The 60948-nt window shown below is 33.9% G+C and overlaps 1 protein-coding gene across 4 annotated transcripts; it reads right to left on the bottom strand.

The window, feature by feature from the left end:
* Positions 1-1494: 1494 nt before the first annotated feature.
* Positions 1495-39746, bottom strand: LOC149771213 (uncharacterized). Of its 4 annotated transcripts, XM_089948714.1 has the most exons (13): positions 39620-39746; positions 30330-30430; positions 28717-28812; positions 27370-27420; positions 22127-22183; positions 18598-18921; positions 14579-14926; positions 13519-13584; positions 12743-13105; positions 11815-12126; positions 11205-11516; positions 10625-10744; positions 1495-8528 (listed from the first exon to the last, which is right to left on the bottom strand). In XM_089948714.1, exons 2-13 carry the CDS (start codon positions 30418-30420, stop codon positions 8194-8196), a joined length of 2475 nt encoding a protein of 824 aa, XP_089804840.1. In that variant the 5' UTR covers positions 30421-30430; positions 39620-39746; the 3' UTR covers positions 1495-8193. The 4 variants fall into 4 exon arrangements, with proteins under 4 accessions (XP_089804840.1, XP_089804839.1, XP_089804841.1 ...); XM_089948713.1 differs by lacking the exons at positions 30330-30430; positions 39620-39746 and adding an exon at positions 30089-30254; XM_089948715.1 differs by lacking the exons at positions 13519-13584; positions 30330-30430; positions 39620-39746 and adding an exon at positions 30089-30256.
* Positions 39747-60948: the final 21202 nt, after the last annotated feature.

Genomic DNA, 60948 nt, shown 5'->3' with positions numbered 1-60948 from the left:
TTAAAAAAAAACAACAGAGAGCACGGATATCTCAGCTGGTAGAGATTCTGACTTGTAGTCCAAGGGTAGTTGGTTCGATACAAGGAACCAGCTTTGTAGCTCAATTTTTCCTCAGGATGAAATAGCTATTGTATTTAATTAGACCGATAAATCAGTCCCACACCAGTGATGATACTGATTGGCGGTTAAATGTTAAATAACCAACAAATCAGAATGAATCCAGGGAGAAAGAGATGAAATACAGAAAACACGCAAACGGTTTCCATATCAGCAACTTATATATCGAAACAGTATCAATTTATCATGCCGAGTTACTGACAAACACGGTGTGTTATAATATCATTATCCTAAGGCATTGTGCTGCTCCTTCTAACTACTACTACGGTGTTAAAATAAGGATATTAATAAATAATGATAACAAAGAAATTTGCTACCCAGCATCAACAGCAATAATAATAATAATAATAATAATAATAATAGTAATAATAAGGAGGAGGAGGAAGACGTGGAGGAAGGAATAAATAAATAAATCCCTGTGGCATTTGTAGCTGTTTATTGCGTATGTACCTGCAATAAATAATTGTCTTTTCCGCTGATAGCCTCTTCTCTTTTATGTGTTTTAAAAACCACCTCAGTTCTAACTCACAGTCTTTAGATGCTTCAGTGATGTCAAGGAAAATGTTAGGCCTGAAAAGCATTGTTATTATTATTATTAATATTATTATTACTATTATTAGTAGTAGTAGTATTCATAATAAACAATGATTACAAAAGTTTTATGGCGGCATCGGACAATGATGCCCCCCATAAAACCAGTAAGAATGTTTAAGAGGACATACCCATAAGTCGTTTATTTTGTTTTCATGTCCAAACCTTTATTTGTTTTTATGTTCAAAATCAGGTCCGAAATGGAGAAAATAATGTCTTTGATCTCCCGTCGTTACATGGCTGTGCGTTCATCTGTATAAGTACCTTGTAATATACACTCCTCCCATTTATCCACAATATTTAGATAATAACAACGAACGCTGTCCTTTGTTCTTCCGTGTAACAACTTTACATTAACGATCATATGGTTGCGTCGTTGCCATTCATTTCATTATTAAAAAGAGAGGTATTAAAGAGAACTCCTAAGTCAATACAGAGACGGTGGTGGGGTTACATACCTGTCTGGTAAGAATTTGATTGTGATTGTTCTTGTTGGTAAAACAGAAGTAACTCGTATAAATCATCCTTAACTTTCGCAGTTACTGTAGCTGTTAGCGCAATCCAAGGACAGTCAGCGAAACTTCGCAAGACTGAAATCTCTCGAAATTACGGTCTGATAATTTCACCTCTACAAAGTCAATGTGTTTTTCAAGGAATTATAAGATATACAATTATATACAGTGTATGTGAGAGAGAGAGAGAGAGAGAGCATTAGTTACATAACGAATAATTATATTAATGGAAAATTGGCTACAAGGAGAACAAAAGAGAATAAGCGACAACCACTTATACCCACAATTACAAGAATATTTTATTTTGGCTAAAAATTGTTATTATTTTCCATAAAACTGACGACACGTGATTGTTGTTCAGTTGTTCGACAAATTTCCTTTCCACATGCTTATCTTTAAGGGATTGGATATGTTCATGTGCTCGTTCATTACGTATTCAGACACTACGATATTATAAAATGACATGAGGTGGCATATAAATTACAGTTTACTAAGGCAATACCATATTATATAATAACATGAGGTGACATAGAAATTACAGTTTACTAAGACAATATGATATAATAAAATAACATGAGGTGACATGCAAATTAAAGTTTACTACATATTAAATTTAACAGATTAAAAAAATTGACCCCAAAGATTAAATTGATGATTTGTCTGAAACACAAGAGAGATTCAACGCAATCAGTCAGACATAATCGATCTCGATATGACCCATCGAACACTAGCGCTCTGGACATTAATGTTTCTGGTGATGTAAATGTGACTGAGGTCTTTTTCAAACATACATACATACATATATATATATATATATATATATATATATATATATATATATATATATATATATATATATATATATATATATATATATATATATATATATATATACATGTGTGTGTTTTAAATACATAGTACGTTTTCACTATTTGATAAGTTTTCCATCATTGTAATAATATTGATTGATGCACTTCTTTTCTCTCTAATGAAATCAACGAAAGTGAGCGAAGGATTAAGAAAAACATACATTCTGGAATGACTAAAAATAAACTATATGACAACTGAAACCCTTTCAACCCTCCAATAGAAATATTGGATACAAATATGGAAATGTGCTAAGGCTAAAAACGTAATCACCCGGATACCAATTGGACATATAGAAGCTATACGCCGCTATCAAGTAAAACTTAAATTCCCTATTTATACCCTCCGCTATAGTAAAAAAGTGGAGAGAAAACAAATACAAGAAATACGTGCTACGGCAAGTACCAAATAAAGTTTAATTGAGATGTAGTGTCTTTGTTCACGTTACATCTCCAAAACAATGGAATATCCAACATAGTCATATGAAAAGGCATATCTCTCCATACACACACACATTACGCACTCATCCAAACAAGAAAACACACTTATCTATTCTTGGGATAAAAACACCTCAAGAAGAAACTCACACATCTGATCCAGGCCAGTCCAAACAAATACAAAAATTATATATATAAAAAAATAATTAAAAAAATTAGGCTGTGGTAAGTCAAACCGAAACCTACATAAATACCTATAAGGGAAGGGAAGGAAATTGACCCATGGCAAATATTTTGCCACTGGGGCAATAGTACAACCCTTATCTGAAGCCTTTCTGATGAAAATCAGGCCCAATGTCAGCTCGGACAAAGGGAAGATAGTACAAAATAATTGTGCTTCGTTTGGGATAATACAACCACATGAGATTTGATAGATAAAAAAGAAATCAACCCTGTCAAAATGTATAAATTGCATTATTGATTTTTTAAAACACAAACACTTACAGATTCTTTTGGGTGGACAAGAAACACCTACACCAGAAACACTTTTAGATATAAACAGGGTGTCAGTTCTAAGTCCAAACCATCTATATGTGCTGGGATGGGGCTAAGGAGTGTCAACAACAAGAAGAAGGACACCAAGCATAGGTCGCTCATTGTTTCTCTAGTTTGTCAGACAAGCTTTAATCTCAGGATGCAATAATCATTTTTAAAAATTAATTGGAGAAAAAGCCATGATCATATTAAGAAACACATTAACTAATATGTAAGGCTTTTATGGGCTATATTAAGCAAGGTTTAAGTTTTATTAATACAAATCATCTGGAATTTTCCAAGATTCGTGATTTAGGCGGATGTATACAATGATAGACAATTGATTGTTAACTTGATTTATGTTTTTCTAATAAAGATAGGCATCCGTGATATCTCACCGCCTTTCACATCGCTTGAGATGTTGGCACTCTCGATCCATATTTTCCTAAATCTTGACACTGAGATTTATTCGAGGCGATACCACTAACAAAGTGTGCTTAGTAGATGGTTCAATCTAAGAAAGAAAGAAAGAAAGAACGAAAGAAAGAATATTACTAAGAAACTAATTTGACTTCATTTTGAATATGTACAATCACTGTCGTAATGTGTAAAGCTGTATGGATTTGTATTTAGCAGTTCTCAAGACAATACTTTCATGTTTATTCTCAGAAGAATATAACAGATTTCCCAATCTTGTCAGGACATAAAGTTTCCAATTTAGTTAAATTTATTTGTATGTGCATATGAGAGAGAGAGAGAGAGAGAGAGAGAGAGAGAGAAAGTTTACAACGTCTATTAAAAGTTGTAGAAGACTGCAGGAAATGCTCTTTCAGAATACTCTGGGTCAAAGTTTGATGCAATCCTTCTTTTACATAACATCATGCATAACTGAAACTTTTTCCGATTTCAGTTACTGCTGCACTCCAAAGGTCAAGACATTTGAAATGGTAATATTGTTCATTAATTAGATGTCTTCTAATATTACCAAATCCGGTTAATTAGAAACGATTTAAGAGAATAAATAGGAAACATTTAACGCATCAGATTAAAATAATGACATGTCAGTCATAATCCTTTCCAATAAAGTATGCACTGTTTGTGTTTGGGAGAGAGAGAGAGAGAGAGAGAGAGAGAGAATGATTGTAACAGGAATAGAGCAATGTAAACGGTATTATCAATGTCAAGGTCGTTTGCATCATTCCAGTTTCTATACACTTTCCTCTTCGATGACAAAGGTACTAATGTCAAAGTTTTTAACGTTGAACTAGAATTATAGCAAAACCTACTGATACATTTTATAGTTTTAAAGACATATACACATATACTGATGTTCACTCCAACATAACGGTCAGAAACACGAACGCGTCAGACCCCTTTCGGGACTTCATTAAGTTTAAACAGGTTAGCAGTTAGACTTTAATATCTGTTTTTGGTCATACATCCTTTGTTATGACATGGGATGCTAATTTGTCCAGTAATGTGGCAAATACATGTTTACGTTACATTAATAACAAAACTGTCTTTTTTATAAACATTTTCCAGAGTGACATATAACTTTCTAAAACCAGTCATTGGTTGTTGCTTATACGTGCTACTGTATCAGCTTCATCCTAGGAAGATGTCACTCTTTCAAAAAATGAATGACAACATTAAACTCACTATTTGGTAGATATTGCTACCTGAGAATGCATTTTGGTATTAAATCTGCTTAAGAAGTGTTTCAGAAACACATGACATGTTTTGAGGACCTGCCTGGGGTGGGGACTGATAATGATGACAACATTGATTGGGGAACTTCAAAGGTAGATCATGATGGAAAACTGAAAAATGTTTTAAAGAGATGCCAGGAAATAAATCTGACACTGACTTTAGAAAAATGACAATTTAGACTAACAGAAGTGTGCTACGTGAGACACGTGTTGATATCAACAGGTATTAAGCCTGACCCAGAAATAAATATAGAAATGCCCACTCCGACAGACAAGAAAGGAATTGAAAGATTACTGGGTACAGTCAACTACATAGCAGAATTTATCCCAAATATGTCTACAATCACAGAGCCAACCAGAGCCGTTTTGAAAAGTGACACTGAATTTGTTTGGGAAACTGCACAAAAACATGCATTTTAAGAGATCAGCCAAATTCTAAGCAAAGAACCTGTGTTAAAATACTTCGATGTTAAGAAGCATGTTGTTGTTAGTTGTCATGCATCAAAATCAGGACTTGGAGCATTGCTGATGCAGTCAAGAAAACCCATAACATTTGCATCAAAGTCTTTGACAGATGCAGAAACAAGGTATGCACACATCGAAAAAAACTGCTTGCTGTGTTATTTGGTCTTCAGATTTAATCAATATACTTCTGGTCGTCAAGTACAAGTTGAATCGAATCATTAACCTCTGGAATCGATTCTCAATAAACCTCTATCTGCTGTACCTCCTAGACTTCAGAGAATGCCTTTAAGACTGCAGAATTACAGTTTTGACTTAAGTATTGTCCAGGAAAACGTTTAAATGTAGCAGATACGTTGTCGAGATCATACATACAGACCAACACGTCTGAGATGAACATGGATCGTGAAATTGAGTGCTATGTGCACATGATCATGTCAAATATACAGACTGCAGATGCACAGTTATAAGTAATAAAAAGTGGAACTAAACGTGATAATAAAAAGACTAAATTACGAGAAATGATTCATAAAGGATAGCCAAATGATAAACATCCCCTAAATTTTGAAATTAGAAATTTCTTGAACTGCAGAGATGAACTTGCAGAAACGGACGAATTAGTTCTGAAAGGAGAGAAGATTGTAATACCAGATGCTCTTCAGAAAGAAATGCTAAAAGAATTGCACAAGAATCATATGGACATTGAGAAGACAAATCAAAGAGCAAAATACATTATGTAATGGCCTGGCATGAATGTACAGATTGCAGACACAGCATCGAATTGTTCTACTTGCCAGGAATACAGAAGGTCCAAAAAAAAAATAAACAGTGTTGTCTACACAACCTACCGCACTATGGGCAATGGTTAGGACAGATTTATTTATGTGGAATAATTACAACTATGTCTTGATAGTATACTATTGCTCCAAATATATTGAAGTTGCCAAGCTAGAAAATACAGGAGCAATCACAGTAATCACACACATAAAATCAGTTTTTGCATGACATGGAAACCACGAGAAGTAAGGAGTGAAAATGGACCACAGTTCTCCTCAAAAGAATATGGACCGTTTTTAAAAACCTGGGGATTCACACATATTACATCAAGTCCCATGTATCCACAGTCTAATTGTTAAGCAGAAAGAACCATTAAAACTGTCAAAAGAATTCTCAAAAAGACAAATAGAAATGGAAAAGATCCATATTTATCGATAATGGAGTTTCGAAATACGTCTGTTGATGATATAGGATCTCCGGCACAAATATTGATGACTCGAAGACTTCGATCGACTTAACCTACTACCAACATACAGCTACGTCCGCAAGTTATACAAGAAAGCAACTTAATGTGTAAACTGGGTGAAAAGAAAATTCAGCGAAAGAAACAATATGACATAACAGCTAAAGAGCTTCAAATCTGATTTCTGGAAACAAATTAAGAATCAGAAGACAATTTGTTGAACTTTTCCAACTCACCAGAAACTTTTTGAAAATATATTCATGTGCAAAATAGAACTTTGTCAAGTTTGAAAATGTTTGCAAATTTAGTAAAAAAGAAAGTATAAATGAAAATGTGCATTTAAAAGAAAAGCACAAAACTCATTTTTAGGGGAGTTGTGGTAATATAAGGTATTAATATTCTCTTGCTAGAAAAGATCGGACATAGAAAATTGGTAGACACGAGAACGACAAGGAGAAGACGTACAATTACATATATACATATCAGAAACTCATACATATAATCCTACTATTAGTACTCTCAGTGCGGTGGGATGTTATTGATACAGCGTAGTTTAATACATGCGATATCATCTATATGCATCCTATCGGAAGATTGAAAAAAAATGTTTTGTCTTGAATAAACGAGCAATGCAATGCATATCAAATAAAATATCATGAACAACCATGATAATCAAACAAATTGTATGTTGTAATAGCCGTTTCAGTCTATCTTTCACTTTGCAGTCAATTCACATTCAAAATTGTAACACTGATAAAAGCCTATATAATAATACGTCTGTTACCCGATTAAAAGTCTAAAGATGTAGGAAAATGCTTTTTCAGTCTGCGTGGATAAACATTTGCTCAGTCCGTAGAATGCGATTTTTCAACAAATAGTCGGTTTCTTTGTGCTTTTTTAATTCGCAAACAGTCATTTAAGCATAAAGGAAAATGTGACATTTGAACACCGCTGTGGAAAGAATGGCATGCTCTAGTTCAAATACCGATAGATAACTTCAGAAAATGGATAATTTCAAGTGTTTTATTAGAGCTGAACATTGTCTGGTTAAGATGAAGGTCGAGTTTATAATGATTTCCCTTTGGTAAAGGTCTTTACTGCCGGGTTGTTTTAATATGATGTATATGACCAGTGTACTGTTGCATATGTGACGTTTATAAAAAGGAACGAAAAAATAATTCTTCGTTGATACTAATCTCTATGTCGCTATCAAATATACAATTTTCTCCGTAATGTATTGCTAAAATGTTTGCGTTTAAGTAGCAATTCTTTTGTTTAGAGACATTTTGAATGTATTCTTATGTATTCTATGATAAATATTGATTATTATTTATTTTATTTTGATTTGGTGGGTATTTCAGTGCTTGTGTTTTTACTTATTTTGAAAATTAAAAAACACTTAATGACAAAATATATCTAAAAATGGTTAATCTCGACCTTTAGTGTTTAGGTATAAAATCAGACCTCTTTTATGAACAAGTATCTATAAGTTCCGATTTGTTAGGGGAAAAAAACTGGTCCATACCGCTCAATATCTCATTAAAGACGTTGTTTTTAAATTCATTTTAATATTGTTTTCTAAGGTTGTGTCATTTTTATTAAAGTAGACATGGCTATCATCATCATCTATCAAAGTAATTTTATCGCTAAAAATTGTAAGCAGACGGAAGAAAATGTCCACATAATGATTTTGTCGTGCACAGTGTAAATTAGAATTACATTCTTTACAGTCTGACATCAATAGCACTGTCGTTTTCCAACTTTGACACCAAATTAATCTGCGTGCGTATGCTTTGCTTTTCTCTCTCTGTTCCTCTTGTCAGTGGGAATGTCAAACCCTTGACTGATTTTTCAGGAGTATAAGATGATTCTGGCTGCGTGACAGGAAGGTCACTCTCGCTCCGTTTAACCTTTAAACGTATAACGACTTCCTTGCCTATACCATCATCTACTTCAGTCACAAAGAAATTTTCATAAGATGGTTCTTCATTCTGCCAGTTTTCGTAAATTTGCTCTTTATCCTCGTTGGAAACGTCTGAAGTATCTGCGTTCTTCTCAACTATAAAAGCGCAAATATATTCTGTGTCAGGTATACTGAGGACCCATGCAACAAAATACAAAAGTGTTACCATATACAGAAAGCGCAAGAAAATTGAAAGACAAGCATTGCAAAATATTTAGCTTTACATCCACAGGGATAACGAAAATACCAAGCAACAGTGAAGTTTGAAAACAATGTACGCTGTTAATTTTACAGTTATGTTCGGGATACAATAATTATCCATACAAATATAACTCCAGCATCTCGAATAGTCATGTAAGACCATTTTTAGTTAGACCCGTTCGTGTGGGGAAAAATATATCATGGACTATTGACAATGGAACTAGTCCTGACTTAATGGATGGAATTAGACTCTGTAAGATAGTGTCGCTACTAGTGGGGTAAACGGGCTGGATTATTATTAAGACATTGCTAACATATTCAAGTCTCATATGAATGTAAGTATGTGTTTTGGTTTTGTATTGTTCTGGTTTTTTTTTTCTTCTCTTACTTCAGATCAGAGAATGTACCTAATAGCATACTTAATATATGTTTATACATATATATAATGATTTGTGTTTCTAATGTTAAACACTGTTTTGCAGGAGTCTCCACCTCTATGAATTTTGATTGATTTAGTTGGTGACACATTCCAAACCATCATCTAGTTTAATATAATCATAGAAACAATAAAGTTTCGATTTTGTTACTTATTTATGCTAATACATCGGTGAGCATTGAATAAGAGTTATATGTTCGATTTATCGGCCACTTGATGTTATTACACGCAAGTAAATGATAAGGATCGCAGGTTCTATGCCCACCTAGGTCACCCGAGTCAGCTGTCTAAGGTTCCTAGGTACGTTATAGTCCTTACTGTTCTCAAAGCTAAAACCATGCAAGCTAACAACCAACCAACTTGACAAGGTAGGAGCAATCAAAGTCATGAATCCCGATGGTTGCAATATGTGTAATCGGCATTGTTAATAAAGTTCTTTAATTTAATGTCGTTTGTAGTTGTAGTCCAACTCATTCTGCAGATTGTGTCAAATATGTATATCAGACCATCTTCTTATTTTAAGTATGGACTATCAATGGAAAATTAAAACATTCCTTGTTTCCACTTTTCTCATTTTCACTATCAGCTAGTAGTTATCATTGCATTTCTCAGATATTGTCATCATCTTTTGTCAACAGATGATACCAATTTTTGACTCGTCTTGCAATTCCTTGAAAATGGCTCATGAGTTACTGCGATTTGCAACGTACTCATGTCATTATTCATTCAAAGCATGAAGTAACTGAATTTGAATATCCAATACTTCATCTCAAGCTATAAGTAGCTTTGTCTACCTAATAAGGAAAGCTTGATGGGCTTGAAATGTCGTCCCCACCCATACATCAGCCATAAACACAATTTATGTCACATTATCAAATTATCAATAAGTCTCATTTTCTAATTATTAGTTTTTAAAAATTTCTATAGCCTTACGCAAGACGACACAAGACATGCTTGATATTTATTTACGGGAATGCCTAATTTTAGCCATAATACCAAAAACAATTTACATAACACAAAAAACTTTTGTGTGACAGAAAAGAATTACATTAACCTTAATTTTGTAAAATTTCTTATCAGAACTAAAGAAGACAATAAATCTAAGATAGGCTGAAGTAATATACGAGCAACGTTTTAATGAAATAACAAGAGTTCAAATTATCCATGACCTATTGCTAATATTTTCCAGACGGTTACAATTTCAACAAATAATTACATCAGATAAAAGTTATCACAGAGAACGTAGAACGCTCTTTTCCTATAACATGATGTTTACATTGTCTGTTAATTAAAACCAAAACTGATCACAAATGAAACTTATTTTGCACCATTAAAATGCAATTAATCATTTCCTGATAGTCCATACCAAACTTCCTTCTACTGTGATCACACAAAATCTATAACATAGATTTGAGTTTGTGGAATTTGATGTTTAGACATATATTGATTCATTACCTATGAATTCGACAATTTTCTGTCAGCTAACGGTAAAATCCCCTTTCTGAAATTACTGTATCAAATTTCTGTCACTTCTCATCTAGAAATATAATTGTACCTTTCTGTTTCTTTTCAACAATTACTGTCATGCAGCACGACCACATCAAAACATCTGGAGTAGAACCATGATAAACTTCCACGTTTACGTAATTCTTTCTGTCATCGTTGCACACACGCACTATATGAAAAGTACAATTAGTACAAAACGATCAAATATCAATTTTGTTTCAAATTAAACATTAACTAATATTATCAGATGTTACTCTATATATGAAATGACAGGATATGCTGTATTGATCAAGTGGACCTATTTCCTTCACTCAAATAGAAAATTACATTTCTATGACTGAAATTGTATTTAAAGTTATTAAACAATTGTATAGCTTTAAAATTTTAAAAGGTTGAAATAGGTATCCGATTAATGGGTAACATAGTGTATATATATATATATATATATATATATATATATATATATATATATATATATATATATATATATATATATATATATGTGTGTGTGTGTGTGTGTGTGTGTGTGTGTGTGTGTGTGTGTATTCCTGTACAATTATGTTTATATTTCATCCATCATTGGATCATCACATACTACATGAGCACGATTTAGTGAAAATCTGAATTACTTTTTCTCTGCTGCGTCGGTTTTAGCGATTTTGCATCAAAAGTAGTAAGTTTTTGCACGAGCTCATCACATCCTATCTCCCTCAAGACGTCTACGAGGGCAAACTGTGCTCTACCGCCTTTGTCCAAAACCTCCTTTAAGAAGCTGGCTGCTTGAGCCCGCCTTCTGGGCTGCCTTTTTCTTAGATCCTCGAAAAATGTATTGTTCAGAATTCCTCTGTCTACGAAGATGTCTTCAAACTGACATGGATCGATTTCATCTACGACTGATTCAAAGTGGTGTAGAATATTTTCTTTGATCGCTTGTGAATTTCCTGCAATGGAATTTAAGTTTATGTAAAAAGACAATTACAAAGTTTGCTTCAGCAAAGTATGATATATTTTTCTATTGAGAACATGAATTATTTTAATAATTCCTTGTGCTATAATTACCCTGGCACCCTTCCAGCTGAATTGCTCTTTTCATCGAAAAAGAAGAAATTACAAAACTATCTCCTGGTTCTTCCTGTGTGTATAGGAAAGTGAATGCAGTTCAAAACATTGGTGTATTGAGTATCTGGCTAATACCGTTAGCAGCACACACAAACATAATTGATAGCTAACTGTACTTACTGTACATTGATTTTGATTTTAGGAGTCTTTCAAAGATTTTTGTCTTCGTTTTGCCTTTCAATGTATTGATATAAGACTGTATTTTCTTGCGATCTTTGTTTAGCAAACATATCAAGAAGAAGTCTGCAGCCTCATGCCTATCTTCTACCAAAAGCCTCTTCAGCTGAGTAATATCCCGATCATCGAACAGTTTATCCAACATTTTATTTTCCAAACTCTCGGTAATCAAGGTTTGGACCTCGATTTCCTCTCGAAGAAACACGTGGTTGTCTTTGATCAACTGTATCAAGTCCTTCTGAGGCTTCCCGGTTTCTGTATGGAAAAGATAACAATATTTCTGATTGTTTTAGTTTGCACATTATCCAACTTGCTATATCCGACAACAAATTTACTTTAAGGTTGATTTCGAAACAGACCTAATGGCATTAGAAATTAGAAGTGAAGAAAGACTAATGGCCAATCTGAACGCAACAGGGGTGGCTCGCATGTGGGAATATTAATTTAATTATTTACAGACCTCAACCATTAAATTCCTTTTCTAAAGACACAGTTTTGAAGATATAACTGAAATTTAATTTAATTTACATCCATGACTGAAAGAATGTTTGAAGACATAAATAGTTGATAGCCGTAATAGATACAATCGCATGAAATAAATTTTAATTGAAAAAATATGGGAAATCATTCAATCTTCTTGTTTTTGTAATTATTTGTTGCTTAATTAAATGTGTGATATTCTGTAGCAGTTTGAAATAAACGCAAGGAATTCTTCAATATTCACAGATGTATAGATCACTGAGAAACTAAACATATTCGTTCACGTAAAGCTCTACATCACAAACAATTAATGATATATGTACGTTTGGTAACATGTCTAGGTTCCAATGTATTGTAAATACGACCTGTCTTGCTTTGAAATAAATTATACCTTCTATCTCTTCAGGTTCCTCATGGTAGTTGACCTTGAGATTTATGGACAATTCCCCCTCAGGGACGGATGAGATAACATCCTTCTCGCGTAATAAATCCAGCACGAACTTTTCCATTTCACCCTTCTTGCAGAATTCTGACAATTTCTGATATGCATCTCTACTTTCCGGCCATAGATTGACTATAACACAACCATGTTCAGAGCTTATGATTTTACAGTCTGTTGATTTCAATGACGATTGGAGCTTGTTTGCAATGTCAGCAGTATTTATAACTTTTTCAATTTCAGCCGTATCTACTGGTTGTCCGTCTTTCTTCAAAATCAGTTTGAGAGTGTAATGAACATCTCTTGACGATGGCTCTGAAATTATTGACATCGTATTACATAACAGCGCATTAATTACTTTGAACAATTGTATCTCTGTTTCGTCCTCGCCGTTACGAAGACAAGAGTTAAAAATGGTGCATGCCAGTGAATGCTTAACTTCTAACTCTAGCTGTAAAGTATGATACCTTCAAAAGTGAGTCTGTTTGGTCTTTAGAATGACGATCAAGAACTATTTTCTGATATACCTATTCTGAGTGTCTAATGAGAAGGAAACTTTATATCAGCAAAGAGTTACATTATAACTAACAAGGCGGGAAGCTTGTTCATGCGACTGATTCCTGTGGAATTAATGCTTCAAAACAATGCGTTATTGTAAATTCAAACGTAAACATGGAATGACATATATTAATGAGTTGTCTATCGATCATCTTCAAGGTTTGTAGTACCTTTTGCAGTGCATGTATCTTCCGGTTCCGTTTTATTCTTAACGGTGAAGACTGTCTCTTCTTCACCTGGAATGAGGTGTTATATCTGAAAAACCATCTCGTGAATCACCAGAATACGTTTGCTTAAAATCTTAACCTGCCGTAAAATTATTGCAATCTAACTTTCAGTGTATTTTCTGGTAGAAGGAACAAGTAAGAATTTCAAGAGATTGTTTTAATTTGAAGCTAGAAGCCCATGATCTGGCTGGCTAAACGTTAAGTCTGAATCAAAGCTAAGACATAATTACTTTCGAAGTAATTACAGAAAACCCTTATTGTAGAAATTTGTACCTTTAAAAAATGCCATTTTTATTTTCTCATAATTCTGAAGCATATGTTTTCAAATATTTTTCAAATTGTTACAAAATACATTTAACAGAGAAACAACCAACTATATATCTCCACCCACTTTAATATTTGAATACTTTTCAATGGTACTTTGACCAGGGACATTAGATACGCAAACATGATGGAACAGTGAGTCTCATATTAACAAGCTATTTCTTGGTAAAACGTGATGACAAATAAAGCCATTAGTTCGTCAACTATGGGGAAATCAATAGCTATATGTTCTTAATGGGATGATCTCCCGTTAAGGAGATTGTGTCTTATTTAAACTCCTCTTTAGTGTAGTTCCCTCAAAGTTCTCATAAAAATAGTTTGCATATCTTAGAAAATATAAGTATGGAAAGTGTTTTTGAAACTCTAATATCTATATGTGGCGTATAATAAAAATTAATACATAAATTCAATAAGCTTTGAAGTTTCCAATACATGCGGGATAAAAGATCTGCTTATAATAGCACAAAATGTTACTTCATTATTCTAATTGTCCTGGATCTCGTACAATAATATAACGGATGTCAACGTCTGATGGGATAAAGCTATCATTATTAATTTTTGATACCAATGAAGACCAGGTTTCTATCATTCAAAATTACTACTGTGATAAAAGGTTGTCAATTAGCAATGTAATCGATATGCACTTGGTATCTCTTTGTTATATGAGAAACGGACGTACGATTACTTTCCTGGACATTTTCCAAATTAGTTTCATCGTTGATGATTGTTTCCAACTGTTTTGCGATAAATATTTCTCTTCCGTTGCCAATCTCTTTTAGAGCATACACAAGGACAAATAACGACAACGGAAGTTTTTGATAAATTGTCTCCACGAGCTTCTTCACCATCTTCATCCTTTTCCCCAAGCACAGAAATATGACTTCATACTCATCCACAGAAAAGATGTTCTCTTGCATAAAGAAATCAATTATATATTGAGGTGAGAGTTCATTTATCAGAAGGCTTTCTATCTTCTGCCAGCATTTCGAAATGACCTTTTCATCCCATTTCAGCATCCATTGTCTTCCTGTAAAGAAAATCCAAGGAACACACATGCTGCAGCAAAATCTCCAGCAAACTTAAGACGATTAAAGGATATTTAACAAGACAATCTTTTTCATAACCATACATACATACATACATACATACATACATACATACATACATACATACATACATTAGATCAATATATTTATACTTTATTCCGCGAAGCGTTTTTGAATCATCGTTAGCATTGTGATATATGATATTGAGATAAGCTATACTTTCAAACTATTTTTATAAATATATAATTGTACGTACTTATGTCAATGACGTAATTGTTGATGTGGCTAGATATAAACAAATTCTTTACACTATATGCAACAGTTGTATACAAAAACACATTTGCAAGACAAATAAACTATCAAACACCCTTCATGGTATCAAGCTAAATAATATAAAACAAACTGGACAGAAATATTCTCAACGAAGGCCTTGTACAATATGTTATGAAAGTGCTTCAATGCATTGATACCGTGTATACAGTGATATCGCAATGATGCAAAAAACGCTTGAAAGAAAACGTTCAAACGTATTTCTGATTTCCCGCTGAAGTAATGGCATATTCTACATACATTACAGAACGACCTCTCTGGTGGCCTAAGTCGTTAGAGCGTCTGCCTCGGATGCGGAAGGTCAAGTGTTCGAATTCCGGCTGAGTCAGACCTAAGATTTATTAAAATGGTACCAGCAACTGAATCGGCCTGGATGGGACATGATTCTACATATCTGACGCATGATGTCCCACTGAAAGTCTTTACTATAAACTGCCATGCTGCAGATATCGTAGCAATATGACTGAAAAATTGTTCAAGCTTCGTTGGAAATTCAAGTCACACACACACACATATATATATATATATATATATATATATATATATATATATATATATATATATATATATATATATATATATATATATAATGGCACCAATTGATTCTAACATGAAAGGGTAATAATTAATTCACAGCAGGAACTATATATAATTCGTTCAAAGCAGGAAACATTATGAATAAAAGCAACTATCTCCTAGCTCTCATGCACCAGCATCCAACATACACGAACATACACTCAACCCTCAAACAGGATGTCACATGGTCGAATGTGCACGAGAACTCTTTCATACAAAGAGAATTTAACACTCAGCTATATGTACAAACCCACTGCAGTTTTACAGAAAAATACAGGCATAAAAATTGAATTATATTATTAACGCTTAAATACCAAACAGAGATAAATACCCATGCCCCTTGATCCTCGCCTTATATGTTATGATACATGAATGTGTTAAAGAAATTCAGATATAATGCCAACAACTAGACTCCCAAGGTATAGTGACATCATATCCTTCATCACTTATGGGGAAAATGCCCCTCCCTTTCCCAGCATAACCCTCCCTTTCCCAGCATAAGATCCTTGTAAAGACTGCAAGGTGTTCCAAATAATGGTTGGATTGTAAGTTTTGTTTTTCTACGATCGTTTTCATATTTAAAATTACACACACAAAGTATCGCAAGTCACTTGACACTGGGGTGGAGAAGGGATGGGATCATATTCTTAAGTGGCCTCCGTAAAGGAAGAACCTGGGGTCGTTTCATAGTCCTCTTATATTCTTCTGTACGTTGTGACGCACACTTTAAGAAACAGGACCATAACTGAAGAAGTCCTAAGTTTATTTCAGATGACTCACTTCAGACTCTAATGACCTGATGTTCTCGACATCACACACACACACACACCCTCCAATTTGGGCTGTTGTTTTATTCTCTCTTCCGCTAACTAAAGCAAAAGTATCTAACGGACTTCAAAAAGCCTGTTATTATTATTATTATGATTATTAAAAGTATTTGAACTCCTTTTCACTTCAGCCTAACAACTGATTAAACGCAAAATATAATGTGAATGATATTTAGGATCGAGTTTTCTGAACTTAGTCAACCTAATAGGTTTTCAAAATTTTCAAGTCATAATATAAGGAACCCGTTCCGGTTTACGGCGGGAACGCAGAGGGACATACCGTGGATAAAATTATAAGTGTTTGAATGAATCGTATATTGATCTAAACCATCGATATTTAACTTTAACACAGTTATACAAATTATACGCATATAAAGGAGAGTTTAAGCATTGCTTTCAGGTTGTATTTGTAGCTCTATATCTTAAGTGACCCAGGCGCCAAAATTTTAATCCGCCACTGATAATTTGGACGCTCTCAGTCTTAAGTTAACAAGTGCGAGGATTACAGCATGATAACTTAACCTCTACGATTGAGGGTCCTCAACAGATTATGGTTAAAATTTTCTGACCAACAAACATCTGTTCATCTTGGAAATCGGAAACAATGTGCTTTCGAACATTAAGTACTTGCTAACTTAGGAACCTCTATAAATTTTCAAAAACTGTAAAATTTATATTAATTAAAACAATTTAGTTAGATACTCTGATTGCACAATATGTAAAACAAAATGGATCGAAATTCATATTGTTTTGACCTGCATATTCCGACACCGTTCTGTATCACTAGAAAGGTTGATGTTGTTTAGTATGTTTTGCCATTGTATCTTGAGCCCATGTATATCAAGATAAAACAGAATGCATCAGAATTATTATGGTCAACATATTTACAACACTCCCACTCCCTTAGTAATACAATTATGTCCATCCGCCTCCATAACATTTAGTGAAGGTATCCCGTATTTTAACTCAGAATATCGTGAGGGATCATTAAACGGACTGAGTAACTGACAGAGTGAGAACGAGCAACAACGGCATAACATGATACTTTAAGCTGTTCGGTCAGATTATAAAAACTGTATACCCCAACTAGAAACATACTTCAGGGGTCGATTTAATTGCCCTATTAGGAACTTTATACCTACTAGAAGGTGTCATTAAGCTAGGGCAGAATATTTACCGGTAATGGAATTGTCAGGTGAGGTTTGGGACAAGTCAAAATATTAAGTGGTATGAAGTGTCGGATGGGGGTCTTTTTCCTACAGTAACGCCTATTGTACAAAAGCTTGCTGTTTAATTTGCTGTTGCTTAGACCATAGAAGAAGGCAGGTCCAAAGTACCTTTGGTCGAGTCACACATTATTTGGAAAATATTTATTGTCCGTGAAGAAGTGTGAGATTTGGCGTGTATTGCAAAAAATCGGATGTTTATTAAAGAAGCCTGTGTTACGTACGACACAGCTAATCACACGATTTATGTAAACATATCTTGCTATTCAATATTACTTACAAAATAAATTAGTATAAATGAATTGTTAATTGAAACATGTACATCAAGATAGTTTTCTAATCTACTCAGTTACTATGCTAACATATCTAACCAGACAAATCATTTTATCGTAAAGCCAAAATGTTCATTGTTGTAGCAAAGGAAGTCAAATGTCTAACGATGTACAACAACTTTGATATGGCCTTAAATTCATAAAACCTGGAGCACCTTTATGAAGATTTAGGGCATATAGCATGGATAGGTTTGCTCTGAAATAATCGCTTAGGATGCGAAACGTTTACATTCTAAAAACATAAGTAAAGATAAAATAAGCATATATATATATAAAGATTTCAAAAGTCTTCAGACTACTTGTTTTTAAAGTCCATATTCGAGTTACCATTGTTGTGTTAATGAGTTAAAATAGAAAATACCTGTCATTGTCGGAACAGGTTCTTCAAGTTTGTCAGCCAAGTCTTGGAAACCTGTACATCGGAGTGCATCTAAGAAAACTGTATAAGCCGACTGATCCTTTCTCAAGATTATTTGCAGAAGCCTATCTGCACCTTTGAGTTGTTTGTCGGACTTTATGTCTTCGCAATCTTCCTGCATTAGGACGTCATTTTGAATCAAATGATCACAGACATCTTTAACCGGAATTCGTCTCTTCAGTTCACGATAATATCTTCGTATTGACATATCTGCCTCAGCATCTAGGTGATCCGGGGACACACTTGAACCTTGTGCCCCACTATAATCTAAATAAAATACAAATATTTATTTGGAGCCTATAATACAGGCTAGGAGAGTTGGATGACTTAGATAAGTAATGTGCTCAGAAAGATGTTTGATATTTATTTATTGAAAGATACTTCTTACTTCTGGTCGACACTGAATATTGTAACATGTTAGACTGACTGCTTGTCCTTACAGTTACTTATCTCTATCACGCTTTAAGAATCAAACATTGGTTCTTTCTGTGATATAAAAGTAAAGGTACTTTAACGAGTTGATAACATCCAGATAACTATGTATATATATATATATATATATATATATATATATATATATATATATATATATATATATATATATATATATATATATATATATATATATATAAGCAAATTATTGTCCACCTATAAAAGCCATAATATCCTTGGTGAAAGTCAAAGGTTTAAGCAACCTATGGGTGAAACTCAGTATAATTACTATTATAAGCACAGTTCATACACCAGTACATTCCTTGATTAGCCACTACGGCCGAGGTTGAACATTAGTGTTATGTATAAGTATAATTTTTTGCAACTCCTGGTACATAATTTGATCTAATGTTTTATATTCATGTCTGTAATGTATACATAGTATCGTTTGACAGTTCTGCTATGTGACCCGTCTATCTTACGCGCGTAGTAGTTGCATAGGATCTATAAATAGCAGTTAACGTATGTGTCGAAAATTATTAATAATAATCTTAATAATAATAATAAATGGCGCTTACGGCTTAATTTCTCATTGCCTGATGGGGTTGTGATATTTCCAAAATAATTCAGTAACGTCATATTGTTTGGTTTAGTTCACATGGATATATCATGTTCACGGTGTATAATAACTAATGTTAATGTTGTTAAGAGGGAGAAAACGTCAAAAAACCTAACAAATTCGACGTCATTACATTCTGAAAATTTAACGTTTAAACAGAATCACCAGAGTGAGAGAGAGACCGGACATTTTGGATGTTTCTAAAAGTTACATTCTAACTTGTACGTTATAAGACTGTTACATATAGTACGGTCTAGGTGAGTCGATAATTCAGGCAGGACTTAATAGTATACTTGGCCTCGCTATTAGACATGCTTTGTATATTCGTATTTTCATGTTTATTTAAATCTGAACCTGAAAATAATAAAAGAAAGAAATTCGCATTCACTTGGCTAATTAGGACTTCAGCATATTTACCCAGGGAAACTTTAAAGCTGTCCTTGACCGTTGCGAAGGAAACTTGAAACTTAAGCAGATATGGACAAGGCCGTAGAGAGTAATCACAGGCTCTGGGAAAGAAACACCCGAGCCTCTCTTAGTTCTTGTTCAAACAAAAATTTCCTTTTACCCCCGCCCCAATTGTCAGCCGTGGAGATGGAAAGCGCATTTCTAGAAGGAATATAATATGGATAGATCATAATTGATGATTTTAATATGACATCATCCCTAGTATTCAACCAGTCAAGCACCGTTATCTGACTCATTCGGGTAGGTGATTGACTCGGTTTTAATCCTTTTAGAACTTTGTCTTTGATAGCGAAGAAAGTCCTTATAGCCTGCTACGTTTGTTTTCAAATTAACCAATGGCATGTTGAAATATATTCCCGAAATTTTCCAAAATTAATTTTGAGAAATTATATAATGAGGAAATTAGACACTTGTAAAGCAAGATAAGGATGGGACCTGAGTAAACCAAATGTTTTCCCCTGCCGGAACCGGGCGTCAAACCTGGTGTACCGCGTATATCAAAAATATCAATACATCCAAGAAGCAAAACATAAGGCAGGTGAATGGAACTGATGCGTTCTATCCCAGAGTTTTCAAAACTGAAATTGTCATGCATTTTTATTTCCATAAATGCTGACGATTAGAAAATACATGGATCTAAATTGCATACGACAATTTAAATTGGCAGTTATCGATGATGTTTTGGAAGAACATAAACAATAACTGCTTGGTCTTTATTGTTTGTTTTCGTTATGTTTTTACAGAAACGATTCCTAATTGATATGAATCACGAACAGCCCCCGCATAGCTCTTTCTCTCTCTCGCTCTCAAATGAAGAGGGAAAAAAATGTTCCTGTTAAATAAACATATTTGTTATTTCGAGTGCCATATAGGAAATATTACGAACGATAAGGCATAAAACATCTTTTCTTTAATAGCTATGTTCTACACTAGCTAGGACATATCAGTGCCACTCCCAAGTTTAGACATCGGGAAATAATTTTAAAAACCTATTAAACAAAGTGAAACATATACATGTGTAGTTCAATAGAGGCTACTCATATAATGACCAAGGGTCAGTTTGTGCCATGTTGTTAGGGAACTGATTGCAGTCTTATAATTATCTGAATGCAAATTACGGATACATATTGCTATTTTGCAGGCATTCATACACACAGAGAACAGTTTATAATGGTCTGTTTAACACACTTTTCAGGAAGCATATGACTGTTTTGTCTTTATTGGATGCGAAACTGAATAACAAGGATTGATCATTTTATAGGGTTGTTACGCATATTGACGCATGAATCTAAAATGTGCAAAGTTAAGTCCAATCCGCTTCGCGGATCATACAGTATGGACAGCTATTTTTTAATTTCATACTTCAATGAAAGTAAACAAATAAATGGTCAATCTTTGACTATTTCGAAATATTGGTAATATTCCAATTATTATTAACATAACTTATGTAAATATAAATAGTGTACTGCAACGTCACAGCGATATTATGTCAACGGGACATAACTCTAAAAATATATTAGAGTCCGCAAAACGAGTTGACTCCCATTCAAAAGGGAAAATAACTGTACTTACTGCTATCTTTAGGAAGGACAAAACAAACGGAGTAAGGGAAGGGCTGAGGGTGAATTCGCTACAATGTCTTTTGAGAAATAGATGAGAAATAACGAAAATAAATAGAGAAGACTAATTATAGGAAAGGAAGATAGTAAGTCAAAAGCTACGTAATCTTCTGTGGTTATATTGTGTCCCATTTTCCTAAACATCTTGGTTGCTAAGCATTACATTTTTATAGGTATGCATTATTGCCAGATATTACATTGTCATGGGATTTGTTTGATTTGACGGTTAATTTAAAATTCATCTTGATTTATTACATAAGCCTCAAAGGTCTTACATCACATATGTTTCAGATGTCTTCGCCAAATATTCTTCCTTAACGCATAAATCGCTTACCTCGGTAAATTTCAACATTTTCATATGTTGTTGATAGGTGCGTTTCCCTGCCAGTGCCTGAAAAGGAAAGGACACAGTCCATTTGGTCAGGATATTCCGAACAAAGGTCGGTAAAGCATATTCTCCAGCGAAACATGTGGATTGAGAATAGCGGTCACTGTTCAAATACATGAAAAATATCCAATCACCCCCTGGGTCAGCAATGCGTATGGTCTAACATACAGAAAGGGACAAATCCATATGAAAATTTTCAGCGCAGACATTTATTTCATAAATGACACCTTGCTAAACAGTTGATGGGCATTATACACAATCCATCATTATTGAATATATATGGCGATACCCTTGAATATGTGGGAAACGTGTGCCCCAACATCTAAGGTTGTACGAAAACGATTTGCCTTATACGACAGAGTGACTGGCCGGTTTGTTGGCGGGAGGGAACCAAGCTGACAAACCGTACATGTTTCCAGATATGTCTAAGATGAGACTACCGGGTATTGCCTCAGACGGCCAAGTTATGCTCCAGATGGGTGATGAAGGGTCCCGGAGGGCCAATGCGAATGTTTTAGAGAGGTCAGGGTTTGTCAAATATGCCAGTTTTAGTTAATAAAATTAGATTTGAAAATGAGACCATTTTAACTCGCACGCAGGACGCTCATCAATAATCATAAATACCATGCCTTCTGTCAGCAGTTGCAAAGACTGTTTTCGGGCAGATTACTCTGATGCGACAAAGCGTGTCTTTTAAATAAAATAAAAACTGTTTTGTTTCTTGGGGTACGACTGCTAGAAGGCTCTGTATTAGCCTTATTTAAATTTTATAGATGAAACTATTTCGCAAACTGTCTCATTAGTATTCTATTAGCAAACGCGCCAGATTTGGATTGTATTCCTTTTCAGGATAGTCGATCGTAGGGTTGGCAGTCGGAAACAATGATTCGTATTATTTGTCTTTGTCAGGCTGCTTTCAAATGGCGTTGTTTGTTGTATTGGGCAGCGAATTTGGTGATTTTTTTTTTCTGTAGAGGCCAGTGTTTATTACCAACTTTTTTTTTTTTTTTTTTTTTTTTTTGTTGATTTTATTCATGTCGGTAGGTTCTGTTATAAAGTCAGATACTTTAACCCAACACTTTGATCCACATTACTTGGTATGCGTTGATTGTCTCAGTTCAAGGTTGATATGTTTTCATTTCTTAATCGCAAACATATGAAATATTATATTGATGATAACGATGATAATGATATTTAACTTACTTCTCATTTCCATTTGTCAGAATTAGAATCATTATGAATCATATGGATTTGCATCCTTGTAATTGCCACAATATATTGCATTAGAATGAAGATACTATCATTGGTATCGACATCATAGATTTTCTTTACTAGCCATTTGATAATGACTAATTCGTAGCAAGTATCCCTATCAAGGCGAGTCTTGTCGTACAGAGTCTAGTCATACAGAGTCTAGATACATAGAGTATACTGATATAGTCTAAACATATAGAGTCGTCATATAAAGTCTAGACATATAGAGTCTAGCCATATAGGGACTAGTCATACAGAGCCTAGACATACAGAGTCAGGACATATATAGTCGAGTCATACAGAGTTAATATATATACAGCTTAGACATAGAGAGCCTAGACATATAGAGTCTAGTCATACAGTGTCTAGTCATACAATCTAGACATATAGACTCTTGTTATATAGAGTATAATTATACAGAGTCTATATATATATATATATATATATATATATATATATATATATATATATATATATATATATATATATATATATATAAAGGGAGAGGAGTCTAGTCATACAGAGTCTAGGGATATAGAGTCTAGACATATTCAGCATAGTCATAAGGAGTATGTATATAGTCTAGACATATAGAGCCTAGATATATGCATAGTTTAGACACATAGAGTCTAGTCATATAGGGCCGTCATAAAGAATCTAGAAATAGTTTAGTCATATAGAGTCTAGACATATCCCATCTAGTCAGAGTCTAGAAATATAGTGACTAGCCATATATAATCTAGACATACAGAGTATATACATAAAGAGTTTAGAGATATAGAGTCTAGTCATGTAGAGTCAAGTCAGAAAGAATCTAGAAATAGATTCTAGTCATAAAGAGTCTAGACATATATAGTCTAGACATATAGAGTTTAGATATATATAGTTATACAAAGTCTAGACATATAGAGTCTAGTCAAATAGAGTCTAGACATATAGAGTTTAGACATATCCAGTCTAGTCATACAGAGTCTATACATATAGTGTCTCGACATACAGAGTCTAGACATATATTCTAGACATACAGAGTATAGTCATAAAGAATCTAGACATATAGAGTCTAGGCAAATATAGTCTAGATATATACATTCTAGTCATATGCAGTCTAGTAATACAGATCCTAGACATATAGAAATGTCTCATATAGAGTGTACACATATAGAGTATATACAATATAGTCTAGTCATACAGACTCTAGACACAGAGCCGTACAGGTTATATACATATGTATTATGGACATATAGAGTCTAGCCATACAGATTCTAGTCATCCATAGTCTAGACATATAGAGACTAATCATACAGAGTCTAGACATATAGAGACGAGTCATACAGAGTCTAAACATGTAGAGTCTAGACATACAGAATCTAGTCACATAGAGTCTAATCATACATAATCTAGTCACATAGAGCCTAGTCATACAGATTCTAGGCATAGCGAGTCGTCATACGGAGTCTAGACATATAGAGTCTAGACATATAGAGTCTAACATATAGAGTCTAGGCATAAGTCTAGTCGTATAGAGTCTAGTCATACAGAGTCTACACCTATAGAGTAGAGTCATACAGAGTCTAGACATATATAGTTTAGGCATATATAGTCTAGTAATACATAATCTAGACGTATAGAGCCTAGACATTTGGAGTCTATACATACAGAGTTTAGTCATATGGAGTCTAAGAGTTGTTTTTCTTTTCTTTTACTCGTGGTGACGACTTTAACGTGCTGGCATCGGATGGTGCCGAACCCTCGAGCATTGGATTACGAGTCCAACGTTATACCAACCGAGCTCCTGCGGCTTTTCAAAATACGCGTATTTCTCAAGTGTTTTAAAATGACTCCTATTTTAAAACGACTTCTTCAGTTGCTAACACTTTGCTTGAAAATATTTTGTGTAAACTCAGTAATGGGTGTAAAAAGATCCAATAAAAATTTTGAAGGCATCTTCGGTTACTCTGAGTAAAGACATAAACATGCTATAAGAAAATAATATTTCCAGCTAGATTAAAATTTTCTTAGATCGAAGAGGCATATTCACGTACAGATCAGTAGTTCCACTTGCCGTATACTGAAATGAGCAAAGTATAGAAAAATAAAACATGACAGAGATAATACAAGCAAAGTCGCAGCTTACAATGATTTTCTAAGTCATATATATTTATATATAAATGCCATTTTGTACTCATGTCTCAATTTTGTAGATTTATTTGATTTTATTTATTAGTTGTTTGATTATAGGGATTCGGTGCTGAGGAAATATTATCCAGCCCTAGTAATTAGCCACTATCTTTTGGGAAACTTCACAGAGTGCAGTGTTGATGAGATTTTATGATGGCATCGTTTATTTTGGTAGTGGGGTCAGGTGGGCATGGAGCCAAGTAGTTCCTGTTAAAAATATAATTGTGGTGATTTATTGTGTATCTCCATATGAAATATTTGTGATAGAGGTTGCTATTTTCTACAGTGGAATAATTGAGAAGAGTTTGTTTCATTAGCTGGACGCGCAGTTTATTATTGCTCTGCTGGTAAAGATGGTGGAGTGATACAGGCGAAATCTGACATATAATCGTGATTCGACTGACCAAGGGATAAATTAGGATAATAGTTCCCTCTATTTGGTGCCTGAGATGTGATTTGCATTTTGTGGTATTTAAGTACTGGCGCTAACAACGAGAAACCATGCAGTTGTGAAGTTGTCATTCATTTGTGAAATTGTGATGCAAATGTGAAGTCGGTCTATTTGTTGGTCAGTCATTGATTGGAAGAAATATAGTTATGGTCTTGATGCGTTATCAGAACTTCAAGCAGACAACGGCTTTTGTCAAGAAATCCTTGGATGTAACGGGAAAACTTGGTTTCTAGCGGACCTCACGCTAGTGTTCAATTAGCTTGGTAATGAGACCCCATGTTTTACTACAAGACAAATTCCTAATGGCAGTGGAACGGTTCGTTGAATAGCCTGCAGTAGTTATATTTTATTTGGCTTGATTATGATGAATACGGACTATTCTATCGCAAATGAAGAGAAAAACGCGTCATATAAAATTAAAAATAAAAACATAGCGTCTTTAAAAGTCTCATTTTGGTCTCGTTATATTTATTGAATGTGCTGTATGGATAGAATTTCTTCGTGTTATTCTTGTTTTGTGGATTTTGTTTTGTTATTTGGTGTATTCTTTATGTCTAGTAATGAACCATAGAGAATTAATATTAATAAACGGTTTTCTCTTTTTTTTTGGATTCTGCGACAAACATGTCATTCTTAAGCTGTGTCTGAACACTATCTAATGAACCGTAGACATACCGAATTATTTTTAGTAAATACGTGTTTTACGGAAGACTTCATATTTCAAATCTTTGTGAATAATAAGTTTTATTTACTCTTCCAATAGAATAGATAAATTATATCCTGAAAAATATTTCTAGTTAGTTTTAGAGCACTGGTGCCTCGTGGAGGCTTAATTTTATGGGAAACACTCAACATTAATCGAGAAAGAAGCATTTCTTATCAATGCATTACGTTGTCAATTAAAATGATACTAAGCAAACATTGTACAAAAATGAGAATTTCATCTTTCTAAATGAAGTCAGGTTTTGTTGGATTAGTACATTAGCATTAGCCGTATACGAACATTGGAACCGAGTGTGCTTTTTAAATAAATGTGTTTCGTGTTATTCGTGTGTCGTTTTTCTATGTAATTGGTATGTCGTCTATGTATCAAGTAATGGCATTAATGCATGGGTTTCTCTTTTCGTGTATTAAGACAAACATTTTCAGACAAGGAACCATTGTCTTCCAGTAATTACAGGTTTTACCGAAGACCTCCGACTTCATTTCTTTTTGAATGATAAGTTTTACTTTTGAAATAGTGTGGCATAAACTTACATCCTGAAACATTTTATGATTTAGTTTAGTTAACTCGTAAACTGTATACCTCCTGATAGATTGGAGTTTGTCTGGACTGTTTCAGAATCGTCTCCAACACCTGGAATAAAATGGCATAAAATAACTATTAGGCAGCAAATGAAGGAATCGTCGTTCATCTTGATATTATTTTGTGCAGTGATAAACTTGATGTTTTAAATAAATGGTTCCCCTGACAAAATTAATATATTAACAAACAACTCAAAGATTAGTAGACAGCACATGTATGTCTTTCTTAAGATTAGGTCAAAATATAAGCCTAAGGAAAACGAGATAGGTACGGAGCTAAGAAGTTAGCAGTTAAACTTTCTTTCATCATTTGCAAAAGAGATGGTTATATACTTGCATTAAATTCGTCGATATGTTCATCTGTCAGTTATCTTATCCTTTTCAGGCACTGTGTTGTAAATAATTTGTTTCGTAAATAACTATCAACACCTAGTAAAATTAATATTTCATTGGAACAGATATAACAGATCTTGATTTCTTCAGGAAGTTGTCTATGGATTCCGACAATCTTCGCTGAAAATATATAGATTTTACACCCGGGAAAGAATTTAAAGGAAACAGTACACTAATAGATACAACATGTTTCCTTCTTATAAATATATTTTCATAAAATCCAGAGATTTAGTTACAGTGCCAGGATGCATGAAGACTATCGAGCTTGTGTTAGGCACAAACGTGGACACAACATACATAAAAGGTTAACAGTCTGGATCCCATCTTCTGGAGGAAAAAATGCATTCGAATGAAATGACTGGGATGTTTACTTCAGGTGATTGTTTTCTGATCCGACCAAATCACAATTGCTATAGTTATCATTCTACGCAAAAGGCCAACATCCTGAACTTCATTTTCTCTGTAGGGTCTAATGCCCTTTCGGTCGAATGCAAGAAGCATCCTTTACTCTTGGAAAAATCTAAGAAAACATTAATAATTAATACGACAACTACATCAGGATATTTTAATAACTGATTGGATAAATTGAAGTAGAGACACCTAACAACATATTTTATCCTCGTACAGTACCCCAGTTATAGTTTTACGGTAGTTAAACGAGCATTATTAAGTAGACCCATTTACACTGGCTAAAACCCCAACTCCGTCACAACCCATTCCCCCAAAACAAACAAAAAAGTAGGATTTTAAAATCATTCCAAAGACAACATACCTGACAAATATTTATCATGTGGACAGACTCCGTGTTTATGAACGTTCTTAACGCAACCTTTCTCTGTTATTTTAACTTTTCTTTGTACAGCAATAAGCTAATAATGTTAATGAAAACAAGAGGTTACATTTTGTATAAAAGTACTTTACAAAATCACTAGGTTATCTTCTGTTTAAGTTTTACCTGTCTTTGGAAGATCCAGTTCGCTTGCTTGTTTTGACATAGCCTGGTATGGCAGGTATGTGTTGCGTTTCTTCTTGCCTTGCTTTCTAGGGTTTGCTAGAAATTAAATATAGAGAATGACGTTATTATTTAGAGACAGAAAGCTAGAATGAGAAAGGACGAATATAAACATAGATAGATAGATAGATAGATAGATAGATAGATAGATAGATAGATAGATAAATAGATAGATAGATAGATGGATGGATGGATGGATAGATAGATAGATAGATAGATGGATAGATAGATAGGTGATAGATAGATAGATAGATAGATAGATAGATAGATAGATAGATAGATAGATAGATAGATAGATAGATTGAATTGATATACAGAGATACCAGAACGTCTTTGAACAAGTCCACATAATCCGAAGGTACTGTTTTATTCCAAAATGTCAATGAGAACGTTGTAATTCCAATAAAGAATTTAAATGCATAATTACCCTCATATTATAACTGAACACACCAATAAACACGCATCATAGATTACCAAAGACTGATAATAAGACAGGATTTAAAACTTGTTTACCAAATCAGCTACAAATATATTTTCTATGGAAACAACTATTATCTGGTAAACAAGACCAGGTTTTCAATATCTTGTTTACTTACTATAATTATGACAAATATAATGCTGGCATTAAATACACAACCCTCAATCGCGGACAAAACTTAAGTACACAACATGTATATACGCATCACCTTCCCTCATAAAGAATAAGAAAGATATATACAATAAAGCTTTCTCGTACGTATAAGTCAGATAAACATATGATTCTATAATACGTAAAGATAAATAGGAATAGGTCTTATGAATGACACAATATACGCACAAAATAAAGCGATATAGTACTTCTATACTCGTGATAGTGCATTTGCAATCACGGTATCATTTCCCCTGATGTGTCTAATGTAATATTGTATTCCTGCAGCATCAACCCCTGTCACAACAATCTCTGAAAGTTGTTTTTATTTTGTTAATGGAGGTAAAGGGGTTGTGATGATCTTCTTGAATTAATACTCTAAACAACCTTAGAACAACAGACATTTTAATAAATGGCTTAAATATGGAGTTGAATAACTGGTGCATCTCTAAGTATGGCTTTTAATTTGTCCAAAAACAATTCTTGGCACTAGTCAGACCATTTAAACTTGGATTTCTTACTCATTCCTTGCTAATTGAAAAATATTTTTATCGTTATTCGGCATAATTCTAACTTTTTCACCTGAGCCGCGTTTACAAGCGACTTGATAAAAAAGATGACTATCATAACTGAATTAGTTACGAAGCAATTTTATATCACATTTTGAATATCCAAAATTCAACTTACATTCGTTATACTCAACCTCTTCGCAACAGCTCAGCTCATCCGAAGGAATCTGTCCATTTTTAAGTAATAACCCGCCTTCGCTTGTAACTCTGTTATCGTATTTTACTATTTTGTGTCCCTTTGGAACATCCATTTTCGTTCAGTGTTCTGGTACGTTAATAAACCAAATATTTCACACCTTTTCATATATTTTTTTGATCTAGATATAAAACGATGATTGCTTCATAAATTAAAACCAAACCTATTTTTCTTGTCGCAACATCTTCTGGGTTTTCTGGTGTTTCTAATCCCCCAAAAATGTCCAAATTGTTCTTTGACGATTTTCCGCCCATCGCTTCTTTTCTGCATAACAAAGCAAATAAACTGAGTATTAATAATAACAAAGGATAGAGTATAACAATAACATAGAAAATAAAGCCATTATTACTTCCTTGTTTGTTTATTTAACATTTGAAATACACGTATAACAAAATTTTGAATTTTTTCAAATAAATAAGATGTTTTTCCGTGTTGAATGATTAGAGAAACATCAAATCTCGGATGCCCTGGAGTAATCAGCTACTCACAAACCTACACTCACACCATTTTGAAGATGTTATATTTGGTAATCGCACAACCGCTGCTGCTGCTGTAAGTGTGTATCCGAGTTTTCCTGTTATATTCTGATGATCATTCCCACTAAAAGGAATGCATGATAATTATTAATGTCGCTTTGATAGTGTGATATTATTATTATTATTATAGTAGTAGTAGTAGTAGTAGTAGTAGTAGTAGTAGAGGTAGTAGCATTATTATAATTATGTACAAACAAAACCTATACACGTTTTATCGGCCAAATATCGCTCATTTACATAATATTGTATCTTGAAGATACTGCCTTGGAATTACTTCCTGCTTGATGTACTCAATCAACCGCACCTTTGCAAATTTAGACTCCTAGTTTTTATAAAATGTACATTTTATAGTAAAGCAAAACGAACATAATCCAAACAAATACGCTTCGATATTTCAAATATGTCACTGCATCATTTGAGAGGTTATAGAATACATATTGTAGCACATTGTTTTACATCATATTGTCTTGGATATTATCTTTCTTTAATTTGTTTGCATACAAAATGGTGCAAATATGTAATACCATCTTTTTCACTGTATTAGAGATAGAGTCGCAGGTTAGAAAAAAAGAAATCTGAAAGGTAAACACCCCAATCAGTTTTAAAACTCACTCATGGAAGAATCGAAGAAAGTTATATAAATCATTGTCTCTTTGCAAGATCATGAACTTTAATTTCTCACTAAATCGGTCAAAAACTATCATCATATTGAAACTTTTCATTATCTCGTTTACAATGCATCTAATGATACTACTCTTGTACTTAATGATAGAGTTACAAGATAATGATGAAAAAGATCATTATTATTAAACAATAAGGGTTTAGGCATTCCTAAAGTTTTATATTACTTTAAGTTCCTCTAGTTTTCAATGTATGTGCAAGCATAGTTAAACAATAATAGATGGTTTATATAACGAGATTTTACGTGGAATAAGTTTTGTTTAACTATGAACGATTCTTTTTCCCATCTCCTGCAAAGTAAATACGTTCGTAATTTGCATGTTGAAACATCCTCACAGTACCGACCTTAGTTGGATGTTAATGTATTCATGACTCATTTTCCACTAGGATTTTATGTTTCGGTCAAATACTTGTCATAAAAAGTTAAATAATATAACCTGGCATTTAATATTCGTCATGAATCACTATTTTAGCTGTATTTAATGTGTATTGTGTCTTAAAGCCTTGTTAGAAGTATGCACTGTTTTAGTGGAGTATTATATGGTGTAATAGAACAGAGAGTTATAAATAGGAGTGTTGTTCATCGCAGTCAGTTTTACTCCAATCGGCCTCGACTTCCTTTGAATTTAGAATTATACTTCCAGTGCTCCCATTTCAGTACAAATTGTACAGGACATTTTTCAAACGTGGTGGAAAATGCAATCATTCTCTAAGCATAATTCTTTTTAAAGATATCTTTCTTGAAAGTATAAATTCATCTCTTCAGTATAAAATATTTAGTCAATTTTGGTACTTAAGAAAATTGACGACACCAAAGATGTTGCAGAAAATAGTACATTTATAAAGAGTGGTATTGGGGCTTTATAAAGATTTAGTACATTTGTATAACTGTAATGTTAATATAACAGAAATGGTCAAACATATGACCTGATAAATATTTTACTTGAGTCTGTTTGTTGTTTTGACTTAAGTGTTACTCGTATAAATTATTCTTGGATTTTACTAATGAATTGTTTGCTATCAGTATTGTTATTTAAAAGACGCTGTTGCAACCGCTGGTTATTGTAACACATCCTACAATAAAGAATCAAAGTAAAGAGAACATGCCAATTCAGTTAATTGAAATATTTTTGACCAATATAATATGTCGAAATGTAAATAAATATTTCATTTATCTCATTCAGAGACTTTGTTCTCTACATATTTCCATGACATATTAGTAATTAATGTAACCGTAATTTATTTATGTTAGGACTTATTTTATCAAACATGTTGCTAAATAGCACCACTATATTGCAACTTATTCAAGCCTTCAGTTTAAGTGCTGATGAAGTTAGGAAACATGAAGTAACTTTCTAAATGACAGTACACTTGCTCCAATACATTCTTCCTTCATACAAGAGGCAAGGTCAACATTAATGTGGATGTTTACATTTAAGGTTTTCGCTATGTTTCTATAAGTCATAAGCAATTTGATTTTAAAATGACACAGTCTGTAGTAGGGAGAGACGATCATTCTTTCACATAAGATATCAACTGAAACAAGGTGTCACACAATATAGCTATTCAATTTGTTTCACGAGATTGCAACGCCTTTAAACCTAAATCCGTTTATCTGTGTAATATGACGTGCAGCAGAGAGGGTGAACAGACCATTTGCTGAAACGTCATTTTGAAAACAAAGATCTCATAAGAAAAATATAAAAATATAGGGTTACTAACGCTAAATCAAAGCCTCTAACTTTACCGAGAGTTTCTCTAATTGGGTTAGTTTTTTGTTACTTTATTTTTGTCGTTTGTGTTTTTCTAAATTTGTATGTGTGTATTTTTGTTTCCCCACGGAAGGTTTCATTGAGGTCGCATCCTCTCTGCTGCTATACTTAGATCATTATTATATCAATAATTACACCGGGAACATAATCTTATACAGATAAATCAGCTCGAGAAAGATTAGAAGCAATTAGAGAATTTCTTCTTGTCCGTGATACTCTCAAACAAAAACGTCATGAATGTCCAGGAATCACAAGTTGAATATGCAGAAGGTACAGAACAATTATTTCAGCCTATTACAAAAGTTACTGAAAGAGTTGCAGAAGCTACTGAAGGTATTCTTCCAGCAGTAAAACAAACTGCCGAGCAAACTGAAAAGACAGCAAGAAGAACTAAACAAACGAAAAAAGAGCTTTAGTGATCTTCCAACTGAAATAGCTGCTGCTCAGCCTCCTCCTGTAGATCAAGAAATACTTGAGGGTATTAGTGAAATAAAAAAAGATCTTGCACCTCAGCCTGAAGTAAAAAACAGAAAAAATGAGTTAATTCAATTTTTTAGAGGTGTTGTTGAAGAACTTAAAAACGTTAAAGAGAAAGATTTACCTCGTGTGACATTGAAAGCTGTTTTTGAAAAGTCTAGATGTATAAAACTTGATCATGATACTGTAAGTGATGATAATTTCTTTAAGTGGGAATATCGCATATATTATAATAAAGAAAAGATATAATGATCTAAAAAATAAAAGTATTCTTAATGAAATAAAAAGACTTTATGATGAGGCAGTAGAAAAACAACTTCCTCCGTCTCAACAAATAAAGCGACAAAACAGTAAGAACCTTCATATCTGCTTCCTCCACCGCAGCAACAAATAAAACGACAACACAAACGACCACAATCTTCTTCACGAAATCCTCGGCCAAAAGAAAAACACAACCTCCTAAGCAAGAACCTTCATATCAGCTTCCTCCACCGCAGCAATAAATAGAACAACAACAGAACAACAATTTAACTCCTAAAGATATCTTTACTGATGACGCTCTTAACTATTATGACGATAAGAGTTGCTGCGGACGGATATAGTCAAAGAAAAGTATATTTAAAACCTGAATAAGTTGGAAAGCTATCACCTGAATATTGGATTCATGTGTATATTTTGCTGCGAGAGGTTCAGATATTAAATTAAAAGATCCATAATATATAAAATTTAAACAAAATGTAGAAATATTAAAGCAACAACAAGCTACTGATTATCCTCCCGGCGCTACTGAAAGTGGTTTTTCTTCCCTCGCTACACCAGGAGGAATTGATCGTATTGCTTGTCCTAACAACATCATTTCCGACTTAGAAAGATTAGAAATTTGGATTGGAGGAAAACGCGCATGAAATATATCTCGAGAAATTATTAATGAAATATCTGATATTTGTCGAAGATTATTAACAGGCGTTGTTATATATCGTAACATGTATCACTCTCTTATTAATGAAATCACTGCTGATTATCACAGTGACTGAAACAATTAATTAATCAACATGTAATTTAAATATGATTACACACACTGCTTAGCGTGGGCCTGTCATTATCAGATTAGTAAACGCACGATTACCAACTTACAAAACTATTTACGGAGATGGTCTCTGTGATGTTGTTAAAGGTTTATTCAGAAGGATAGCCCCAAAATCTATACCGACTGCAAAACAATTAGGAATGAAAGCTATTGATGTTATTCGCAATACAGGTATTGGTGCTGTTGGTAATGTTGCTGGTAAAGAATTCTCGGCAATCAAAGAAAGATTAAGTCGATTAGTACGAAGAAAACCACAGCCAGTAAAATTACCCAGCACTGAAGTTATACCTGCAAACGTCAATAAAATAATAAATCAGGCTGCAAATCAAAAACTGATAGAGATGGTTGGTGTTCCTATATCAGAAGAAGAAAAAGAAAAATATATAACTGCTAGTCTGATAGCAGGAAGTGGTCTTCGTGTAAGAAGATAACACTTATAATAAAAATCTTCAAGCTTATATCCGACCCAGGATTTGGGAATCCTGAAAACCTTAACACCGTACGACACGTGCGTCCAAAAAACGTAACGTGTATCAGGAACTACTTTCTAAACAAAACATGTGCACTCATGTAGTAGACACTTTGGGTTTTGGTTTATTATATTTGTTTGTCGATTAACTAAAGAAGCTGTTTTGTCTACTTGAAAGTAGAGATGATAAAGTGAACAATGTGGACGTGTTTACTCAGTCGCACATGATATGAAAATTTTCAAAGACGCAAACGAATGAATGTGCACAACAAAGGTGAGAGACCCAGTATTGAAAATACCATTCCGATAAATTAAACATTTATTTAGGAGAAATGTTCGTAACATTTCGAAAATGGATTTTTTCTTCCTATGACCAGTGCTCTCTGGGGGTCTATGAGAATAACATAGAAAAGCTTCCTGAGACCATGCGCCATCGAATATATACAAAATACGTACCATTTTATAAGTCAAAGTACTTAATTTGAGAACAAATGAAACGGAGCGGTTTTGAATATAAGTTAGGGCCTCACAGCCAACAAGCCAAGACGACGAAAAATTCTTATATATGGCCTGTTAGAATTTGATACATTGATGTTTTGATACAGTGCTTCGGGTTCAGGATAGCGACAGATGCCTTATAAGTCATAACATAGCAGTGGTCTGTACAAATAGCATGCAAGTGACATGGAATAATAATGTCATCTTTAGCTGGTAAAAAAATGACAAAGAATATACTTAAATTTTTGGATCTTGAATTCCTCAAAATATACTTTCTTACTTCAGCAAATCCGAAATACATCAGCTATTCATGGGTTCTAAAACTAGATTATACACCGCGAAATTGTACTGTATTTTCGACTACATTTCCAACTGCAATCACATTCAACATATTGAACTCAAAATGACATAAACGTGATATTCCATAGCGTCCTTTTGATAATTTCAATTGCATGAGTTCATTGTGTTCTCACATTCTGATTCCAAACATACAATGACAGAAAGAGCATAAAGCGATGAATCACCTCCAAAATATCTTACAAACCGTCAAAACCACAGAAAAACCCAAGATGGGCGTCAGCTATTACTGAAAACAGATACCAAGCAATGCACATATCTCTTTCTAAATGGTTTTCATAGGTCTGTTTGAATTAATGATTGTTGTACACTACTCCAAACACGCTAGTTATGTCAGGTTGTCAATATATTGCACTCGCAGTCGTATTAAGGAAAACAATTGAAAATAGCAAGGTACTCGTTGAAATATTATTTTTTATTTTCGAAAGGTAAATAATGTATTGGATTATCAGCAACACAATTTCAGCACATTCAGATGTTTGAGAGATCTGATTTTGTCAGTAAGTTGCTGCATGGTGTTTGACATATTGATCAGGCTTAAATTTTCAAGCTGAGTTAAGTAAGTGAGGGTACGTAAGGCAACTTTAAAACCTCTTCCTGACCTTTCATATGTTTGTATTCCGTACTACAGGGTAAATTCTAGAACTTCTGACTAAAATTTATCTATTGATTCCTGGCAAGTTTTTCCACATAGCCACATTAGCAAAGTCCGAGACTCGAATCCACGCAGATAGAAGTGAAATATTGTGTGCAATCAATGCCCTTTGTATATTTGACTCCACGTTCTATAATAATTAAAACTATAGTTTACAATTATTATTCTTTCTCCTTTGCTGTAGACGATCTTGCACTTTGCTGCGGAATGATATATAAGTATGCAGTCATATTACTGAGATGCTAAAGTATCAACTATGTTATAAATCCCATTATCCAAAATTCATTAACGTCGTCATGGACCAATGGCTCTCTGCTGGAGGCATTTCATAGCTGTTTCCGGTCGTTAGCACGGTGTATTTTTGTTGATGAACATTCCTGATTATATTTCAGACATTTCTCAGCTATGGTAGTTAGCTTTGCCCTCGAGTTGATTGGCTTGACTCACAATCTGCTCGATATTCTATTATTTTCTTCCACGTTCTGCTAATCGCCTGAAGTTTCTTCTCTTTCATTACTTCCTATGTTTATACTGTCTGACTCTAATCTTAGTATGTACCAAATTCGCTAATCTTGCATGTATTTGTTATTTCATTTTTAGTTCTTTTTCTTCATTTTTTTAGTTTGTTAGTTTATTTGTACATAAATTTTTCTTCTTGGTCAGGTATACTCATCTACCAGTAGCGTGCATGTTATTTGTTATCGAGGATTTCTTACCTTTCGCCTCCTGTTTTCACTTGATCGTTTTGCAACCCTGTATCTGAGCTATAACTGCTTGTCATTGGTTTATTCATCGTATGCCTGGTATACTATTATTGACTCTGCATATATCAAGTTGTTCTTTGTCCTTTTTGCTGCTAGCACCAGCCAAGGATATCACCTAATTTATCTTATGTACTTCTGCTTTGGTTGTTTCGTGCTTTGACATTCTTAATTTAGTAAGTCTATTTCGTTCCTCGCTTAATAGTGAACCTTATTTTTGTATGAGCGCGGACCGCAAACAAATGACCCTCGTAATTGTAGTTGGACTTCGCAGAACTAAACTATGGGGTCAAGGTTATTCTTTGTTTGATGAGTGATAGCTTTCACTAATTCTTTAGTGATATTTACTTTGATTTCTTGCGGGCTCATATCAATATGGCCCTTTAAGTATGCACAAGAAACCAATTGACACAGGAACGATGCACTAATACGCCGTTGAAGAAACATTATCCATTTGAGGGAAGATGATATCCGGTCGATTGGAACAGGTGGCTGGAGGGTCGAGGGGAGGTATTATCTCGAGAGTTAGGAGTCAGAGTGTGGCGTGTGTAAAAGATCATTTTTGGTTAAAAGACGCCAATAAGGACAACTCTCTCTCTCTCTCTCTCTCTCTCTCTCTCTCTCTTTGACCTTTTTGTAACATGGTTTCAAAAATCAATATGTAATGTAATGTGGCTACAGTCTTTATTGTAAAACATATAACAATGAATGTATAGCACGCTTAGCATAGTAGATATGCATTCATAAATCAAGATGATTCACAATCTTATTTTAAGAGCAATATAACCACTTTTTCCCAAGCCCGCCATTCATGAAGTTCAACATCAAGATCATTCGGCTTCATCTAAAACAATTCAATATTTCCTTTAATCAAGAATGTTGATGGACGTATCAAAATATAGCTGACACACACATAAACACCAAAGGGATCGTTATTACGAACTTTCTAGCACTTTTTCATGATCAACTAGGCTATCAACCTACCTTCGTACATTGTGTTTCATGTAATTATAGGTGTGAGCTATGGTGTGTGTGTGTGTGTGTGTGTGTGTGTTTGTGTGTGTGTGTAGAATAAGGTGTTCATTTAATTAATTGAATGATATAGGATGCAAGAGTAAAATCAACATAGGCTAAGATAGAGGGTTATTAAGTCTTCTCCCACTTTGAAATCTATCAATGAGAAGAATAACATGAAATAATAAAAAAAATATAGCTATTCTCTCAGTACTGGAAAGAAAAAAACGGTAAGGAATTAACGTTTCTAAACATGCCGAAAACGTCCTCCCTGATGAAATATATCATGCTATTCTGTTACCACAAACATCCAACCGCGTGGAAACACACTCGATTGGAAACTATTGAAACACGCGCAATATAACCATATATATATATATATATATATATATATATATATATATATATATATATATATATACTTACTGAAATGAAAAGACAAATGCTGATACCCGATGTTCATTTTGCAGTCCTTACCCTCAGGGACATGCCAAAGAAATCCAAACGTCGAGGTGGACTCCGAGGTTAAATCAGGAAGCACAAGATTGCATGCTTTGAAAGCACATCATTCGCTTTCTCATTATGATGCGTTTGTAAATAAATATCAAAGACAAGTTGTTGCTTCTGGTTGAAATTATACATTTTTAATTTGTTCTAGAGATATTTGAACATGTTCCATCTTGTAACCGCATTGTTTGTTAGGCTATATAGTATTTACTGACCAACAGTAACCCAATGCTGTACATCTATCTTTCTTCCTACCTATGGATATAACTTCTTCCCCATCTACGCAAAATGTAAAGACTTACAAGTATGTATGTATGTATGTAGGTAGGTAGGTACGTACGTACGTACGTAAGTAGGTAGGTAGGTAGGTAGTTATGTATGTATCTATGTATGTATGTATGGATCAACTTACTACTCACTTAACGACTTCGAAACTTAATCTGTTTGTAAATTCTTTAGTATAAAAATCACTCTGCCATAGGTATAATGTCGTCGTCCTCATTGCGGAAGTTTAATACGCAACTGGTCAAGCGCGTAGTAAGAGCTGCCAATTACAGGTTACGCTCAAATGTGCCTAAAAATACTTGAAACTTAGAGAATCTAATACCTAAGTCCATGAAATAATGAAATAATACTCACCCTGATATGTAGACAGCAGTTCAATAATATCCAGTTAAATGTACCGTGTTTGTCAAATATCCAGTATGGCTTTTCTCGTTTTTTAGGTACAGCTGCTATTGATGACACTTTCTAAAGGTGGCTATGATGTACTCTGTGTTTTTTGTGTGATTTCCCTTAGACTAAATTTACTTCCTCTTTTCAATTGTTATTCAGAGTCAGAGCGTATCAATCTTTTGCGGTCTATATACTATGTTCAAATATTGCATAAATATTTGCTTGAGTATATGTTGCCTATAGCAAATGTGTAAATATACCTATACAAGTAAGTAAGTAAACATGCATGTACATATTAAACATATTGTAATTTAGAGAGGCAGACAGACGGACAGACAGAGATGTTTGTAAATTGGTGATACTTATTTTTCAAAGTAAAGCAAAGTGAGAATGCCAAATGTAAAACAACTTTCTAAAAGTATTTGTGCAATTTGTGTAGATTAATGTTGTCACATGTCTGTTTGGTGTACTGGCATGATATGCGAATGCGTGCGATAAAAGAAACGGTTGCATTTCTTTATCAATTTTGCAGACTACGAAGAAAGTTTATGATTTGTATTATGTAGTGATATCATTCCCAACTATTTTTTCCGGATTTTTAATTATGTATGATCATGTATGATGAGTGAAAATTAAATGCTACAAATATTTAACAGTTCTACTAATATGTATCTATTGCTCGTGATTTTAATGACAATACCTGGTAATTTATCAGATATTGTTAATAGCTTTCTTGAGAGAAAGTAAGCTGAACTATTCAGCCTCGATAATTATAAATGGTTTGACTAAAGGTGTTATTATGCCAATTCCTAAAAATAATGATGAGAAACCGATATTTGAAATGATATTAGACAGCTGTTTTGATACACTTTTCACTTTAATCTTAAATGTTTTATCTAAATTCCTTGATGCTGATAGTTTATTATCTGAGATTCGAGCGGGATAAAGGAAAGATTATTATTATTTTACAACACATAAAAAAAATTATTTCGTGTAGCCTCATTGAACTTTTCACACATTACTAAAGCAATTGTTTTCTTTGTTGTTTATAAAAGTATCTATGATACTCTATGGAAAGTTGGATTATCACATAAGTTGTATTTAATGTAAGAACCAGGGGAAAGTGTGTTAGTGTTATGTTAAATGTTTATAGCGATATCAAATCATGTGCATGTGTGAATACGGAATACACGGGAGCTATTTATTACTTTCCTCCAGTGAAAACGCTATAAGACAAGAGAAAATTGATCTTCATTATTTGTCTCCCTATTTCTAAATAACATAGAATCAGTTTTTTAGTAAACGAAGCTCGATGTTGTGCTTCCGAACATGCTGGTGCTGTAATATACTGGTGCTGTAATATGTTAAATGTTAAGCTTCTTTAACACACTGATGACACCTTACTTGTTGCAAGTAAACACACTGACATGCAGTATACCCTTAATACACTTTATAGATATATTGCAATAACTTATAACTTGGAATCATTGCAGAGAAATCAAACATTATTGCATTTGGTTATAAAAGATCCCACATTCAAACAAAAAATAAGACATGTCACTATTGGTGATGTAGATGAATATATATATATATATATATATATATATATATATATATATATATATATATATATATATATATATATATATATTTAGCGCTTATATGTCACAATAATGGACACTTCTCCTATGGTTAGAAAAAATAAGTAGATATAGCTAATAAAATTATGTATTTTCTTAAAACATATATTCTACATTTGCCAAAGTTGTCTTTAAAATTTATATTTAAAAAATAATAAGATCTGATATAGTATAAAACCTGATCTTTTTTCCTTCAAAGCAAATTAACTGTCAAATGATAATTTGTTCGGTTCCCCTTTTGATTAACTATAAAACTCGCATGAAAACTATTGGGCTGGAATAATTAGTGGCTATGAAGAAAAACTGTCTTATATATATTCTCTCCTATGGTAACATTGTTTGACAGTTCTTAATGGAAATTAGAAATAAAATCTAAATCAGATGGTATTGGATTTATCTACCTATAGAGACACCAAACTTAAGTCGGTTAAACGGTTACCAAAGATACCATAACTACGACTAAAAGATCGACGCAGACACATTTTGTCAGCTATCGTCAAAACGTAATCTAATGGCATTAACTGAGTTGATTCGAAACTAATTTGATTTTAATACAAGTTCTGTTTATAATTATCAGGCCAATGTATAGTTTAAAAACACAATTAAGATTCGAGCTACAAATCTTAAGTTTCCATTTGAAACTGATACAGGGGCTTATGTTTCCTAAAACGAAAGATTTTGTACATTCTCAGTCACAAACAAATATCTAATGAATATCATTATCTTCTTTTGCCTTCTCTTTTTCATGATAAAAGGGGGTAAACATGCATAGGACTAGACGGCATAACCCCTCCGTCTTCATCGTATAGAAAGTTTTAACTTTAGGCTTTCCGCGGTGGAGATAACGGCCGGCATGTAGTATTAATCCTATGGATATATGTTAAATTTTCATTGAGGGTATATACTGACCCAGTTCAAAGTGGTTGTGTAATGTTATTTCCCAGTTAGACCCTATGTCTTATCTGAGGTCACATGCGCCCCTTACACTACTAACATAACATCACACACAGGTATAAAATAATTAACTGCCTGTGACCATTTTAATCAAGAACATCAGGCCCCGTTGCACAAGGCGGCAAAGTCTATCAAGATAGGAAAACTTAATATAACCCCAAAAGTAATACCTATAAGGTGGTCCAAACCCCAAGGACCATCAGACCCGGCTGTACAATGCGGCAACCAAATACTAGTTATGACCCTAAACGTAAGAATATATGAGGTGATCCAAACCCCAAGGTTCATCAGGCCCAGCTGCACAAAGCGGCGCACCATTAAGCCTTGAAAAGTTTAAATAACCGAAATTAAAAAAAGGGTGAACCCAAACCAAAAACCACCCCACCCAAGTCAGACTCAATAGATAACATTTAAATAACCCTACAGATTATCACTAAGCGGTCACTGGTGCGGAACTATCTTTTAAAAAACTGCACAGATTACATCTCGAAAAATCCGTCAAGACGACAGTTCATTAACCTTTTGGCAAGGGAGCCTAAACAATGTATACCCTGGATAAACTAAGGTGCCTTCCTAGTGAGTAGGCTCCTCCCTGACCGAACCTCCCTCCTCGCCACCCCCCGGACATTAAATTAATAAATGTGCATATAGCACATATTAAATACATGAAGGGAGAGGCACTTTTTCCTCTCTTCATGAATAATTAATTAACCCTCCACATGGGAATAAAAACCTAGGTGTCTCGATGTGACGTCATAGTGGCGACCAATCGCTACTGGCTTCACATACTGCTTGGTTGACACTTAGCGCAGCTAATGCAGACTGAACTTTTAACTCGAGTGTGTGCTGGGTCTATCCCCACTCGAGAATAGCCTTACATTTTTCAGGTCGCTAGGGTCTATGAAGACTGTTATATTGACCCAAGACATGACGGCTCAATTAAACAATGCCTTTTATGCACAGTAATTCCTGGGGGTGAGGCTCTAATTCCTTCCCCCGGGATCAATTACATAGTCCGCTTATGGATATTAACCAGACGTACATACCCGTATGGGCGAAAATGTCTATAATTTAAATGATGATGATGATGACCATTTTAAGTCATAGGGCCAAACGACATGTGGTAATGACCAAGAAGGGCGCTTAAAGGGAGATGTCACACATTTTGTTTCTTCATTTAATATTTCTGTTTTTTTTTTTTTTGTATTTATTTATTCGCTTTCATTCGCTCGTCATAATTGAATCTCTTGATAAGACTGCACTTCTAAGAAATCCAGTGCATATATACTGCGTTCAAGAGGGAAAGATTGGGAGGCACATCTAACGAAGCGGTGATAACTTTTAATTTTGTGAGATCTCTTTCTAAGTTGCCTTATTCATTTACATTAGCTTGAACATATAAACAACATGATTTGAGTGATTTTCTGCACTGGCAGTCGTTTCAAAATGTTGTTTGTCTTCATAATAATGTTTGGCACCTGTCCTTATGTCTAAATTTATATTTTCTAGTTTATAAACACTGCATGTGGTGTTTACATGTTTCATCCTGTTGGCATGGGCGACCGCAGCATAGGTCAAGGGGATGTCACGTGAACCCACCCACCCCCCGAAATCATGCTGCATATATATATATATATATATATATATATATATATATATATATATATATATATATATATTCAAAGGAAGCTGAAAACATGCCACAAAACTCTAGCTTAGAATGCTTACTCTCCCGGCCGTGACTGACTGACCCTCCTTCAATAAATCCTGACCCCCCCCCCCGCAAAATATCCTGTGGGCGCCTATGCCTGTTAGCCAGGTTGTTTATCTGAAACAAATAAACTTAAAATTCTGTATGCTTTTGTTGATACGAAACTCAATTAGGGCCCACTTAGTTCCAATCAAGGTAAATTTCGGCCCATTTAAAGGATTTGAAAACCCCTGGCCAGATGTTACTTTTTTAATGGTTTTAGCCATTCACTGAGTTTGACAACTGATGTTAGTGACATCATAACCCAAAGAATACAATTTCATTAGATCATGTATTGTTTAGAATAAGAATTTCTATATTTGTATGATTAACGCTTCCTTTATACTAATTTACCACAATCTTTTTCTAAATCTTAAATAAAATAACTTCACTACATATTTATATCTACTCTTTTCATTACAAATGATGAAATAATTTGAATTTGAGATAGGAAGACTATAAAAGTTTTTACCATCATAATCTTATTTCTACTCATCTGTTTCTCATTGCAACTGTTGTTTTATTTTGTTTTCCTCTTCTTTTCTTTCCACGACAGAAGCAAGAGAACAAGAGTTTAGATACGAGTTTAAATCAAATAATTGCCTCTATCCTGCGATGTAGTGTGTCATATTTCAGAAAGTTTCTCAAAATATGATATATATTTCCCTAATCGATATGTTTCTACAGAGATATATCACTAATTAGAAAGAAGAATTGTTAAATACGACAAAACTAAGTGCGATATTGAATTCCAAATATATCAGCGAATTCCCATAAAACGGATGTCCTCCGTTTATAGTTTGAAGAAGAGGAACATACTATTGTGGAGGAAAGGTGATACAGTAATTAAGGTAAAGTACATTGATTATTAATCGATGACACTATTAATGACGAAGAATACGGATAATCAAAACCAGGTGAGGTCTTATACACATCAAACCGGACACAAAACAAGAGTCCACCATTTACCGGCCATGACTCCACAAATCCATAACATGTAATGACGATAATCAAATTCCCTTGAATACAGAGATAATTATGCAATTTCTGAGAAGTGAAATAATAATTAAGGGATTTACTGTATGAAAACAAAATTGGATCGGTCCAACAAGCAAACGCCCCAACTCCGCAAGATGACTACGCAGATCAAACAAGGACAAATTAAACGAAGCCAATGTGTTATCATAACGTTGTATAGCACCTTTGAATGCAATCCTATAACTCTATTTTTTATAGAAGTAAAATCACGACAATTAAAGCCAGCCATGTTATCATCAAAATCACGTAGTGTAAAAAAATTCCAATAAAAAAGGGAATTTATTGTGAGGAAAAGATAATGGATTTGACGATTAGGAATATAACTCTTCTAATTGATGGCGTAATAAACTGACTATAAAAATCCTAAAATATATTTTCAATATCAAGATGAATACCAAATTTGGTTGAAATCCAATAATTATTAAGGGTGTTATTGTGCACAGACAAAAGTAGGTGGTCTAACGATCAGGTGCTCCAAACCTGCTAATCAAATTCAAGCTGCACAGATTGATTGAAATGATATTAAGAATTAGGGAAGTGATTCTTCTCTAAGATGAAAGATTGTTGACCATCAAACTTAGCTACATTCTCATCAGTTTTAAGTTACATACCAAATTGAGTATCCAATGATAATTAAGGAAATTTATGTGTGGAAACTGAAACTGAAAAAGAGAATTACTAAAGCGGATGGACAGACAGTCCTGATTTAATATCCTCAATTTTATACGAAAAGCTGGGACAAAAATTGTCTTACAAAATCGTGCATTGCTCCTGAATGACAACAAAAAATAAATTTATTTCGTTTCACACTTTCTTGCAGATTGAGAGCAATCCTTGTAATATAGAGCGTCATTGTTTCAAACGTGTCAGTATAGCTGTAGTGTACATTATTCAAAATAAGTCTTCTTCTGACAATCGATAATCGGGATCCGGTATACCATGTATGTAGTCATCATCTCCGATATTCGGTGTACCATGTATGTACTCATCGTTTCGGATATCATGTTTGCGGACAGATAGTTTAATTGCCTGATATAGTTGCCCTAACTCATCTGGCATTCTCCCATGGATGGTCAAAGTCGAGTCCTGCACCGTTGTCCTCAAATCAATCATTATTCTCAAAAATCGTGTCCACATTGTTTACTTCAAAGATCTTCAGGCGACCCACCGTGTTTCCGTAAAGTTGCGTCCGGATATCTGTGTAATCGATTATCATGGCAAGGATTTTGGGATTCGCGCGGCACCTTCTTTAGACTTATTCCGATCTCATGGCGAGATAGGTTTCGTTCCGGTAACGGGGATAAACTGCCAAGGAACCTAGACGAACCCCATTTATTTCTGCACAGCCGTTGCTCTGGACCTCGCCCTGACAGTCGCTGTCAGGGATATGCCTCTCTGGGTAAATATTCTTCAGCGCCTGTGTGTTCGAGATGCCTGACTCCTCTGGAAAGAAAATGGGTCTCTTTTATCGTACAGTGGAGTTAACATGAAATGGTCTTTCTCCTGAAGTCCAAAAAAGAAATAAAGAATATTAACTACAGAAAACAAATCACATTGAAGTAAATGAAATGCACTGCCCCAAACTGCCAAAAAATATCAATGCACACACACACACACACACACACACACACATATATATATATATATATATATATATATATATATATATATATATATATATATATATATATATATATATATATATATATATATATATATATATATATATATATCCAGCTAGAGTGAAGTGTCTTGGCGATAGGTGCCATTATCCTTGTCATAATAAATATTTCTTGTTAGATTAAATAACACGTTGGTGTCCTGTTTGATATTTTTGCAGTCAAACGATTCGCGCCTAAATTAATCGTGCCCAAATAAACTTTAAGGTGTTTAGGTGTTTTCGATTAATTGAAGTCATGCTAGGTGTTTTCGATTCATTGAAGTCCTCCATCTTCTCCCACGAATAAGATGTAACTATATGTCCTACCAAAGAAAAGTAAATGTTTACATCCTTCCACAAAGCATAAATAGATAACACGGTTGTAAATTAGATAAATGTGATAATACTGATTAAAGTACAACAATCTGTATGGTGCTATATTGGGTTATATTATTTTACAGTGCGTGGCATTAGTCTATTTAAAGGCCGCTGTACAAAACTGACATTCTTGACCGTACGCTTCTTCGGATTTCACAATAAGTGTGGGGTTGGAGATTCTGGTTTAGTAGCCTAATTACTATTAGAATTAAAGAAGGAAACATTCTAGACAGAAACAGGACTCGGTTTCAATGTAATTTCGGTCTTAAGAGGGTTCTATATGCTTTACTTTGAGAGTTATACCTAATACACATAATAAACCCACAGACTACAGAAAGTGTCCTTAATAAGATTGTGATCTTGTATCTTGTAGTCAGGTTTCAATCAGATACTAGTTTTAACCGACGTTTTGAGAAAGGGTGCTGCTAGATAACATTAAGGCATCGTAAGAGAAGGTCAGATGAGCAGATAAAAGAGAGATAGAAAACGAAGACTAAAAACACTGGTCTCTATTAAAATGTTATTTTTTTTATTCTATAGAATAAAAGTTGATAACAGGGTTTAAGTCCGGATTAGGGTGGGAGGGGGGTCTAAACAATTCTCATTAAACAACTTCTTTTTAGTGGGATACTTTTTTTTAGTGGGATAGGGACTGAATTAGGTTTTTGGGGGTAGGGGGCGGCTTTCTTGCTACGTCGCTGGCTTGACGTTTTTATGACATAAAATGTTCTCCTCAATAATAACATATCCATGGTTGAGTAATTACCAGTGCGCTGAATTGTTGTAACCAAATTGAAATAGCTAACAAATTAATAGTTATTTTACAATTACAAAGAAACGATCCAAGACAGAATTATTATCTGCACCATCTCGCCAAGAGTGAGAAAACTTCATTAATGAGAGAGAAAGCTTATGCTTTACAGATCGGTTGGTCAGAGCTGTTAGTATGCACCAGAACTGAAGTTAAAATCATCACCAAATTCAGTAGGGGATATAAGCAGAAACAAAACACCAATAGACCAAACCACGGGCTAGCAGCTAGCAAACGTTTGTAGAGAGCTCTAGTAGGCTATAACAACTTATCTAAAATTAAAAATGCTCTAATTTGGTAAAGGAAGGAATGTAGTTTAAAAACTGTGACCGCAATTGTACAAAACATTTGCTCTTCTCCTGCTGAAGAAAAGTAATGAAAGACACGCAGTAAGAAATTCAGCTTTGTGCACATTTGCAGGTCAGTTTTTGAAGTTAATGAAAGTTCACGCCCTGATCTCAGTGATCATGACTAAGCGTTCTGTATGGACATTATCCTTACATTAGCTATGTCAAAAACCCCGATCAGGCCTTTATGGTTATTGAATGAGGTCCGACAGTCGCAATGCAGTTACTTTTAAGCTTGACATTTTACCAAGCCAATAATCAGTTTAATTGTTATAGGGACAGGCATATGCAACTGTAATGAACTATGGAAACCGCAGCAGGACAATCCATATTTCTACTTCGTCCGTGTTCAAACCGGGTAATTCTTTTGTCGCATCTGTCGCTATTTACTTAAAACCACATATCAACCGTTTGATGACTTTGACGTCTTATAGATTATCAATCTATGATAAGGAACTAAACAATTAGGATCGAATTACTACCATTAACAAATTCATTGCCTTTCCCTATTAATAATAATAATAATAATAATAATAATAATACTGTACCACCAAGAATCCCAGTTAAACCATCCACGGGGTCATTCATTTTGCTTAACACAACACAGGTACAAAAATCACCATCTCAGAAATTATATGTTTGATATAGCATAGCCACAAGCCAGATGAGTATTTGCAAGTTACGCTAAATCTAGTCAAATACATATTTGTGTGAATGACAAAGTGACCAGCTAGAGAGGGAGAAATCGCAAGCTGGAAATTAAACATCATCTACTATTCAGTAGCAATGTTAAGACAATGCATAATAATGACTTAAATCAACCGTGAATAACACACGGTTGGTTCTTTATTTCACTTCATATATTCGATTTAGTCCCCGGTGATCGAACCGAGTGACCGCGTATTTATTGTTCGGGCGCAAACCATGCATTATTTGTAGTGCTCTACTTTCTTCGTTTAAATAAAGTTTCGTGTTTAAATCCAATGAGTTTTCTTTTCTCTTTAATAAATATGAATGAAAAAAGAAGCTCTAGAACGAAGCAAGTTAAAACTTTCTAAAAGGATTGCGAAGAGGAGCTTCAATTGCAGTAGAAGTACTTTTTATATCGGACAAACTGAGAAATTATGTATACGGTTCAATCCCTCCGTCAATACACAGCTTCCAGTCGTCAATACAACTTTGTTGGAAATGTAGGTGTGTGTATTTATATGTCATGTATGGAAACCTATGAATAGTACGCAAGATGTATCTTTGAAAAAACACTCCCATACATTTTTTATTAAAGAAGAAACTAGGCAAGTCCAGCTTCTATGTGATGAAACATTTATACAGCACCTGGTATATAAAAGATACGGCGAACATACTATACACATAGTATACCTGTTCTCTCTGGGCTACTAATTCCTTTTTACATAGCAGTGGATTTAGTTTATTTTTCTGGATCGAGATAACATGATCAGAAATTGGTGTCATGGTTTTAAATTGACATTACTTCAGGTATAAGAACATCTGAAAATGTGGTGCATCTTAAGATTCTGGAGACGTTTCACCATTCATTCATTTTGAATTCCTTCCACAGCTTCTGCAGCTCCTGTGGGTTTGTTTCTAGTTTATCTGATGGAGGGTTACTTCAGATGTATAGTCGAAATACTTAAGCGACATGAAAGCCGAATCTAACGTAAGAAAATGATGCGACAACCCTCCCTAATAGGCTTAAGAAAGGGACAATTTTTATATTGCAAACCAGAGTGTAGACTGTATTATGCAAATATTTATGGCAAGTCAATTATATGGAGTTATTTTCGCACCAATAAACATACAGTTGTCAATTATGTATCCACATATTTCTAGTTAGAAAATGAGAATGAAAAGTTCGATCGATCCCAAAGCAAGTCAAACGAATTTAGAGCATTGCTTAATACGCCCTTCGCATAGAATTTAGACAGACGTATTACTGGACGTATGACAAATTTAATTTGTAATAAACTATGGATGAGTAGGGTGTTTATTGCGGTAACATTCTAGATTTGTGTTAGTTTTTGAAAGACATCGCACCGTATACATTAAAAGTAGAATTGTTTAAATATTAGGCAATTTGGTCCTATAAAAGTACAGCTACATTTCATGATCATATTTAGGAAGAGAGCCACCCTAGAGGAAAAGCATGTTCAGTGCATAAAATGTTACCATAGAACAAGATCTATGAACATGATGGAACCATGTGAACTAACACACATCGAACATTCGTCATATCAGACTTGAATAGTTTAGGCGTCGCATAGGTACGTGTCAACCAAATGTAACTCATGTACAGATTTGCCCGACTAATTGAACATATATAACAGATAATACAAGGTTTTAATCGTTTGATTGGTTCTGGTTTGCTTGTGATTGTGTATCTTATTATTCACGTTTTTTAACACTTAAATAACTAATTGTGAACGTTATCAGTGAAATTGTGAGAGGAATGCACAATGTTATGAAGTGAATCCAAAATAATCTTCATAAAGTTCTATGAAAGTCCAAAAGAATGAAACTTTCCGTATCAATTACAAACCGAAAATGTATTGTTTATAACAAGAAGTAATAAAATATAAATGTGCATAGCAATACAATGAATTAGTAACCTTTATATCCCATTTAAAAACGAAATGGCGTTCTAGTTAATTAATTATGTGGGTTAAAATCATAGTTCTGTCCTTGCGAGATAGTTAAATATTGAAAAGAAGGTCTGTAAAGGAACCACAACAAGTGCGTAATAAGAAAGGAGGTAAAATTGTATAGGCACAAAGTGCGTTTATTGAATCACAAGGCAGATTACTAGAAAATCAGTTACTAATATCGTACAATTTAATTTCGAGATGCATATCATTAACTTGAACAATGTTCCGTCGTCTTTGCATGGTGATTAGCATGTATTGCTTCACAAAATAAACACCCTACTTTCGGGATAAGTCATCAGTAGAGCTGAAAGTGCCATCACAGTTAAACTATGAGTGGCTATAGAAAACACATGCTTTCTTTGACATTATGCCTGCATGCGATTGGAGCTATTGCCGTATTCATTTTTCTTGGAGATTGGCTATTCTATAAATATTTCTGCCGTATCGTTGAAGCGGTAAAAGATTGGTTGCTCACTTGCTCCATTACAGCTGACCACAATGTAACAAACATCACATGAGACTCATTCAGCTACCTGAACTCTGTTTTATGAAATAGCTGGTGTGTTCACGAGAATGTTTAAGCATTCAAATTCCTTGTAAATAGCACGCGTGACTTTCATTGTCTGTTGTACTGCTTTGAAATGCAAAATGTTCATACCAGTCTCTGTCATGATTGTAGTGGTTTTTCACCAATTCCTCCACAATAAATGTAATTACATTAAATTAGCTCTTCCGTGTTAATTGCACGCAGGCAACGTCAACATGGAAACGTTTTCCACTTATCCATGGTTTGTTGGATTACCTTGCAGGAAATATTTTTTTTATCCACACATAATGATGCTTCTAATATGAATCATCCAAGTCGCGGAAAACAGATACATTTTTACTGAGTTTTTTTTTCGTTTTAGATAACCGTATTGCATAAACGCCTCTATTCCAAGCGCACACATTAACAACGATGTCAAGGTTGAGTTGTTCAAATATTTGATTGATAGTGTCCGAAGCTTGTATGAGAAATTCAATTTTACTAAACTAAAGTTCACACTGGTATTATTTGTTTTGACGTTGTCACTGAATTGTATAAAGGTGATTTATATATATAGTACAATATTTCGAAATAGTGAGTTCGGTTCATCCTATGCCGCACGTGCGAAGTGCTTTCGATAGGAAGAACCGAATACTTCCAGCGCACATACATATATTGCGGCATCGTTGGTGTATAAATTCCTCACTGTAAGACAAAATCTTTACATAAAGGAACGTCTTGTCAGTGAGCGGTCTACTTTAAGGATTTGCACATCTTCAGTTGTAGAGATATATGAATTATTAATTTATTGCGTATAAGTTATAACTATTGTATTAATACGTTTATTTTGTATCTTTGCTATGTAGCTTAGATTTACGTAGTGTAATGGAAATATTTTCTATTCTTGTTTGTGACTTAGCAAGGGATTTGTATTAGCAATATAAAGCTGCATGTTTAAGAAACATTTAGTACCGTTGGATTCTAGTCGGGCACGGTTAGGTTTGCTTCTGAACCTGTTTGTTGCTTTGTAAATGTGCCGATAATACAATCTGTATAACATGCCGTATATAACATCATTACGTTTTATATTATATGCCCGTGTCATGCATAGTACACTGTGTTAAATGTATTTTCAGCTGACCCGAGTGACCGGAGAGATTCGGATTATCGGAGTGATCGAAGTCGACGTGGCACCAGCTGCAGTGCAAACCATAGAAGCGATCATAGCATATGTCAAGCTGAACCATAGCAGCCGTAGAGCTGAATAAACAGTGTCGCTGGTCGAGTAGCAGATGATCAGGCGTTGCTGACTAAGATTGGTGAGATCTTACTGCTTGATTGACCAACCTGGAATACTAACGGCTTGATTGGCCAGTGTGGCTGGTAGCCGAGTGTGTAGGTGACGGAGTGTGTAACTCCATACATGTAATCTTTTAGCCGTGGGCTAATATTTGGGGTTTGTATAACCAAATAATTATTTTCTATATTGTAACGCTAATTTTGTATATCTGTCCATTTTGTTGACATAATTTCACTATTTAAGTGAACACGCTTTACTATATGAGTACAATACTACATTTGTTTTACTATTTGAATAAAACACATAAATATTTTCGTTGTGAAATCACTGTGAATCATTCCACCCGTGTCCTTGTACTGTTTAAGGTCAATTATTTGTATTTTCATTATTAAGTCCGTACTGATGATGAGTATTCATTAGTAAATACAATTTCTTTTGTCAGTAAATATTCCAGTTAGAAGTCTTCTATTAGAAAAGTATTTCTGCCTAATACGAGTCCTTCCAAATCTTAATCTGGCACAACTTTTAAAAATCAAGTTTCTGATAAGATTGATCAGAAGTCCTTATCTCTTCTTACGTGTACATATTGCAAGAAGAAAGGACACGTTATTTCTAATTGCTACAAATTTTTAAAAAAAGTATCAGAATCAAGAAAGACCTATCCCAAATGCTCATATTTCTAAGAGGTCAAGGTCACTGTCGTGTATTGAAAACAATTCATTTGTTTTGCCTAATAAACCCCAATCTGATGTTATTATGGAAAATAATGAACCATTCATGTCGAACGGTTATATATCACTCATGGGTGATTCTGCCAATCCTATCTATATTAAAATGTTAAAGGCAGGACTTTCTCGTTGTCTTTTATTATCAGGTAGTTTGCCTTCTTGTGAGAAGTCTTCTTTTAATGAGAGGGTTCTTATTCAGGGAATAGATTGCGGCTTTGTTAATGTTCCTCTCTATTGTGTAAATTTGTCATCAGGCCTGTGGTAAATGCTAGTCACGAGTGGTCAGTAAACTGTCAAATTGTAGTACCGAAATTGTACAGACAGGAAATTCTTAGTCTGGCCCATGAAACTCCTTTGGTTGGTCACCAATCAGAAAACACGAAAGGCTTATCTACAACCTATTCTTGCATTTGAGAAACCATTTAGCAGAATAATGATAGAATGTGTCGGTCCCTTACTTAGGACCTAGTCAGGTAACCAATACTTGTTGACCATAATGTGTGAGTCCACAAGATTCCCAGAGGCAATTCCTTTGAGGAATATTAGAACTCAAGAATAGTTAAAGCTGTGATGAAGATTGTGCTCAATTTGGCGTTCCCAAATCTGTCCAATCTGATCAAAGGGCAAAGTTTATGTCTGAAATTTTTCAGCAAATTACGTTTGAGTGGCATCCAGAAATTCAAGTCAAAAATGTAATTATGGTTCGACGGAATAACAATGGACAAATCTTTTGAGTCTGGTGATAGAGTTCTGTCTCTCTTGCTCATTCGTCTAAATTTTCGTCAGATTAAGCGTTATGACCCTTACAAAGTTAAGAAGAAAATGAATCAATTAAATCACAATAATAGTACACATGGGATATAAGTAAATTAAATGAGTTCCAGTATGTGGAGAGAGATAGCCAAGTTAATCATGCAATTTTCAATTTAGTTGTAACTGTCCCACACACTGGAGATTTAAGCGAAGGCATGCAATCGAATGGTACTGATTTTGGACTAACAAAATTTCGAAAATCAGAAATTATGAATAATCTGGACAAGAAACTTTCATATCTGCAGGAACAAGAAAATAATGAACTATATCAGTTATTACTTGAATATGAGCACTTATTTCCAGATGTTGCTAGAAAGACAAATAAAATCTACCATGAGGCTGAAATTGTAAATCCCACACCTGCGAAACAACATCCGTAATGAATGAACCTTCTCCAACTGGAATGATTGAGAAAAGGAATTCAGTATTTGCTAGAGAATGATTTCATAGAGCCTAGAAAAAAGTGACTGAAGTTCACCATGTATACTTGTTCTGAAACCAGGTAATACTTTGGACATGTACACCTATAATAGAAAGGTGAACAGTGGGACTAAAACAGATCCGTTTCCGTTGCCAAGAATCGATGAATTGATGGATAAAATTGGAAATACAATGTTTGTCACTAACTTTGACCTTCTGAAAGGATTTTAGCATATTCCACTGACGAGAAAGCAAATTTCGGCATTCGTGACTCCTGATGGACTTTATCAATATAAAGTGATGCCGTTTGGGATGAAAGGTTCGCCTTGTATTTTCAACTTTTAATGAACAAGAATACATTTTGAAAGATATTTGTGATGCTTACATCGATGATGTCATCATCTACAACGATACCTGGAAAGATCACCTAGCGACAATTCAGAAATTCTTAGACAGACTCACTGATGCAAATTTGCCACTTATTTATCTAGAAGTGAGTCTTGCCGTCCTTGTGTAGCATTTCTAGGACAAATCGTCGGTCATGGACACCTTAAACCTATAGACCCTAAGGTCAAGGCTCTATGAATTCCCTGCGCTTATCAGTAAAAAGCAACTGATGCGATATTTGGATATGGCTAGATACTATCGGACATTTTGATTCAATCTTTCTATAATTGCAAACTCCATGACAAAGGAATTTGAGAATGGAAACTTTGCTGCACGTTGAGGAATAAAACCAAGTTTCATTTTTCTAAACATTGTCAGAAGACCTTTGGTAAGTTAAAGGCCATACTTAAAGGGTGCTCCAGTTCTTACAGCTCCATATTGCAGTCAATCATTTAAACTCTCTGTAATGTTTGGGTTGCAGCGGTATTGAGTCAAGAAGATAAAAATGGTGTAGACCATCCAGTGTGTTATCTTTCTTTCTTCTATTTCATCAATTTGTTTATATTATCACTGGTTCAGGGTTTTGTTCTTTGATTCCTCATGAACGTTTTGATTTTGTATAGACGTGAGTCTTAATAATACGTCTTCTATATTTTCTACAAACGATTTTTGTGATGTTGTCCTGTTGATTTTCTTTTTTGTTGGCTTTTTTGTTTATTTGCCTGTAGAGTTTTCTTATTTGAGAAGGTCTTCGTGTTTTGTTGATCTTTTATTGCTGCCGGTAATTCCTTAAACACTTTTTTATATTTTCGTATTGATTAAACTTTGAAGCTGAATTTCTTGTAATTTGTGTGTTTCTTTCTTTCTAAGTGATTTTTGTTGCTGCTAATTTGGATTTGGCAAAACCAATTTCCTTAGGCTTATTCCCTGTATCAGTTTTTTAAGAAACGTTTATTATTAATGTCACCTATAAGGATCTTAGATCAAATGAAGATTCAAATGCTGAGGTTTACAGGTCATCCAAAAATAATAGAAGGATTACGAAAGGTATATGTTCAATATGTGGGACAATAGTTTGACCATCAAATTCAGCAGGTGCTAAACTATCAAAAACAACATGTGACAAACCATCAAAAACATAAGTAGTGAAACAAACACAACAACATGGAAATTACAATATACTAAAATTAGTTATATACTGAATGAAAACGTATTGTTTAAAGCGCAAAGAAACAAACGGATGTAGATTATTTTGTTTGTAGGCTAATAGAATATTATTTTGAAAGAAATATGTTCAATATGTGTGACAAAGAAATTAAATTACTGGCAAAAAGAGACAGATTGTAAATTACCTATAAGTGTCTAACTTTTCCTTTTATTGCCAAAACAAGGTTTAACATATCGAGGTAACGGATTTTGTGGACCCATAAAGCCCTTAGATAATGGATCACAAGATAATAAATCAGATGTTCTATGCGAAAACGTGATTATTCTTACAGTAGCTGCAGTAATAATAGTAGTAGTAGTAGTAGTAGTAGTAGTAACAGTGGGAGTAGTAGTAATAGTAAAATTATTCCTAAAACACAATGTGAAAACGTAATGATTGGTAAATTAAATACACATATATGTAACACAATAAAAGAAATAGAAACAAAAATTACTTGTCAAAAATTAACTGTGAGTTTTAGCGAAACAAAAACCGAATGAAGCGTTGAAGTGGACGACAGAATTAGAAAAAAAGAATTACATAATCATGTAATAAGAAAGTTGGGACCCTGTAACGGCAGATAACACAGGCTCAATATGGTCAGTCTATCTGGCTGACATGCAGCAATTTAATAAGCCTACTAAAGGGTATTAATATTTACTATATGCAACTGATACATTTCGTAAATATGCATACACAATACCATCTTGGAAAAAAAAAACTATAATAAATATAACAAAAAGCTTTTTCAAGAAAACATAAAAGCAAGAGAACCAACAATGTTTTCAATGAACAAGGAACATCATTATATAAAAACAACGTACTGCATACCGTGTGTTTGTGTAGAAGGATTGGCCAGCATTAGGGGACCGTTTACCCCATGTCTTCTAGTCTCTTGTTACACAACGCTGATAGTAATATATAGTCACAATGCATAGAAACCTACTCAGGGAGTTATCCTTTATAAAGAGGAGATCTTCAGACGTAGAAGTAAGAGAAGTGTAACGCATTGCTTTCTTCCTATCTATTACAGTTGATAAAATTATTTTTGTAGTGACGGTTTCGGAATTTATTAAAAGTTTCTTGAAAGTCAGACCTATGCCGCAAAACACCATGCTATAGGATAGAACATAAACTGTTTAAGTTAGACATTGTGTAGCCGAATAGACAAGCTATATTCATTTAAATATTGTAGGCATTAAACGAAATGAAATGTTAGGATGTTCATAATCCAGTGTGATTGTTCGTGCCCCAGACAGATTCATGCACAAACGTTGTTATTATACTAACAATCTCGTACAGTCGCTCTTGTGAAATACAGACTAAGCCAGTTCATGTACTTACATACCTAATGCATACCACTTTAATCGTATATTTGTAGATGTGCCTTGTGCATTACTTTGTTCAAACATTATTTATTTAGTTGTTCTGGGAAATCATCGTACTCCGTTGGGGTTGCGTAAGTGGATCCTGTTGCTAACGATTGCTGTGGTGATTTTGGTTGGATGATGATACTAGTCAACTCTATGTGATTGGACAAAGATTTTAACGAACAGTTCTCCGGAGAAGGATGGTTGCAGCCTGGAATGGAGTAGACTGCACACTACTGTTCCCCAATCATTCATCATAAGCAGTCTAATGCAGCATCATACGTGTTGATTAACAGTACATTAATCATATATGCTGATAAATCGATACATTAATCATATATGCTGATAAATCGATACATTAATCATGTATGCTGATAGATCGACACATTAATCATGTATGCTGATAAATCGATGCTGGTAAATATATGCAGTAATCATTTTAATCATATTTGTAATAAATACATACAATTATAATATTTATCAAACTATCAATAAATTAATTATATAGTTGATAAATACATATAGATGATGTTAAATTCATGAGGTTATTGCTCCTGTTATCGAATCGTACATTTTGTAATACGTTTATGGTCTATGTAGATTTTGTATACGTTCAAGAACGATAACGTTGCTTCTGTCTGTTGATTAACTTGGTGTGAACGTGTAGGCTAAGTTTTCTAATCGGTTAATTTAATGTGTATGTACAGGATTAATGCAAGGTTGTTAGTCTAAGGTTTCCGAAAAAACTTATTCGTTACTCATAACTAACCATGTTTTTCACGTGATCTTTTAATTTATCTTCGATAGATCCAATTTCCCAAAGTTTCATAATGTCACAACACTCTGTGCAGGTACAGTTACCTGATGATTTGAATAATGGAATTGAACAGAACGATCCAAATATTCAGAAAACAATAAAATCAGTTTAATACAAAACAATTATTGATTTGATCCAAAGTAGAGAACAATTAACGCTAATGCATGATCATAGCTGCAGACAAAGACGACCAAAACTATAGTTGATATTAAAGGCATAATAAATGTGAATGAAAGCACGATAAGATCTATGAAATCATCTTGCTTCATATATACTGCAGACTTGAATGATAAAAGAAATAATATAAAAGAAGTTACATTCGCCGAAAATTGCAGCAAAATTACACCCTAAGGATGAGAAATCTAAATATCGGCGTTGTGAAAGTTAGTATTGACATACTAAACAAAAACGAATGAACGAATCAGTGAGGATAAATATTATTTGGAACAAGAGTTTACCGAAGACATGTAAACTCTTACCTGAAGTAGAAAAAAATTATTGCATTACGTAGTAACACTGACCGAGTTTAAACCGAAATAAACAAAATATAGAGACAATGCGTTGGGTGTTCGAATAAATGAATTGGTAGAACAGATTTATACAAGCAGAAAGGAATTTGATAACAAAAAGAAACTTATGCCTGGAAATGTTTTATGTATATTTCATTACAATTTGGGCATTAGATGTAATCAGAAATATTTACATCTCATAATATTAATAACATGCCAAACTGAGAAAATGCATATCTCTAAAACAATTCAAGCAACATCTGATAATGTTCAAGGTGGACATGAAGATATAACAGATTTCGGTGAATAATTTTAAAGCTGAAATGACACCGCATTGACCAACAGTTATAGATGTTGCCAGGTACAAGCACGTAGTACAGAATACAAGTTACACAATATATGCTTTGCAATAAAATGTTATTTAACTAAAAATATGGATATACAATGTTATTTGCAACTTGTACGCTGAAAACGACAATTAAATTCCATCATGCATACATAGATGTATGATTAGGTCAGTCAGTTAGAAGAAACGGAACTGGACATGTAATCGTGACTGAAAAATAAGAAAGCTGATATGAGGGTTGGTAATTTGCAATATATTGTTAGTGTGGTTTAGAACACTATTTGATTTTCAGATAATAATAGATCACTGTGCTCTTCCAAAGGATTTAAGATTCAACATGGTACTTCCAGTACCAGATAATGTTGTGGAAGATAATAATTAATAAAATATATAGATTTTACAGTACGCTGCAATTACCTATGAATCAATTGCACAACCGATAAATGATAAAATGCAGAAATGTAAAGAGAATCATTGACATAGAAGTCAGTGCAAATTTAGCAAATCCCATAATTCATTCCCCCCAAAATTGTTTCGATGCTGAATAAAAAGAATGAGGAAAGTGATTTTAAGAAGCTGTGAACTCAGCAATAGAAAAACTTATAAAAGCTCTTACAATTAGGGTTTATTTCCAGAATTTCCACTTCAGACAATAGTTTACAAAATGAAATAAGTTTTCTTATATTAATAATTATTTTTACAAAAAAGCATTGCTCCTAGCTTGATGTGATGATTGCGTACGATAGTAGATTGCATAGTAGCGGTTTTAAATTAGCTGACGTGCAGCAAAGTTTTCATTCTCAAATTCACCTAGAAGAAAATGTTTTTGCTAGAATATGTCTATCTATTACGTTTCAGGTGGTCAGGTTAACAATAAACACAACCTCTTTAAGTTAAATGTGTTTTAAGCATCAAATATATCATACATTGTACCTAGAGATAAACATATTTGATATATTGGCAAAGCCCGTACTAGCTTAGCCCTATAACATGATAATTCGAAGACGTACTAATTGTATATAAAAAAAAATCTTTGTTTGTAATAAATTTTATAAAACTGATAGTAACAAATCTCGAAGATGAACTATTACGTAAGTGGATAGAGTTACTTGTTACTGTACATCATGGTAGAAAATATTTTATTTTCAAATTGATAAGTGACAAACTTGAAGAAGTAAAAAAATAACTTGACGACACTAGCTTTTAATGGTATACATTTTTAGCGTCAGTAACATTGCAAAAGTACAACTCTATAATCAAAGCATTTATAACAGACATTTCTGTTTCTTCTTTCTATTGTCTTTATGAGGATAAAAAGTGATACAAATAATTCAGAGTGAATGACATTATTCCAGACCAATAGAAAGGAGAGATTATAAATACTTTGATAAAGAACAAACGAACAAACTTTTAATTAGGCAGTGCTTTTATTTTCATTTTAGTGGACTTGTATTGGGCACGTCGTGTCTGTAAGTAGTTTATTAGTGTCGTCAACCGAAATGTACTTATCGTCATACATAGCCAATGTCACATTCAAAATATTTATGACATATATCCTGTTGTTGTACGATAGTATTAACTTCGTCTCGTGATACTTTTTTAATATGTTTATAAAGACAATTTCGACAC

The sequence above is a fragment of the Sinohyriopsis cumingii genome, unplaced genomic scaffold, assembly GCF_028554795.1.
Source record: "Sinohyriopsis cumingii isolate HCF-2022 unplaced genomic scaffold, ASM2855479v2 utg002028l, whole genome shotgun sequence".
Classification (NCBI taxonomy): Eukaryota; Metazoa; Mollusca; class Bivalvia; order Unionida; family Unionidae; genus Sinohyriopsis; species Sinohyriopsis cumingii.
The sequence above is the reverse complement of the archived record's forward strand: the minus strand, read 5'-3'. Positions and strand labels throughout refer to the sequence as shown.

Coding starts and splice junctions, on each gene's coding strand:
- LOC149771213 (XM_089948713.1), bottom strand. CDS start 30,221: ATGGATGTTCCAAAGGGACACAAAATAGTAAAATACGATAACAGAGTT. Junction 27,421..28,716: donor ACTGGATCTTCCAAAGACAG/GTAAAACTTAAA, acceptor ATTTTATTCCAG/GTGTTGGAGACGATTCTGAA. Junction 13,106..13,518: donor AGATACATGCACTGCAAAAG/GTACTACAAACC, acceptor CAATAATTTCAG/AGCCATCGTCAAGAGATGTT.